Genomic DNA, 71,930 nt, shown 5'->3' on the forward strand with positions numbered 1-71,930 from the left:
TTTCTTCTCTTTTCTTTTCCTTTATTTTATTTTTTGCAGACACTGATCCTGATGTTTGATGTTTCAATATTTCTTCGTCCTAATTTTGCTCGGGTTTGGGCTTTGGCTTCGACAAAACTCACTTCTCTTGAGATTGGGTATATTTCTTCTGTAATGGTGACCGAACTGCTTAGCCCAACTGTTGGACACTATCAATCCCCAAATCATGTTAGGGCATCCATCTTGCCTAGTATTTGCAAATTGTGCCTTTCAGTAGATTACATTACCGACACTATGGTCAGCACAATATCTAAAAATCTCAACTCCTTAACCCATTTGGACCTTCGAGATGCACCGATAATTGAACCTACTGTTGCATTCGATCTCACCAACTTCGGCCTTCAACAAATTAATCAACATGGGAAACTGAAACATCTTTCCTTGGTCCGAAAGCAGGAGTTTGTCACTACCTACTTTAACCGAGTTAATGATCTTGGACTCCTTTTGATGGCCGACAGATGCGCAAGCATGGAAAGTATATGTCTTGGTGGTTTCTGTCGGGTTACAGATACTGGTTTCAAGACAATCTTGCATTCTTGCTCAATGCTATACAAGTTTAGGGTTTCTCATGGGACCCAACTAACTGATCTGGTATTTCACGACATCTCTGCAACTTCACTTTCTCTGACGCATGTTAGTTTAAGACGTTGTAATCTCTTGACAAACCACGCGATCATGCGTTTAACATCCAACATGGATCTTAGCGTTCTTGATTTGAGGGACTGTAGGAACCTCGGAGATGAATCCCTCAAAGCCATCAGCACGCTTCCAAAATTAAAAACTCTACTATTAGACGGTTCTGATATAAGTGATGTGGGATTGTCATACTTAAAGAGAGGAGTGATAAGTTCACTAATTTCGTTGTCAGTCAGAGGTTGCAAGAGACTTACAGACAAGTGTATCTCTTTTTTGTTTGATGGCTCTTGTACACTCGTGCTGCAAGAACTGGACCTATCAAATCTTCCCAATTTCTCTGATGCTGGTGTCCTTTTACTTGCGAAAAGTCGGGTTCCAATTACCGAGCTCCGAATGCGTCAGTGTCCGCGTATAGGCGATACTTCGGTTATGGCATTAGCTTCAATGCAGGTTGAAGAGGATTGGTGTCGGGGGAGTATCTTGCGATTGTTGGATCTTTATAACTGTGGTGGGATTACAGAACTTTCATTCCGATGGTTGAAGAAGCCTTATTTTCCAAGGTTGAGATGGTTGGGTGTCACAGGAAGTGTGAACAGAGATATGGTAGACGCTTTAGCTAGAAGTAGACCGTTCTTGCATGTGGCTTGTCGTGGTGAGGAGTTGGGTACGGACCAATGGGATACCTCGGATGAACTGTACATGCATGTGTACGAAGAAATGGATGAACTTGAGCAGTGGCTTCTTGAAGGTGAAATTGAGAGTGGTGATGATGATGATGATGAGGAGATGGAGGATGCTGAAAATGATGTTTGAGTTGGTGGGTTGATCTTGATCTGCAAGCTTTTACTATTTATGTAGCTTTATGTTACTTTTGTGTGTGTAAATTAATAGTCTCTTGTGTATTTGTGCTTAGGTTTCAGCAAGTGTGAACATACCTTGCTGACTGTATGCAATATCGTTGTATGTTACTTTTGTGTATGTATATTAATAGTGTCTTGTGTATTTGTGCTTTAGGTTGAAGCAAGTATGAACATTGCTTGCTGACTGTAATGTTTTGCAGTATGGGTTGTGTATCAAATGCCCACTTTGTGAAGTCTGGTTCATTGTGCACGAACAATACACAAATTTTGGTTGGTTTAAAACAATAGAGTACAATTTTAGGTGAAGTTAATACAATTTTTGAAGGTAGGAGCTGTAGTTTTAGACTGATCAGATTCTGTGTTTTGTTCACATGCTCTCAAAGTGTACAAACTCATTTTCCACAAAGTTATATGTATTGGATATTAGTTAGTAAAATATTTTACATAGAATAGAATCCATGAATTCAAATGTCAGTTCTCTTTTGTATAGTTGGATATCAGGTAATATTAAGCTGTTCCTCCCCCAAATTTTGAATTTTATAGTGACTCAGGAAGGATGAAGATTTATATCTGAGATTTTGATGTTCAGATTGCCATTATGTTTGAATCAAAAATTTAAGAGGAGGTTATGAAAGGGGAAAAAGAAATGGAGGGATTTGATTTTTATTTTTCTTTGTTTTTATTTGTAAATGGTTGATCCAAACACAGCTATGGTTAGTGGGTTTAGTTGGTTGCCGAAAGCGATGTTGTCTGCCTTTACGTGTAATGTAATGTAATGATAGTACACATTGAATCTCCTGCAAAAATGTTGGACAAATCATAGAGCTATGCACCCAGATTTAAAGCTATGCACCCGGATTTTGTTTTTATAAATGAAGCTTATCTCGTCCTTGAAAAACGAAACTGGTTGAAAAGCGAAACTGGGGAACATCTTTCAAGTTAGTAACCAATTGGATTGAGAGCTTTGCTTTAATAATCAACCCTAACACTAAAAATGTGCCATCTTATCTGTTGGTGGTGGGTACCTACCTACCTCTCTAGTAGTCCTATCAAACACATTTACACAAATTTTGTCTCTATTTAAGTTTTGAATTTATGAACAAAATAAAATTAAGACTCTGTTTAGAAAGTTAATTTATAGTTAAAAAGTTATTATAAATTATTATATTACTTTTTTTATATTTTGTATATTTTTTTATTAAAAAATAAAAAATCAATTTAAATAGTCAATTTTCAAACAGAACCTTAGAGAAAAGTAAATTTTTGCTTTTTGGTTGAATAATTGAATTAGGAAAATAGATGAAAACAAATAGATATTAACTAAAAAATAGTTTTTAAAATTTATGTTTTGTGGCACTTTATTCGTTGATCATTTAATCGTGTCAATTTAATGTAAGTATTGTTCTAAAACATAGTAATGCATAGTAAAAGATACCTATAGCCTATAAGCCTATGAATGTGAAATATGTTATAGGCCTAAGAATGTGAAATATCACAAACATAGTAAGGCATATTTTTGGAAGAGACACCAAACCATCATACCAAAAAAAAGGAAACAAGCAGGATGAGGAATAATAATTAGATTAATAGTCCTGTTTTGGACCCTGCCTTTTTGTTGAGTAGGTCAGGTAACATCATCTTCCCTTCTTACTCTCCCTTATTCTCCTGTCTATTGCATTATTAACCTATAACAACGAGTCAAAATATAAAAAATAAATAAATCAACTCTGGATTTTGGATAAGATTCTATATATATAAATATATAAATCCCAAGAACAAGACACGAGAGAGAGTAATGGGTGGGGGAGACTTTGAAGTTGAATTGAGTAACAAAGTCCGACCAATTCCATTTGTCACTTTTCTTCGCTGGCAAAACCTTTTCTTGTTCAAATGTAATTCTTCAATCGTCCATTTCACCCAATATTAAATCTTAAAAAAAATAATAAAAAAAAAACAAACAAAAAAAACATTTTAACTGAACCTGACTTTTGGTAATATGGAAAGGCCACTTTTGCTTCCCACGTAGGAGGCGCAAACCTGTATCCCTCCACTCCCGCTCACCCTCTTAATTAAGGGTGGGCATAGGTCGATTCTGGTTATAGAATTTTTAATTTATCATTCGTTCGTTAGATTGGTGGATTAGATACAATTAATCTGCATCCGTTCACCAATCCGACGGATGTGGATTGAGCGGATACATCCGCTGGATTGGCGGATGGATGCGAATCGGTTTGACAGTTTAAAATTTTATAAATTTTCAATATAATTAAACTTGTCTAAAAAAAAAAAAAGTATTACAGTCAATGACTTAAAAAAGTATTACAATCACTGCATGCCTCATCCAAAGAAAGAAAGTTTGAAATTTTAGAATATTACAATCACTGCATGTCTCATTCACATATTACAATCACAGCATGCCTCATCTACATAAAGTATTACAATCTGTGATTCTTAAAATATAAAAAATAATTCAAACCACTAAAACCATGAACATAACAGTAATAGAGATTGTATGCCTCTATATTGTTACATCTATATCTGTTTTTGACAACAAAAACTAACCAGCATATTCCATCTTTTTTATTTATTATTTTTAGAGTTAGATTTAAAAACTAAACAATATAGATAAATAATACATTTATTTTTTCAATTCAAAAAATATATTCAAGTTGAAAACTCTTTTTCAACAGAATATATTTAGCAAAATATTTAAATTATTTTTCAATTGAAAATACAAACAAAATATCTAAACAAATTAAAAACACAAAGTCTTACAAATTATTAGGAGTGCTCGTGGTTTGACAGTTCGGTTGCGGTCAAAGGAATCTCAAATCCACCATCCGTTCAAAACTAGGCGGATTGGAAAAAATCAATCTGCAACTGTCCACTCGTTATCGCGCATCCGTCTAAAATGCGGCAGATCGGTTTGGTTCGGTCAGTTTGGCCGGATTGGTATATCCGTTACTCACCCCTACTCTTAATTACACCCCCACCTCATCCATCCTCATCCCTCCTCAGTTTACCTATCCCATGTTTCTTGTCTCTCTGGTTTTGAGTTTCATATTTATAATGCCATGGAGGTGGAAACAAGTTAATCATGATATGATTGACACACTAGATTAATATATCGAAATAAATAAATTTTGAAAGGAAGATGTAGAGAATATACGAGTCTCCATATAAGGTAAAGGAAAAAAATCTTCATATACGGAGGAGAAAATCGCGAGGAAATGAGGAAATTTCTATACAAAAAGGAGGAGAAAAACCTTCATGAAAGGAGGTTGCTTTAGTTCCATGGCAGCATAGGATAAAGTTGATGCGGATCTCTCAGGTGAGCTCGACACAGGGAGACTAGAAACCATGGGTGCGAGCACTATGCAAGAAATTGCATAGCTGACGATGCTTTGACAGATGGAGCTACTGTCAACCATCAATCTATTGAAGAGCAAAACAGGGATTGCAAAGGCACAAACAACGAGCGTATATGGAAAAGCTATGAGGTTGTTCAGAAGTGCAGAGGGCAAAGGCTAATAGTTCAAAGGAAAAGCTCCGAGCAAAGAAGACAGAGGAAGTTAACCAGGCAAAGCGTGTTGTTTGGAAAACAAAGAGTGTTTTATGTTGCTCCAACCGTATATTATGATACATGGCAAGTTAATGGCATTCTAGAGAGGAGTTGCAGTGTCATTAAGTACTCAAGGGAGTGCAGGACATCCCGGGTAGGGGGTGCAAGGCATCCAATTAGAGGGTGTCGGATATCTTGGTTACGCAAGTTAAAACATGGAAAGTGAAGACATTCGAGACAAGAATTGTGGAAAAGATTTGTGGGAGATAGGAGCAGAGGCTCTGTCCAAATCAGAGAGTGGTGTGAGTTGAATTGAGGATGTAGGATTCCCTCATCCTCTTGTATCTCTAGTGTATTATCTCTAACTTCAGGGATACAAGTGTCTCATGAGGAGATGCAAACTATGCTGGATTTTGGGCATAACAAGATTAGCAGCAGTGTGCGCTGTGGATTACTTCACATGGGTTGAGGGGGTGATTTGTTGGATATCTATCACCCCACGTGAGGGGTGATTTGTTGGATATTTATCACCCCATATGAGGGGTGATTATTCTCCATCGAAAGGTGAGGCACCAAAAGTTAGGAATGGAGGTTGATGGAAGTCAAGAATGGTGGCTTTCACACTTCTCTCTTCAGTGTATAAAGAGAGAAACTAAGGGGGAGAGTTAGATGAGAGAGGAAAATCAAAGAAAGTGAGAGATGTGAGACAGAGAGTGAGTCTCCCTCTGTGTAGGAGACGGAGACGAGTAGAGTGTGAGAAGTGAGGATGGTGTGAGTTCCTCCTTCATTGTTATTCTCTTTATAATCTCTCTATTATTATAGTGATAATCGGTTTCTTTTTTATGGACGTAGGCATTGAGGTTGAATCGCATTGTATTTGTATTTTTCTACTTGGTATAATTTTTGGAAGGTCTTAGGTGGAATCTTAGATCACCAACAGTAACATAAAAAAAATAAAACAATCACCACTAAACAAACATTACCAATTACGTTTACGATCTATTCATTGTCGCAATCAGTAGCCGTGGTACCTTAATTCCCGCCTCTACATTGTAAAATAAAACATTCTGAATCTAAAGTGGTCGCCTAATATATAAAAAATGCATTTAGTAGTGTCGGATCTTAATCTTGAATTAGAACTGAGTTTAGATGTGAAAGTTTCCTTAGTGGCAAGTCGATGAAGAAATCAAGAGGAGCAATAGTGGTTATTATAAAGATGAAATACATGCAAGCAAGGTCTAGGAACTTCAAACTTTCATTGCTTACAATAGATTTGATTCTTTGTTGTTAGAGGTTTTTTTTTTTTTTTAATCAGTAAGAGAATATTTACAAAAATCAAGATAATTATAATAAATTAAATAATTAAACTATATAAGAAAGTCTAATAGGACAGAGTGCAAATCTACCAACAACCCCTACAAGATAGAAGTTTATTACTTCATAGATTAGGAGTTGTTTAAGGATGATCTAAGAGTGTACTTTTTTGATAAGTATACTTATTTGTATCATATCACTTCTCTATTTCTCTATATATCTTTATATAAAAATTAAAAATTGCACTAAATAAATAAGCCCCAAACAATCCCTAAATAATTACGTTACGGGTCACTTGTGACATCAAGTGCTAATTAATTGAAAATACAATTAAGAGCTATTAAATATGTGTAACATGCTCGGGAGGTATCCATGCGCGTTAAACAGTTCGGACCCTCGATTTTTTTTATCTAGTCTCACGAGTACAATGTGAAATGAGAGTCTAGATTTGACAACTTTATAGAAAATTCATTTTATTACAAAATTATTGCCACAAATGGACTATATCACAAGTGCAAAGCCATTCATATAAAAATCGCTTGGGATCGCGTTCTATATTATTTGGCGGAAAAATAACACAAGGTAATACTTTGGTAGAGTAGTTAAGGTTTACGATGTGAAATCTTACGTTGGGGGTTCAAACCCCTTCACCAGCATTCTTATTTCTTTTTTTGGGTAAAGACATGTCAGCGCCTCATCATCAGCACGGACCAATCCAGTCATGCCACGTTAGCATCATAGTCAGCATTGACAGAATATTCTGCATATGGACGAAATATTCTCTGACTTAACAGAACATTCCTCTCTCATGGAATATTCTCCTAGAAAAATATTCTCCTAAAAAGATAATAATGCTTTTTTTGGGTAAAGACATGTCAGCGCCTCATCATCAGTACGGACCAATCCAGTCATGCCACGTTAGCATCATAGTCAGCATTGACAGAATATTCTGCATATGGACAAAATATTCTCTGACTTAACAGAACATTCGTCTCTCTCATGGAATATTCTCCTAGAAAAATATTCTCCTAAAAAGATAATTTGTAGAAAGAATATTCTCTTAGAAAGATAGAAAGAATATTCTCTTAGAAAGATAATTTGTGACTGTTTTTGAGATGGGAAGACTTGTTCCTAATTAAAACACTTAGCCAAAACATGTATAGGGTTTGGAAATAAAGCTCAAATTTTATTTTGTTACTGAGAATTTTATGAGAAACACCTTCTTACTTTAATCATCAAGTAATCAAAAGAAAACGTCCAAATTTTAGGGTCGATCAAAATAGAATATCTACAATATGCATATTAATTTACTTTTCGATATGTATGTAGCATATTTATTTTGGTTGAGCCTAACTTTTTTTACAGGAACCTGGACACTAGTTTGAACCTTTAACAACAAAGGTCTTGCATGTGATCACCAACTAATTGAATTGATTTATTTAGGTCATCTTTATTTTAAACAACGTTTATTCCGATTTGGATGCAATCCATTGTAATCTACATATTTAATTATTTGGTTAAAATCATAGACCAACAACATTGAAGAATATATTTTGATAAACATATATAATCATCCATCGTAGTGTTGTCAATTATACTTAATAATATTTATATACTAAACATTAAATAGTTTATTATCACTAATAAGTATAATATTATCACTAATAAAATTCACACATTTCATGTTTAACACATGAAACTCTGGATAAGCTCATGTTCTCAAGAACTGGATGGCTCAGCAATAGTGAGACCACCTTTGTTGCCCAACAGTGGGTAAAGTTACATCAATTCGAGTTCCTTTCATCTTTTATCTTCCTATAATCATAATAATAATAGGGTAAATTACCATTAACTCTCTTAAATTATAACTCATTTATATTTTGTCTAAGAAAAATATTTGGGACTCCCTTTAGGAATGACTCCACACTCTCAAACTTTTCCTGAGCCTCCATATATGTTTAGAGTCCACATCATGAGTGATTTAGATTGGGTCCAGCTTGTCTCAAGTTGAGATTAAGATTGGACCTGTCCAGTTCGGCCCATGGGGCCTTTTTTTGGCCTGTTTTAATAATCCGAACCGTTCAATATGTAGAATTCGTTGAGTACTACATGCTTGTAAAAAATCACATTGATCGGATATCAATAGCTATGTGATCCAATCAGTTTTGTATAAAAAAAGGACGGTGAAACGATTAACAGTTGATAAAAAACTGTTTTGTTCACATAGCTATCGATATTCGATCAACGTGTTTTTTTCAGGCATATAGTACTCCACGAGTTCTATATATTGAACGGTTCAGATTATCAAAAAGGGATCCGTGGTGGGCCTCCACGGGCCTAACAGAACGATCTAGTCCGATCTTGGACTGGACCAAAGCCACTGCCATTTAAATTTATGAAAGTCTTGTGAGGATCTTATAAGGGTGGAGTCTCAATCATTACTCAAAATTTATTAAAATTAAATTATATATAAAACATATGACGCGTTTATTAATTTTTTAAGACAACAGTAAACAAAGTCATATCAATTCATATTCTTTTTCTTTTTGCCTGGCCACAACTGTAATAATAACGATCATAATATATTTTTGTTATATTTTATTTGTTATGCGATGCGATGTATATTAATAATAAATATAATTGATAAAATCTATTAAAACTTTATTTTATTTTTTTTGACAAAGATTCATATTTTATTTTTGGTAGTCAAACGGAAATAAATTTATTTCAACAAATAAAATTTTTTAACTTTTAGAACATGAAAAATATTTTTTGAACTACAAACTTTTCAAGATCATCATACAAGCACCATCGCCGCTACTATTGTCACTATCACCACACTCATCACCACCATCCTGCTAGCTCCACCACAATTCTCGAGCCACCACTCTACCACCACCTCTCCAATATTACAATCATTAACATATTAGTTTTAAGATTACAATCAAATAATGAAAAAATAATTTTTATATAATTTTTTCTATAGCAGAAATCAATATAGAAAGTGACAAATGATATGAGAAATGTTATTTTTTCAATGGAAAATGTTTGGTGGCCATAAATTCTGTGGCTCAAATAGTTCGAAAATGTCAAACTATTTAAATCACAAAATTTATGGCCACAAATCATTGCCCTTTTCCAATAAAAGAGTAATAATCATCATAAAGATATTTCCAATAAAATTGAAATGTCATGCTCTTAATGGTCCTGTTCATTCTCCACCTTTCAAGCCAGCATCATGTAACCAAACAATCTGTCTCTGTCTCTCTCTAGCAAGTTTTTCATGAGTTCTGCTGTATACTTACATATTCGCATACACAAAGTGCGTGTGACCACATCAAAAGGCTGTGACGCTCGTACTCACCTTTGCTCTCTCTCTCTCTCTCTCTCTCGCTCTCTCTCTAAGCAAAACTATATAAATTAACAAAATTCGTATAAAGTATTAATATTAATATTGATATTGATGTGAGATTTACTATATTATTAAGGTGTATTTCATTTTAATGAAACTTTTATTGTTAAGGGTGTTCGTAGTTCAGTTACGGTCTGAAAATTTCTAATTCGCCATTCGTTCGTTGGATGGGGGGATTGAAAAAAATTAATCCGCATCTGTCCGTTGAATTGACAGATGCGGATTGAGTGGATTAACGGATGAATGCGAATTGATTTGGCAGTTTAAACTTTTACAAATTTTAAATATAATACAACAATTTGTCAATAATTTTTTTTGGGATAATAATTCAACTCAACATAATCAAAAGATTATCAAGTAAATTATCAAATACTAATAATAAATACATATAAGACAATCATGTATTATCAAAACTATTTCATTACTTTTTTCTATTAAAAAACTATTTAATTTGATTTTTTTTAAAATGATAAAATTAAGCTCTATATTTTCTACACAAAAATACTAAATATCAACTCTTATCATTTGATAAAAGGATTTCCAAATTAAAAACACAAAGTCTTACAAATTACTAGGGGTGCTCCCGATTTGGCAGTTTGGCTGCGGTCAAAGGAACCTCAAATTTGCCATCCGTCTAAAATTAGGCGGATTGGAACAAATCAATCCACAACCGTCCACTTGTCATCACGCATTCGTCCAAAACACGGAGGATTGGTTCGGTTCGATCGATTTGGACGGATCGGAATATGCGCTGCTCATCCCTATCCATTGTATGAGTTTTCTCACCATTCTTTGCCTTTTTATTTTTTAAAAAGTGACTCAAAATTATTTTCTATAAGCATTTATTATAGGAAAAATTTACGAAACATCCCTCTCTAATTTTGTGTAGTAGAAGAGGTCCAAGATATATATTTTTTTATTAGCTAAGGTCCCTCAACATCTTTATAGAGAAAATTTGACTTAAAGAAATTTTGCCCGACTTAGAAAAATTTCATCCGACTCAGAGAAATTTCGGCCCCGAATTAGAGAAATTTCAAAATTTCTGTGTGAAATCAGAGAAATTTTTCTGTAAAAATTTCTTTGAATCGGGGCGAAATTTCTCTGAGTCGAATTTTTTATATAGAAATGTTGAAGGATCTTAAATATTATAAAAATATTATATATTATTTATCTTATAAAATCTTAATATCATAAATTTTTTTAAAAATTCTCATGTATTATATCTTTCACAAGTTCATTTATTTTTGGTATTATTAATAAATGTTTTTTAACCAAAGGGTACCCCATTAGTCAATAATTCAATTAACTTAAACTCTTCTCATTTGGATGACAGTGTTTTTCCTATATGCATGTGTCATAAAAATGTATATTTATCTTAAATTTTATTAACTAGTATTTTTAGAATACTCATCAACAAACCCAATTACTAGAGCAACTCAAATGCTATTTTTTATTTTTCATCAAATAAATGATAAAAATTGTATACTCCTTATTTTACCTAACTTTTCATCTATGTACTCTAATACTTCTACATATTTATCCACACAATTTAGATTGAAAAGCCTTCTAAAACTCTCTAAATATAGTTAACCTGGAACGGTATTGTTAAAATAGCTATTGCAATAGTTAGTTTGTTGAAGAGAATAAAAAATAATGAGATTAACTATAACAGCTAACATACTTGTTTTAAAGAGTCTGTAAAGCATGCTCTAATATAATAAATTTACATAGGCCTCGTTTGGATAGTTGGTTGGAGTTAAATTAATTTACTAAAAGACAAAATATGTTAATTTACTAATAAAATAAAATATCACATTTAAATTATAATTATTTTTTTCACAACTATCACATCCAAATCAAAAAAGTTAAAAATCTATCTCAAACAAAAATTTTAATTAGACTAAATCAGCCAAAAAATTAAAGATGAAACTAAATTAATTAATCTCAAACGAAAGCTAACTAATGTATCAAAGAAATGTTATGTATTCCAAATATTCTATTAAATATTTTACCAAATCACTCATACAAATCTACATGTATGTGAATCCTACACTCACGTGAGAAGTTTAATAAAATATTTGATAGAATATTTAAAATCCTTAAGATAACTCAATGTACCATTACCTCTTACACAATTGGTAGGTCCACATTTAGGCCCCATTTGGGGACTTATTTTTTTAGCCAATTAGTCAAAAAGTTACTAAATTAGCCAAAAAGTCAACAACTCATACCAAAAAGTCAAAGATTCTCTTTTCTCTCTACTTTTTGCACATCTTTTCGTAATTAGCCAAAAAATCATCCCAAACATACAAGTTTTTTTTACCTACTTTTTTAACTAAATAACCAAAAAGTTACTAAATTAACCTGTTCCCAAACGAGGCCTTATTATTATTATGTACATATATAAGAAGAAATTCTGTCTCATGAATACATACAAATAGGTATATTAAAAACTTTTCTTTTTATAAAAGGTAATGTTATTCTATACCTAAAATTTATTATATAGTTAATATCTATAGCACATGGTCCATTATTTTAACAATTGGATTAAGCAAGTAAATTACTAATAAACCCATGCAGAGCAGATAAGCCCAAACCAATCCACACCGGCGAGAGGGTGCGCACTACACCAATGAACCTTCTCGGAAACAAGAGACCCCATATTAGGAAAGATAATAACAAAATTCATGGTAAGGGCTACCGCCAAAATTTAAGATGAGTAATGTTAGATTTTATGGGAAAAAAAATATAATGAAAATTCTCAATTATTTGATTACACATATAATAAAGAATAATGTTATTTATGATAAAAAATTAAATTTAATAATATGATAATTAATTAAAATTTTTAAGATAATATTCTCTGATATCTTCTCTAATGATCCACTATAGAAATTAATATAAAAAATAAATTTATACGCCATTTTCCTATAATTAAATATCACAAACTAATAAAAAATAGAAATCTTCATAAAACTTTTTATTTTGTGAGAATTACACGTTGGTGGGGAAGATGAACACAAGATATAAGTGATACTTACCTCTCATAACTTTTTATTTATAGCCCACTTCAGTTTACAAATACACTTATATCATCATATATTAGTAAATTCCTTCTTTTATTTTATTATTGAATCCTAGCAAAATTTAAGATAAATAAAATATTATAATTCTTAAATTTTCTACTATATAAATTATCAAATATCTCACACACTGAGATATTTAGTCATTAATTTAGGCCTAGTTTGGGAAGACTAAATAAGTGTACTTTTTGACTTTTTATGAAATATGGGTTGGATTTGGGTTGGGTTTGAAGTGATGTGTTAGAGAGGTGATGTGACTTAAATAAGATGATGTGACTTAAATAGGATAGTAACTTTTTTACTTTTTGTCTTTTTTTGATCATGCCAAACTTGACCTTAATAAGAAATTTGACATTAATAGCATTACTTTTAAGATAATGAGGAGAGAAAGAGGTTGAGAGAGCGAGCGCTGATGAGGAGAGAGAAAGAGAGTGAGGGAGGAAGGGAGGTGAATGAAAACTTCCTAACGGAACACCAGTACCAGTGCAGCTGTTTTTTTTTTTTTTTTAATTCTATATTTTGTATGTATACAAGTATGTATATGCGTATACATATAATTGTGACAAATTAATGTTTTAGAGTTCAAAAAGCTTTCTCAAATCTGTTTTCTCCATGTGAACTTGTTAATTTTTCTGTTTTTCTACTGGTTCTATTTGTTTCGGATCTCGGAAATAGCATTTTCTTGTGAATTTTCCTTCGTTTTCTTGCTATCCATCAATGGTGATGGAAGATAACGAGAGCTGTGGTAGCCGGGTGGTGGATTCGTTACAAGCGAACTCTAGGCAGCAGAGAAGGAACCTTGAGGTATACAATGAGGTCCTCCGTAGGCTCAAAGAATCAAATAACCCCGAGGCTATAGAACCTGGTTTCGACGATGAACTCTGGGCTCACTTCAATCGCCTTCCCACTCGGTACCTTTACTTTTCCCCTCACTCAATCTCTCTGTTACATTTTGTGTATAATCATCTATTTTTATGTGTTTATTTGTGATATATTTGAATAATTGTTTGATTTTGAGTGTCTTAGTTCAACTTAGTTGCATACTTGCATGTATATATGCTTTATATGTGTTTATTTGCTTAGTTTTGTCTTATTTTCGTTATCGAGATCTTGAATATGTTCTGCGTTGATTAGTTTTTGGATTTTCTGGTGTTAAAAGCTTTTTCTCTCTTTAATTGTCTTTGTCTGCTCAGTTTTTGCTTGTCGAGAGTTCATTTAAATGTTGTTTAGTACATCAATCTCATCTGAGCTTAGCGTTGACTGTGGAGTCTTTATGATCCTAGCAGATTGCAATGTAGGGATGACTTACCACAATGAATTTTATGTTAATTGTAACGAGTAATTGTTGGAAAACGGCAACTTTAATTCAAAATTAAGTGAGACCCAAACGCTGATTGAGGTGGGTTTGAATGGTTTTGTATTCTCTTAAGTGAGAAAGTTGCAATACAAAAATAATGAGTCAAAATTATTAAATTGTGAATGAGAATTGTCTCATAAATTGGGCATCAATAGAAGTTGGGCTTGACCCTGGACTTGGACTTAGTCTTAGTTAGTCTTGGTCTTGGTCTTGGTCTTGGTTTGGACTGGCCTAGGCTTTTGTATGTGCATGTATTAGACTTAGTCTTGGGCATGTGCTAGATTGTGTTATGCTGGGCTTGTCTTGTGCATATGTTTTAGATTAGGTTTGGATTGAGTTGTGATCCAACACCAGTGTCCATTTTGCGACCTATCTAATTGAATTATTTAAATAGCATATTATATATTATATATATATAATGTAAGGGAGGTTTTCAACCTTTATAACTCTTATCTTTTGAAGATGGAGTTGATGATCACATTATGCACATGGGAGTTTTACACCTTTGTAACTTTAGTCCTTATAGCTAGAGTTGATGGTCATTGATGCTAAGTTTTATAGTAGCCTTCATGGCTAAGACCCCTTCCCTACAAGTATAAAAATGACATTTCCCCTCCAATTTAGATAGATGAGATAGAAATATTTTTGAGACGAAAAATTAGTGATTTTCTTTAGATAAAGTTGAAGAAGATTTTTATACCAAAGAAAATTTTCTATCTTCTTTGTGCTAGCCTCTTCTTTGGTTCTTATTAGAGAGAGGGTGTTGCCATTGTCAAGTTTGCCGAGGCTATTCAGAAGGTGCTTCTGCAATAGCTGGTTTCGACCGTCGTATCCTGAGAGACAGACGTCTGCATACCTCTAGCGCCCATCGGGAGGCAGTGATCTGTTTTAAGGAAACTATAATATCACACAAGTTTCGGTTTGCATCTCTTATCTTTTATTCTTCAAACTTTTAAATTTGAATTATTTCTTGCATATCATTTTGTATGTTCATGGGAATCCATCTTGCAATATGTTCTATGATGTAATCTAATTTATTTATATATTTTTACTTGTGTAGTTTATGCTGTATTTCATTCTTTAATAAATAAATAAATAAAAAATTGTTTTGTTATTTCTATTTATTTTATTTTATATATTTTTCTTATATTATTATGGGAAAATGCCAACCTTTATTACTTGAATTTAATGTTATTTGTGAAAACATTTGATTGTTTTTGTTGAAGTTTTTGATCTCCTCCATTGTAGGTATGCACTTGATGTGAATGTGGAGAGGGCAGAAGATGTTCTCATGCATAAGCGTTTACTACAACTAGCTCATGATCCTGCTAATAGACCTGCAATTGAAATTCGGATGGTGCAGGTAAGTTAATTTGCTTGGCATTGTAATGGCATCGGGTTCATTACTGTAGAGATAACTGAAACTGAATAAAATTGCTTGTATTCTTTTGCATTCCATCATTCTGATTTTTTTTTTTTTTTTTTGGGGATTAATATTCCATCATTCTGAATCTGTAAGTGTTTTACAGTGCTTAGCAGCTATTGACAATTATGATATAAAAATTATGTACAATTACTGCAATATTTCTGCAGTATTTTATTCAACAAATTTTATGTTAGAGTTCCCCTATCCTTGTTCTATCATCCCTTGTTCTTTGGTTCTTGCCAATCATCATCTTGAGATACGTTTACAATTACCTATGGCATACCTTGACGTCTCTTGTGTCCTTCTCGACCAGTCATTAGGAGTAATTTGTTGTACAATGTCTGTCTAGCTTCACTTGGGGTGTTAGGCGTCTATAATGCTGGTGCAACATTATCTTAATGGATTGTATATTGGAAACCAATATCAGTTGTGAATTGTTTGTCGACAAGCAGTTGAAAATTGCTAGTAATGAGTTAATGGTATATTAGCAATAGTCTAATCAAATTCAAACACTTGAAACAACAGTCTAGTCAATTCTTCTAATGACACAAGATAGCCTAGTATTTTTGTATTTTGGGGCTGTTTTGTAAGGAAAAAGTAGTGGATTTGGAGGTGGAATCAAGGAGAAATGCTAGGTTTTGTAAACAAATAGATGTCAGGACTCATTCAAACCTAGGGATGGAATCATAGAAATAAGGAGAATAATGCTAGGTTTATCGCTTTAGGATATTAAAATCATTACAATATCATAAACCATATACTAGATTCAATTACATTAGTCTGAGCTGTATGGCGTTTTAAATTATCCCTTAAAACCTCAAACACAGATCTAGGATTGATTTGCTTGGATTCTGGTGTAATTTTGTTTGGTCACTGTTTCAATCTGAGTGATGTATATATCAAGAATTCTCTTTTATGATTTTCAGGTTATTCCCTCCAATTTGTGTGTATATATTCAGCGTTTGTCCAACTGCTCCATATTTTTTTAATTTCCATGTTCTAGAGCATTGCATTGTATCAAGAATGAAACATGACCCTTGCTTTCCATGATTTTCCACAGTTTTTTTTATAGGAGTTTTTATTAGAATAGTTGGTCTAAATTTTGTTGCTTGATGGAATGCATTTTGTCTATCACTGTCACATGCAGGTTTCTCCCATCTCTGATCATTTTAGCTCTCCCAGGGACGAAGGTGCCCAAAGGTTCATTCCTAAGCTGCCACCTGCCTTTGGTTCATCTCCTAATCTTGAATCCCTTGCACTTGAAGCAAACAAATCTCAAGTTCAAGATGGGGATAGTGTTGTTTCCCATGTACAGTCCTCCCGGTAAATATTGCTGAAATTCACTAAATGCTTCATTTTGGCCCCAATTTTTGATATTTTCTGGACATCTTTGGTGGCTCTGTAAGAGTTCAAAGCATTTCACATGGATTTTTATGGAACAATTGCTACACTGATTTCATTATTTTGCATTATGTAGTTTATACTTTAATGTGATTTTGACAATCATGCAGGCCCATGCATGAAATTACATTTTCAACGGATGACAAGCCAAAGCTCCTCAGTCAGGTAGTTTGCATGTTTGCTTATTTTAGTACAATATTTAAAGAACAAAAAAGTAAACTCCTTTTGATAATATCATATAGTGCCTCCACCACACGATCACTGAGTAGTAGAATTCTGCAGCTGACTGCCTTACTAGGCGAGGTTGGGCTGAACATCCAGGAAGCACATGTTTTTTCTACTGTAGACGGGTACTCCTTGGATGTCTTTGTTGTTGATGGTTGGCCCTATGAGGTATTTTCTTTTCATATTTTTTTATCCAGTTATGTAGTAGAATGCTTATATTCTTATGGCAAACAGATCAAGCTACTTTGTGTTTACTATATTTTGGAGTTCTGTTTCTTTTTTTTTCAGCTTATGTGTCATCAAGATCTTTGAACTCAGATGTTGATTTCTGCATTTTCACCCATGTTAGAATGCCGAATTGTTCATTCAATTTTTTGTATTTTATGTTGTCCTTTTCTGTACAATTGGTGATAGTAATTTTTTTGACTTTGAAAATATAGTGTTAGGACTTGAGAGTGTAGTTTAGAGTCATTTTTTAAACTTGGCAAATCTGAAGAACCCTGAGAAATAAAAATTTAAAATTATAATGCTCAAGTTTGATATTTTGTTTACCCTTTCTTGTGTTTCTATTCGCCAGAAATGTTTTGACTGATTTATTTGTCTATTTTTAGGAAACCAAGCAGCTCCAAACTGCATTAAAAAAGGAATTCTTGAAGATCGAGGTACTTCCCTGATATTTCTTTTACAATATTGTGTCTGTAATTTATTTATCAAAAAAATATATATATATTGTGTCTGTAATTTGTGCTTGAGATACGGGAAACTTGTATTATGTGATAGAGCATCAGTAAAAAAAAAAAAAATTATTCTTCTTTTTAAAAAAAATAAAATAATTTCAGCTCAGGCAATTGTTATGAGAATATTTGGTATTGGTTTGGTCGGTATATCTTGAATCGATCCTTAGGCTTGGTGGGTTGTTTTTAATTATTTCACTATTTGTGATGGTGATTCCTTTCTAGAGTTGTAGTTTGAATGATCTGTTTATATTGACTCCATCTTTACATTGGAAGCAGAAATTGTATTTTGGACTTAGTTAAAGCAGTTACACATTACTATTAGTATAACATTGAGAGTTAAGACGAGCTTGTGCGCACTTTTCTTTTTCTTTTTTAGTAATTGGGTGGGACTTGGGCCATATTGATTGCAAATTGGTGGCGAACTATAGTTTAGAAGTAAAACTATTTCTTCTGTGTCACTTGATTGCTGGATTCTTTGGCTGCTTGAGTTGTGAAATTACATAGCTAACTTTACAAATGGAATCTGTAAATAGCTATAATCATGGTAGAAATTCTTCCTCAATATACTCTAAATATGCTTTGAATGTGCTTTCCTGCTCTATGCTAGTCTTTGATAGTCAGTAATAAATTGATTCTTAACTAGGCATTTTGAGTTGCTATGCAGAAGCAGTGTTGGCCAAACTGTCATCTGTCTTCTCCTACAGCTGAGCAGGAGCAGACAGGGATCAAACGTGAACCTGATCATTTGACAATACCTAATGATGGGACTGATGTCTGGGAAATTGATCCTCAACTTCTGAACTTTGAGATAAAAATTGCATCAGGGTCATATGGTGATTTGTAAGTTTGTCATTTCTTAGATAGTTGATTTGATTGTGATTTGTGTGTTCAATTAGCTGAATTTTTTTAATAACACAGATACAAAGGTACATACTGTGGTCAGGAAGTAGCTGTCAAAGTCCTCAAGCCCGGGCGTGTAGATTCAGACTTGCAGAAGGAGTTTGCCCAAGAAGTATTTATTATGAGGTTTGCCAAATTCTTACCTTTTGAATGAGTGTAGGGTTCTAGTATTGTATTTAGGGAAATTTAGTTAAAACCCATGCATTGGACCCTTATTTGGTGAAAAAGACAGCCCAATTTATTTTGCTTTATAAACTCCCTAAGGAGAAAACACATAATTGAGTAAGGATAAAGTAAAATATATATATATATATATATATTTTCTTAGACAATATTGTCAAAATAACATGTTACTGTTAAACAGAGTAATATGTTACTGTGAGACAGAGTAATGTTACTGTTACTGTTTACATTAATTTCAATGGTAATTTTTTTTTTTTTTTTAAGAATTTCATAGTCAATATCGATTTTTTTTTGATAGATCTTAATGAGAGGATTCTAAAAATACTAATTTTATTCAAAACCAACATCTATATCAAAAGTTATATTATTTTAAAGTTTGATATTTTGGTAATAGTAGTGTGTGTTGGACTTTTCAAGAAATTTTTTTTGTGTTTGTCCTTAATGTATTAAAGGTTCATTATGAGGGGGGCTTTGACCAAATCCTCTTGTATTTATCCAGTGTTCATGATGTGCTTGTTTCATTGTCATTTCTTTAATAAAATATCTGAGTTAGGATGAATTTGACAAATCATTTTTCTGCAGCTTCTAGCTGCACTGTTCAGCATTCTTTTGCTTTCATTCTTTTCCCAGGCTATGATAAAATGTGTCAGTTTTTATTTATATTGTGAAGACTTTTGTTGACTCTTCTTCTTGTTATAAACTCATTATATATTTCTATGAAGCTTATGGTAGTTTATTGTCAACTATGGTGTCAGTCATAATAAATTTGTGATGTCATGTGCTGAAGCAGTAGTCCATATTTTGTTTGTCGGACTTGTTTTTCTTGTCAGATGTGCCAAAAATGTATTTATTTTTGGGTATTATATGTGCCAAAAATTGGTTTCTGTCTTAGCTGTTGATCATTATCCTGCCTTCGTCAGTCTCTGCACCATGACAACATTATAAAGTTACTGATTTTGATATTACTAAGTTTGAATTATATTGATCGAGTTATCATCCTTTTCAACTTAATGTTGGTGATGTTATGTGCTTCACTCTCTAGTTTAGTTCTTGTAAATATTCCTCTTTTCACTTTCAGGAAAGTTCGACACAAGAATGTTGTACAATTCATAGGCGCATGCACCAAACCTCCAAGCTTGTGCATTGTAACTGGTATATCCTAAATTTTCATTTTTTTTTTCCTTTTCCTCTTTTGGAGTATTTTCTTATTGTTAACTCACTATTAGTTACTTCTTCTTCTTCTTCTTCTTCTTCTTCTTTTTTTGTTATTTTTGTTTTTTGTTTTTGTTTTTCTTGTGCAGAATTTATGTCTGGTGGAAGTGTGTATGACTATCTCCACAAACAAAGGGGTACTTTTAAACTACCATCTTTACTAAGAGTAGCAATTGATATATCAAAGGGTATGAACTACCTACACCAAAATAATATAATTCACAGAGACTTGAAAGCTGCCAATCTTCTGATGGATGAAAATGAAGTAAGATGTTTTCTTTGTTTGTATTCTTAAAACTGTGAACTTAGTTTGCTATGCTGTGTTCTTCTTTTCTCGGGGAACTGATTCTCCATCCCTTAAAACTCATTTATATTACAATGTGTAAAATGTTTCCATTTTTTTCACTCCCAAAAGATGTGAATAGTGTCTCACTTGGATATTCTGAAATGTATAGTGGGTATAGATGCAGAATAATTTCATTTCCTGAACATTGAATGCCTAGATGATTTTCCCTTTTGAATTTTTTAGCCTTGTGCATTTTCTTGGAGTCTTCTAAGTTCTATTGCTCTGAACATTGAGGCATTCATGTCGAAATTGATAAAGATAATAAGTTTGAGCAGTGTTTAGAAAATTTGTATATAATGCTTTGTGTCACAGGTTGTTAAGGTGGCTGATTTTGGAGTTGCTAGAGTGAAAGCTCAAACTGGAGTTATGACGGCAGAAACCGGGACATATCGATGGATGGCTCCTGAGGTGGGAAAAGTTTTGGAACCTTTTCTGTTCAAAATTGGTTATATGTTTTGTTACTGATATCTTCCCTCTCTGATCAAGATAGCAGAAATTAAATTATGTATGTGACTCTAGATGTTATAATTGTTTCATTTGTATGATTTTGATTATAGCTATGATTGGGACACGGATGCCATTTACTTAGCATTTACTTTGCCTAGGCTTCAAGGTCTGATTTTTAATCAGGTCACTCCAAGTATATATTTTAGTAAAATCTGGTTGTTAGCTGGCTGTGATGTCCCTATAGGGTAAATAATAGCGAAGGGAGGAAAAGAAAGAACATACTTCCAACACGAATCTGTTTCAGCTCTCTCTCTCTCTCTCTCACTCACACTCACACACACACACACACACACACACACACACACGCACGAACACGCTGAATTGTTTGGTGATTTAATATGGGCAATGATTTATGTCCAATATAAAGTGGCTGGATCTGTAGGCTTTGTTGGGTTGTTATAGGGTGGCCACATTGGCGCTTGAGTTTGGAAAAATCTAAGAAAAGAGTTATGAAGCAGTAGTGAAGACATAAACATAATTTAGTAGCCAAATAAAATCCATCATTTGCTTGCTACTTTTTCTTTACAAAAATGTTAGGGACTCCAAATATTCTATAAAAAATGCTACCAAACTCTCGCATGGGTGTGGGTCCCACACCCATGTGAGTTTTGGTAGATTATTTTGTATGTTTATCATTACTCTTTTCTTTAATGTGAATGGGTAATGAAAGTAATTACTTCATCTGTCTGGTAGTTATGCATTTTTATTGCGGGATTGATTTTTTTGGGTATTTGCTTATGATTGTTCTTTTGCATTGAAGGTTATAGAACACAGGCCCTATGATCACAAGGCTGATATTTTTAGCTTCGGGATTGTATTGTGGGAGTTGCTAACCGGAAAGGTATATTGTTTTGTGCGACAACCATTGGATTTTTGTATTTCAAGCTGTTTGTATAGTTATATTCTTTCATATTTGGCTTGGCAGCTTCCATATGACTATTTAACCCCATTACAAGCTGCCGTTGGAGTAGTTCAAAAGGTAAATATCTATTACACTACACTGTTGATTTTCAGGACTACGACCCCAAATATTGGTCTAAGGCACAGAGGACACATAAATTATCTGTCATATTGAGACCTAAAACTTCCATTGACTCTGGTTTCAGGGTCTACGGCCTACCATCCCAAAAAACACTCATCCAAAACTAGCTGAGCTGCTTGAGAGATGCTGGCAGCACGACCCAAATTTAAGACCCGACTTCTCTGAAATAATAGATATCCTGCAGCAAATAGCAAAGGAGGTAACATCTGGTTTTGATTGAAAATATGATTAAACTCGTTTTCTTTCTTGTGAATCAATTTTCAATTGTGAGCATTTCTAAACTCCTCAAGTTGGGACAGTTGGCTTTCTGATTTGTCCCCATTGTTTCGTATATTTTATTAAGAATGAGTAAACCTGTTTTCTATTCTCGGTAATCAATTATCAATCGTTAACATTTCTTAATGTACTCCATGAAATACGATTGAAAATTTCCTATCTGCATTAAACTTTCTGTCATCTATTTGACACCGAAGTATGTGGAATAGGTTGGAGATGATGGAGAGGATCGACGCAAAGAGAAATCATCTGGTGGATTTTTTTCGGCCCTTAGATGGGGACATCAATGAAGTGAGGAGAGATACACAATGTTCATAACATGAGCTAATTGAGGGCCATTTCCCACCTAGTTATTCATCTGTGTTGTACAGTATTTGTTTACTAGTTCAACATTCCAATGGTTCTTTCTATTTTCATTTTCATTCCAAGATAATATATATAGCATTCCATGTTTTTAGATTTTCCCATCATAGCATAAATTTCTGAGGGGGCAGTAGTATTGATGAGTAATGTAACTTTGCAATATTGTTGCTATTGTAGCATAACAGTTGTGATGAAATTTTGTTTCAATATCAATACTATTTGTGACTATTACATTGTTTATATTATGAATATCACGTAGACAATTAATATTACATATTATTATTAAATTTCTAGATAATTACCAACTCATGTGTTATAGAAGCTCAAGATGTTTGTAAAGGCTGATTTTGTAGTAATGTTCTAGTGATATGGCGACGGAATGCTCCAGAAAGAGCAATGCTATATATAAACATATTATTTATCAAATGTTCTTCTCAAAGTTTGTGTAGTTCAACTTCATATTAATACCTATATAGGGAACTCATATTTTGTATTTTATATGTATGTTTTTATTACATTAATATACTTGAGAAGTATGTAAGAAAATAAGATAAAATTGTGTATATTTTTTGTCACATTGTTTGGAGAGTAACTATTTTAGTCAAAAAGTCACTATAAGTTATTATATCACTCTTTCTATTTTTTTACATATCTTTTCATAAAAAATTAAAAAATTATTAAAATAATCTATTTCTAAATGATAATTAAGCTGAATGTATGAAATTTAAGTGTATTTTTTAATCCTTAATATTATTTACCTTTTTGAATATGATAAATTTTATATATATACTCTATTTGTATTACATTAATACACATGAGAAAGTAAATAAATAAAACATATATAATAAAACAAAATGATAGGTGAGAAACCAACGGATTGCAAACTATCAATAACCTTCCCCAATTGCAATATTTGATTGGAGACTCCTCACGAAGATTTGTTGCTGTAGCGTAGTCTTCATAGTTCTCGATCGATGATGAAAGATTCGGATCAGAATGCATTGCACAGCTTTCTCAGAGTATCTTTAACAAACACATTTGATACAAAACCTAGCAAAGACATTGTTTGACGAAAGAAGAAGGGCATGGGTCTTGGTTTTCTTCTGTTGAAGCAAAATGTTCATCCTCAAGTCCACCTTTTTCTTCTTCTCCAGGAGGAGACCTCAATCTCAACGGCAGCTCTCTCACCTTTCAATCACAACTTGCATGCAAAACAACCCATCTTGGTCACCTCTACGTTTTACATCAACAACCCAAGACTCTCATGCCCCGGATCTCCGTATACTAAACAAGAAAATCACCCATTTAATCCGAAGTGGACGAGTCGATGATGCTAAACAACTGTTTGACGAAATGACTGAGCGAAATACTGTAACTTGGAATTCGATTATTACGGGTTATGTACAACGTAGAGAGATGACCAAGGCCCGGAAACTGTTCGACGAAATGCCTGAGAGAGATGTTGTGTCGTGGAATTTGATGATATCGGGATATGTGTCATGCCGCGGGAGCAGATATATAGAGGAGGGGAGGTACTTGTTTGACCGAATGCCGGAGAGAGATTTTGTTTCTTGGAATACAATGATTACTGGGTATGCAAGAAATGGGAGGATGGATGAAGCATTTTATCTTTTCAATAGCATGCCTAAAAAGAATGTGGTGTCTTGGAATGCAGTGATTTCTGGTTTTTTACACAATGGTGATGTGAAAATTGCGATTGAGTTATATGAGAGAATGCCTGAGCGTGATGCGGCTTCTCTTAGTGCGCTTGTATCGGGTCTAATTCATAATGGGGAATTAGACAAGGCTGCCATGGTTCTCCTTGGAAGTGGGAAAAGGGATGATGATAGAGAAGATTTAGTTCATGCTTATAACACTTTGATTGCTGGGTATGGTCAAAGAGGAAGGGTTGATGATGCTAGACGCCTTTTTGATCAAATCCCTTTTTCTTCTGATCGCAGAAGAGGAGATGATCGGAGGTTTGAAAGAAATGTGGTGTCATGGAATTCTATGATTATGTGCTATGTGAAAGCGGGGGATATTGTTTCTGCTCAAGAGCTATTTGACCAAATGGTGGACCGAGATACTTTCTCATGGAACACCATGATCAGTGGTTATGTTAACATGTCAGATATGGACGAAGCTTCAAACCTCTTTTGTAAAATGTCAGATCCTGATATACTGTCATGGAATTCAATGATCTCGGGTTTTGCCCATACGGGTAATTTGGAACTTGCTTATGATTTTTTCAGAAGGATGCCACAGAAAAACCTAGTTTCATGGAATTCCATGATATCCGGATATGAGAAAAATGGGGACTGTGAAGGAGCAATTGAACTTTTCATTCAGATGCAAGCTGAGGGAGAGAAACCTGATCGACACACCTTCTCTTCTCTTCTCAGTGTTTGTGCTGAGTCAGTGGCTCTGCAACTGGGTATGCAAATCCATCAGCAGGTCATAAAGATGGTTGTCCCAGATGTTCCGTTAAATAACTCCCTGATTACTATGTACGCAAGATGTGGAGCCATTATCGAGGCAAGGGCCATTTTTGATGAGATGAAATTGCAGAAAGATGTAATCTCTTGGAATGCAATGATTGGGGGATATGCATCCCATGGATTTTCTGCAGAGGCTCTAGAATTTTTTGGAGTGATGAAGAAGCTTAAAGTTCGGCCAACTTATATTACATTCATTTCAGTTTTGAATGCATGTGCTCATGCTGGACTAGTGGAAGAAGGCCAGATGCATTTCAGGTCCATGGTGAGTGAATTTGGTATTGAACCACGAGTGGAACATTTTGCCTCCCTTGTGGATATCGTGGGTCGTCATGGGCAGGTTGAAGAGGCCATGGCTCTGATTAATAATATGCCATTTGAGCCAGATAAAGCTGTGTGGGGTGCATTATTGGGTGCTTGTAGGGTGCATAACAATGTGGAGTTAGCCCGAGTTGCAGCTGAAGCATTGACGAGGCTCGAACCAGAAAGCTCAGCCCCCTATGTGTTGCTGTATAATATGTATGCTGACGTTGGGCGATGGGATGATGCAACTGAAGTGAGGATGGTGATGGAGAGAAATAAAATTAGAAAGCAACCAGGGTATAGTTGGGTAGATTCCTCCTCGTGATTGAAGGTATTTATGCACTAATGGGAAGTTGCAATCAAGTTCTTACATATTTAATATTTCATTCAAATTGTTGCTAATTTAGTGACAGAACACATGAGATCATCAGAGCGTAGGGGGAACGCTGTTCAATGGGGAACGTGGAGCAATGCAGTTCAGGTGCTGTTGAGGCACAATGAGCATTTGTGACTTGGGCTTTCTGTGGTTGGAGCTGTGTCTGATACGTTTTTGAAACCCACTGCACATCCAATCTTTATTTGGGTGATTTATCCATGTTGACTCATTGCAGCTGGACGCTAAGATAAAATTAGATGGATATGTTATTATCTATAATGTGAAATCCAGTTTATCGGGGATGGAAGTGTGTATGACTAGGGATTTTGAGTTGCTATGCAGAAGCAGTCTTGGCAAACTATCGTCTAACTTCTCCTATAGCTCAACACAAGAATGTTGAACAAGTCACAGGCGCATGCATGAAACCTCCAAGCTTGTGCATTGTTACAGGTATATTCTAAATTTTCAATTTTTTCCTTATCTGCTTTTGGAGTCTTATCTTATTGTTAACACACTATCAGTTACTTTTTCCATTTTTTTTTTATTTTTTTTATTTTGAGTGCAGAATTTATGTCTGGTAGAAGTGTGTATGACTATCTCCACAAACAAAAGGGTACATTTAAACTACCATCTTTACTAAGAGTAGCAATTGATAAATCGAGGGGTATGCACTACATACACCAAAACAGTATAATTCACAAAGACTTGAAGGCTGCCAATCTTCTGATGGATGGAAATGAAGTAATATGAACCTAGTTTGTTTGCTGTGGACCTTTGACTTTTTTGGCATTTGCTTATGATTGTTCTTTTGAATAGACGTTTATAGAACACAAGCCCTACGATCACAAGGCGATGAAGGAGAGGATAGACACGGTGAAATCATGGTGGATTTCTTTTGGTCCTTGGACGGGGACAACACTAAAGTGAGGGTTCACAATTTTGGAGTGAATTTGTCACCTCTGTATGTAATTGGGTACTAAATTTAACCGATGTTTAATCATAAATTAGTTTCATCATACATGTAGAGGAATGTTATTTTTTTACCTTTCATATTGGAATCAATAAACTGCAGATATCTATAATCATTCATAATTCACATGTATTGATTAACAAGAGTCAAACTTAAATGCTTAAAGTCAATTGCTAGCTAAAAAAAGAAAACAAAAATGGAGTTGTGCAACAAACACAAAATTAATTTACAGAAGCAATCTCAGACAAAACACAAAAAGAGTGGTATTGTGAACTATTTTTATGCACATAATTTTTCCCAACAGTTTAGCTACATATGATATCACCATAAAGAGAGAAATTATTATATATTACAAAAACGGCAACATCCACCATAATCGAGATATTTTTCATTTGAAATTAATATATGTTTTAATATTTTCACATATTTTAAAGATAGAGTTTTGTCTTCATTTCAATATTAAACAATGGTAGGGGAGTACTCTTTTTCTAACAGGTAAATACACTTTTTACTAAAATAAATATACTTTTTAACCTTTATCAAAAAAAAAATATTTTTAATAATTTTTAAAATATTTAAACCTTATTTTATTTTATTCACAATATTAAACAATGTCAAAAGACTCTCACACTTTGACATTTGTCTTTGAATATTGCAATAGTAACACCATAATGTTTTAATAAATGTAAGTCCACTCAAAAAGCATTAACTCAAAGATATTATACTGATTAGATTATCGATATCTCTTATCGTCAATATACATATAATTATATGCATTAGAGTCAACAAATATACAATTTGATAATTAGAGCACTAATATTTTAGGAGCTCGGTGTTTTGCTTTGTGGCATTTCCCAATAAAATAATTTAGTTTCTAGAAGAAAGTAAAAAAAAAAATAATTTGTTTAGTGTTGATATATAGTTAACACCAAATAAATATAATTTGTGTAAACTATTTGGTCCCACCCTATAATTTGTGTGAACTATTTGGTCCCACTCTCCACTCCACTGAGTCTCATGATTGACTCATACAATACAAGCACTCAAAAGAAAGTTAATCCTCCATTGCATGCGCGTCAACACTATATTATATATATCACTTCGACGACAACGATGAAGATCACAAACCACCACAGAGAAGTCATCATGGTCGACAGCAGGGATTTCACCGTGAACATTGACGGCGGCGAGGACGTGGACGCCGGAGTGCGTCCCGCAGGTGATGGGAACAAGATTTGGCGGGAAACAAGCTACGATTTCAATCCCAACAACCACCACAATAATCGAGTTTCAAAGTTTTCTTTTCTATCACAGTCCTCGAATGTGGATGATATCGATTACGAAGAAACATCCAAGCACGGTGAAGTAGGAGAAGAAGAAGAAATGGGTTCAAAAGAGTTTCGAAATTCTCTGCGGCGGCCGAGTTTTTCTCCGGCCGTCGCTAACGGCGGAGGAGAGGTGGTGAGGTGTGCGTCATACCAGAGGAGACACAGCATGCTGAGGACAAAGACGAAGTCCAGATTGATAGACCCGGATCCGGAACCAAGAACTCGAAAAGCTGTGAAGTTGGGAAAATTGCGGTCTGGGTTGCTAGGGAGGGCCACCGGGATGTTAGCGAAAGGAACAGAGGAAGAAGAGGATGACCCATTGTTCGATGAAGACATTCCAGACGAGTACAAGAGAACCAATGTCAATGCATTCACTATAGTCCAATGGGTTAGTCTTGTTTTGATTGTTGGAGCTCTGATTTGCAGCCTTTCGGTTCCAAAGTTGAAAGGTCGCAAACTCAGAGGACTCCTATGGTGGAAATGGGAGGTTTTGGTTCTGGTTTTGATATGTGGTAGGTTGGTCTCTGGTTGGGGGGTTAGAATTCTAGTTTTCTTCATCGACCGCAATTTTCTTCTGCGAAAAAGGGTTCTGTATTTCGTGTATGGAGTGAGGGAGGCGGTTCAGAATTGTATCTGGTTGGGTTTGGTTTTGATTGGTTGGCATTACCTGTTTCATAAAACGGTTGAGAGACAGACAAACATCAAGTTTCTTCTGTTTGTGAATAAGGTTCTGGTTTCTTTCTTGGTTGCCGCAGTGTTATGGCTTGTGAAGACCCTTGTGGTTAAGATCCTTGCGTCTTCCTTCCACGTGAGCACGTTCTTTGATCGAATTCAGGAGTCAGTGTTCAATCAATATGTGATTGAAACGCTGTCTGGTCTGCCTTCGATTGAAATAAAGAACATTGAGGAAGATGAGGAGAGGACAACGGCCGAGGTTTGGAAGCATGAAAAACCGCAGAGAACTTCAAGCCAAAAGTTTTCTAGGGAATCTTCCGAAAAGCAAGGCGAGGGGATACTAATTGATCATTTGCATAAGCTGAAGCCTAAGAATATCTCTGCTTGGAATATGAAGAGATTGATTAGAATGGTTCGTCATGGGGAGTTGTCTATGCTGGATAAGCAGATACTAGAATCAACTAATGGTGATGAGCCTATCACGCAGATTAGAAGCGAATCAGAGGCAAAAGTTGCAGCGAGGAAGATCTTCCAAAATGTGGTTAAGAGGGGTTCCAGGTATGTGCTTATTTTTTCTACTTGTTGCATTCCATTTTTGCATCTGTGCTACCCCATGAGTAGATTATTAACGCAAGAATAGTTAATTCACATTAGATGTAGCAAAATTTGTGAGTGTATGAATGCAATCTCAACAAACCGAACTTCTACAAGACTTTGTCCTGACTATATGGTTGTCTACATGAATCCATTATAGACCCTTTCACTGTATCAGGAACCATATCTTCAAGTTAGCTGCATGTTTGTATTGTCAACATATTCATGTGTCAATTCAGTTGTGAGATTAGACTTTATTAAAGATTAAGTGGAATGTAGACTATCCACCCAAAAAAAGTTGAATCTAGACAGCACAAAAGAATTATGTATATGGAAGTGTCATATGTGCTTAAGGATATGTGACTCGACAAATGGAGGTGGTTGTAAGTAGGCACGCACACACACAAACAAACAGAGAGAGAGAGAGAGAGCTGGCAATTAGAATTGAAACATGAACACAAAGGTCACAACCTATGAAGCACGGATACTTAAGTAGGAAGACGTATCCGTATCGTATCCGTATCGGATACCGATACTCCTTGGATACTTACGGATACGTATCAAATACGTATTAAAAGTATCGGATATTTCTTAATTAATTTTTCATTAATTTTGAAGTATCGGATACTTAGTTTTGAAGTATCGGATGCTCCAAGTCACATATTATCGGATACTTTTGAAGTATCAAATGCTCTAAGTCACATATTACTCATTTTACAAAATTAGAATTGTATCATTTCTTGCATAACATCATAATATAATATAATTGCGAGGATAAATAGAATATTTTTACAATACTTTGCTTAGTTTTTCTTTTTATAAAAATAACATAGTAAGCTAAAGTAATAGAATTCATTAAATTGACATATCTTCATTGTATCATGCATGTCCCCTATAACTACATAGAAGTAAGGATTAATAAGATAATATAACAATAGTAAAATTAAATATCAATAAATAAATAAGCAAATAAACTTGCATAGAATATTTTTGACTAGTACAAAAGGAAAAAGCATAGGGTCAAGTTGTGGATTGTTTTGATATTATAATATCAACATATTAGACTTGATATTGAAATGAAATATTTGCAAGACTTATTGAAAATTTAAAAACTAAACTAGCTACTGCCTTAAATTAATAAATAATTCTTAAAGATTAGTATTTTGCATCATAAAGTTACTGTGGTTTCTCAACATTCTTGAGTTTATGTGTAACTCACTGCTAATAATTATTTATTTTTTATTTTTTACAAACGTATCCTAGTCGTACCCGTATCCTACTTTTTTAGATTTTGTTGTATCGCCGTATCCGTATCGTATCATATCCGTACCTCGTATTCGTACCCGTGCTTTCTAGGTCACAACTATGTTGGCTGAATAACTAGAGACTGATTTAGTATACCAAACCAAACTGGGCCTTGTGTTCCAGTCAAATGGGATCGGCAACATGAATTTTTTTTCTCAATTCTTCTCCATCAAGGTCTATATGCTAGAGTACTGGTTTAATATGGTTACTTTTGATTTTTGAAATTTGCATATATGAAGTACCTCACGTGGTCTAGGTTTCACATTAGTTTTCTTGAGTTTTTATGGACCTTAAAAATGCTTCAGTAAAGGATTGTTTTCACAAGTCATGGTTTGGACATTGAAGTACAATAGTGACTGCTCACAATCTCACAATTGATTCTAGTTCATTTGTAATGGAGCTGTTCGTTGTCAAAAGAACACCGAAGGTTATAGTATTAACAATTGATTTGTTGAAAGATGTGAAAAAGGGTTTTCTTGACTAAAGGCAGGGGTGAGCTTTCTCAGAGTAATGACCACTTTGAAGAATGAACCAATGACAATAAAGGATGATAAGAATGGCCACATAATTAGAGTTACGAAGAAGTTTAAATTCTGATAGCAATTTTGGAAGAATATTAATTGTTAATGTTGGCAAAACTTATCCAATGATGTGAATTTTAGTATGACAAAGTCCTTTTGTTGAGTGAAGATTTAGTTCCACATCATGGAGGATCTTGAATATTTTTTTCTGGCAGGTTCATCTACCTAGAAGATGTGCTGCGTTTCATGTTAGAAGATGAGGCTTTGAAGACCATGAGTCTTTTGGGAGGCTCACCTGAAAGTGAAAAAATAAGCCAGTCTTCTCTGAAGAACTGGGTGGTAAGAACTTGGCAATAGATGGTGCATTTATTTGTGTAAAATTATTTTCTTCTTTATTTAGTTTAACTGTTGTGATTAATTAATTGTGTAAAAGTGTTTCATTTATTTATTTTAACAAGGAGTATTGTCATCAGCTTACATATTGTTTGCCTTTAAAACTATCATGCAAATATGATAATGTGTTATGCCTGATTCTTTTAGGTTAATGCTTTTAGAGAACGAAGAGCGCTTGCCTTGACACTTAATGATACAAAAACTGCTGTCAACAAACTTCATCATATGGTGAATGTACTAGTTGTCATCGTTATAGCGGTTGTTTCTCTCTTCATACTAGGAATTGCAACCAGCAGATTTCTATTCCTCATAAGCTCTCAGATTGTCGTTGTGGCATTCATATTTGGAAACTCGTGCAAGACTGTATTTGAAGCCATTGTCTTTTTATTTGTGATGCACCCATATGATGTAGGTGATCAGTGTGAGATTGATGGAGTTCAGGTATGATAATCATATTTTATTTGAAATTGTGCTTATGTGCCTTCTTTTACATTTCCCTTTATTCAATTTCGACTTTTGATATGTATTGTGCTTTGACTTTCAGATGGTAGTTGAAGAGATGAATATCTTGACTACCGTTTTCCTGAGATTAGACAACCAGAAGATTATATATCCGAATAGTATTCTTTCTACAAAGCCCATCAGTAACTACTATCGTAGTCCAGACATGGGCGATGCAATTGATTTCTGTGTCCATATTGCGACTCCAGTAGAGAAGATTGCTATCATTAGGCAAAGAATAATAAGGTATAGAAAGGCAATCTCCCCCCTCTTTCAGCATCCTCTCTTTTTCTTCTTTTTCTTCTTCCTTTTAGTATTATTCTTTTTGCTAGTGCAAGTGCGGTTTTGATCACAGAATATGAATAGTAAGAGTAAGTTCGGTTTTGGTTGCAGCTTATAAATGGTGTATTTTTAGGCTGGTTTTGATCTTTTGTAAACTTTTTTCAATTTTAAGTCCAACTATTTTACTTTTTCGCTCCGACTAGACTTAGGCCTTGTTTGGTATACAACACTTCTAACCTAAAAGTCAAAAAATTACTAAAAAACCAAAAAACCTATAACCTATATTAAAAAGTCAAAGATTTCATTTTCTCTCTACTTTTTGCACATCTTTTCGTAAAAAATCAAAAAGTCATTTCAAACATACTTTTTTTTTTTTTGGTTTCGTATTTTAGCCAAAAAATTAAAAAATTACTAAAATAGTCTGTTCCTAAACGAGACCTTAGTTTAGATGGACTTAAAAAGTAAAAATTTTACCCCCTTGGTTTCTAAAGCTTAAGGTCATAGTCAGGTCACTTGGATGAATTACTGAGCCAAAATAAAATAAAGACCAAAAACTTTAGAAATGAAGAACAATTACTGATATTTTGAGTTTCATGAAGATTTCTTCGATTGACAGCGCCATAGTCTTGGCAACTGTTAGAACGTTAATGAAATTGCAGTGACAATGCATTGAGATTGAGAATGTAATAATTCTGATAAATATGAATTTGATTGATTAATCCTCGTGGCTGCTTATGCAGTTATGTTGAAAGCAAGAAGGACCACTGGTATCCTTCGCCGTTGGTGGTACCGATGGACCTGGTGGGATTAAACGATCTGAAACTATCAGTGTGGCTGAGGCATCGTATGAACCACCAAGACATGGGTGAGAAGTGGTTAAGGAGAGCCTTCGTGATAGAAGAGATGATTAAAATTTTCAAAGAACTTGATATGGAATACCGCTTGCTTCCCCTTGACATCAACATCCGCAACATGCCCCCTATAAGCTCCACTTGCTGTCCCAATCATCATGACCATTATGAAGTTGAGCATGATAGAATTTGATGATCTTGAACAAATTTTTGATGATCTTGAACAAGTTTCTTCTAACTGGACAGCCTCTAATAAGTGAGCAATCACATTATGCGGGTGGGAGAGAGAATTTCCATTACCTTGCCTTATTCTTGTGTAGTGTTTTTTGTTTTTTCTTTTTTCTCTTATCCTATCTTTATTTGGCTTGTATTTTTCTTTTTGTGTTTACCATGTTCAATTTCTATTTAGTACACCATGTACATGCATGAACCAGCTGTACAGCCTCCAGGAGTTTCGCCTTCTCTCTGGAAGGGCTGGGCCAAATTTACTAAGGCATTGGTAATCTTTGTACAAATCTTGTGACATGAGATTGTGTATTCCTATTATGAAGTTGGCATTGAGGTCTTTTGATTTTTGTATTTGTTGATTCTTGTTCAATTTTTGAGTCCATGATAGCAGGTGGAAGGTTGTGTGGTGAGACTTTGGCATGACCATGCATAGGATAAAAGAGAATTTTGCTATGAAACTTTCTTTTTGTTTTTGTTTTAATTCATATTTGAACTAACATTTTAAGAGTGATATTTTACTAATGATGTATATATCTCATTAATTATGTTTAACAAAGTTTCACCATCATAATATTAAACAAGAACATTCTTTAACATTTGTCTTTGAATATTATAATCAACAATGTTACAGATCTCAAAAAAACACAATTTTACAATCCCCACTTATTTGTGATTGGTTCAGTAAAGAAAAAAATATATAACAAACAAAAACACATGATTGGTTTACATCATTTTGAGAGTCATGGGGTCCCAAGCATTTTTGTATATTTATGAGTAGTGAATGATTGTTTTAATAATTGAGAACTGTGTCTTCAATATGATCTTTTCGGTATCAAACGCATAATTATTTCATTTTTTCTTTCACAAACATCACATTTAACTAGACAAAAATCCAACTATCTTCCCAAACACAAAAATTTTAACCTATTAAAATAGTCAAAAATTAAAATAGCCTATTAAAATAGCCAACTTCCCAAACCAGGCCATAGGTCTCGTTTGGCAAGTGGCTTTTTTAGCCAAAAAGCTAAAAAGTCACTAAAAAAACTAAAAGTCAACAACTCATATCAAAAAGTCAAAGATTCTCTTTTCTCTTTACTTTTTGCACATTTTTTTTTGTAAAAAGTTAAAAAGTTATCTCAAACATACTAGTTTTTTTTTAAGTCATATTACCAAATAATTAAAAAATTATTAAATTAGTTTGTTATCAAACGATGTTCGTAACTATTAAGACTGTTTTGTGGTCTCATTAGAATGATTTGAATACTTTATTTTATAAGTTTAAAATATATATATATATATATATAAAAGAAGGGAGCTATTGTAGTGTGCAAGGCTTGAAACTTGCACACCATATACAAGCTAATTCTCAGCCATTAGATTTGATTAAATTAATCTAAGCCCTTCAATATTTTATACAGTTTATACCATTTACCTGCTAAACCGGTTCAAACCCAGCCATTCTCTCCACTTTCATCAGTCACCTCTCTTTCTCTGTCGTTTGGCTAAACAGGACTCCCTTCTCTCTTCTCTGGTCGTCTTCCATGAATGGAGATCGAAGTCGCAGGCTATGCAAGGATTGAAGAGGTAGGGCTCTGAAATCCCTAAAAATTTCTCCCCTTGCTCCGAATCTATGGTTTCTCCCTCTTTCTCTCTGATTTCTCTGTCCGTTCTCTTGCTCGTTATCATCTGTCACTCTCGTCTCTTGCTTTCGAAGGCTTCTTGAAGATCTCTGTCTTGTCTAGTAGCTTGTTGGTTCAAAAGAGTTCTCATTGAAGAGGTATGGCTTGAAATCCCTAAAGCTCTATTTCTCGATAAATAGGCAATTCCATGAATCAAACTGTTTCTCGCACAACTTGATTAGAAGATATATTGGGTGAAATTTGTTGGTAGAATTTGATACATTATATCTAATAATGGATTCTTTGCCTAGTTGGTTACTTACTGTCTTACTTGTTCTTTTCTTAATTTTGTTTTCTATATTTTATCTCGTCTCTTGCCTATTTACAGTTTGAATGTAATATTTGTTTCATGGCCTCATGGGTTTCAATTGAAAAATTAGGGATTGAAAAAATTAGGTTTGGGGTTGGGATTATTTCTGTATCCATTGTAGTTAACTTCATACATTTTTAATTGATTAAATTGTCTGTGTAACTTGATTTTGATTTTCATTCAGTTGGTAAATATGAGAAATTATTCAATGCTCGTGGAGCAATGGTAAATAGGCAATTCAGGTTGTTCTGAATCAAGTTCCTTCAAGTTGTTCTCAATCAACAATCGACAATCTTCTGGAGGTGCGAATTGCAAATCTCTCTCTCTCTCTCTCATAACGAACAGAGCTATGTTCCCAATCTCTGTTGTTGTACATTTTCAATGTCATTGAAGATGCTTTCAAGATCACACTGATTATCTGTGCATGAGGTGAGTTCTCGTTGGTTCATTCAAATTTGTTCGATTTTTATCATTTTGATTGCTGTTAAGAGTGTAATTTTAATTTATATTTTGGTTATTTTATATTAATCTATAAATCTGGAGTGTTCTTGTTCTGTTTCTTTAGGTTTTGTAAGTTGATTTTGTGTGTACGTTTTTTCAAGTGTTTGGTATAGAACACAAAAGTTTCTAGGGTTTTGATTTTGGTTTTTTAATTTTGTATAATTTTGAGTTTTGAAAGCTGTTAATTGATGAAGCTAGGGTTTATGAGGTTAATTTGATGAAGCTAGGGTTGGGTGGATGTTAATAGGGAAGGTGCATTGATACTTACACAACTATGGCTATAGTTTTCAAGTTTGAATCAGACTTTTTGATTGAAAAAATAAAGCCCTAAGCAAGTGCATGTGGGTTTTCACACAATGTTGGGTTGCTTTGACTTCATCCACTAGCATTTTATAATCTCCACCTCTACTTTTATTTTTGGGAAGCCATTCCAAAATGAAAGGTAAAATTGAATTCATAAATTAAATTGTATCTAGCACAACTTGATAGTTTCTAGCATTGATCGTGCCCTATGATAAGGTTGAGGTTGTTCACTTAGTAACATGACACTGCCTTAATGAAATTCAATTTTATTTAATTTTTTGATAAGTACATCTATTAGGATAGATAAACAAGTGCTATAGTGGTTGTGTTTCCTTGGTGGTGGCCCGACCTGCATGCTTTTTGCTTTCCAAACTAAACCTTGGGGAAATTGAGCTGGATAGCAGCCTGAGTTTAGTGTTGCATGATATACTGTCCTATGTCTCTATTCTCTTCTTGCTTCATTTTTTTCTTTTTTCTTTTTTTTTGCTTCTTTTATAAAATGTTTTGATCGTATTTTTTTTCCTTTGTCATGTTTTTGTTAGGTAAGGTAGAGAGACTCAAACTTTAGTCTGTTTATTAAGGTAATGCGACCTATGCAGCTGGGGTATCATTTTTTGCTTATTATTAGATTTTTTTTAGTGTTTTTCTTTTTTACGTTGGAAACTTAGTCCAAGCTAGGGTTTATTGACTAAGAAGTACATACACATAATACTCTAAGAATATTGAATAATTTCTCCCAAGGAAGTAGGAAAGTTTGCTGGCAATCATAGTTTAATCAAAGGTTTTGGACAGTTCAACATCAGGAACAACTAAAAGATTCCTTTTACACTGCACATTTTTCTCAAATTGAAGGATGAAGTCAAATTGAAGATAATGGGGATCATTATGTTGTACTTGTGCCCAAGGACGAAACCAACATTTTATTATTTGTGAGGTTAAAAGAAAAATAATTTTTTTTTATCATATATAGGAATATATATATATATAGATATGTATAAATATGATATATAAATTGTATGTATATATAGAAAAAAAAATTAAATACTATAGAAATAATCTCTAATAGGTTGAAGAAGTTTTTTGGTGAAAAATGAAAAGATAATACAAGATAGAAAAAGAATGACATATATATTCTTTTAAGGAGCTGTTTGGCTGTGCAGCCCATTAAAGGTTGCACATCATATGCAACCCAATTATCTGCCATTGGATTACAAACAATTGATTAGGGCCATTGGATTGTTTAATGGTAAAAAATTGGGAAACCTGAGCAACCGGTTAACTCTCTCTCCTCCTATTTTCCTCTCACTCCCCCACACCCACAACGATTATGATTCTTTCTCTCTTCTTCGTCTCTCACTCCTCCTCCTCTGCTGCTCTCACCATCTCTGTGTAATCCTTAATTTCCTACAATAACTAGTAGCCTTTGTTGAGTTCCAGCCACAACGGACTACAAGCCTCTATTGGCTTCCATCGTTGAAGTGAAGGTGTTCTCTTCAACCAGATAGATATCAGGTATATATGGACCTCTCTCTCTCTCTCTCCCTCTCTCTCTCTCTATTTGTCCTTTTCACTTCAATGATTTCCCTCTACCAAAGCTTCATCCTAACTCCCACGCCCCTACCACTTCCAAAACTCAAAATCCCTCTATCTGTAACAATAACCCCCCTCTCTCTCTCAAATCGATTTCTGAGAAGCCCTAAAAATCTCTCTTAATCGATTTTTGGCATGCACTGACTTTATGTTTTTTTCATGATCGATCAATTTCTCCATCTCTTTCACACTTCTAAATCAATTCTATTCCTGCTCCTTGTAGTCATAGTTTCATTTTCCAAGTTAATTATAGAATATGTGGTGTGCTTTAATAATTGAAAACACACACATGCACACTTGCATTGCATAGTTGGTTTGTTAACCCAACTCTATTTGTACAAGCACAAAGGGAAGAAAGGGGGAATTGATATTGATGAACACAAGAAGAAAAAAGGAAAAAAAATGACGAAATGAATAAAGAAAAATAAATGTAGGAAAGGGATGGGTAATTGTTTGTGTTTGGAAGGACATTGTCAATTCTTCCTTAATAGGTTTAATTGGCTATATTCTTCTCTATTTGGTGATAATGGGTTTAATGTATTTTTTGAAAAATATATGATTTTAATATTTATAGGTTTTGCATGTTATGGTGATTTGGTTAAAATTTAGTTTAGTTCATGACCATTGTTGAATTTAACAAATGGAATGTGTGGAAAGTGAATGATACATTCCATGTGTAGAAAAAGTAAGATTATTGTGTTGTTCAACATTACTTGAATTGAGATCTTTTAATCTGTTGCCCGTGTATCTTAATTCCACGGTCTACCAATTTATTGTCCTTGTTGAATTAGTGAGCTTTTGGCTTCTATAATTTTTGGATTTCAGCTAGATTTTTCTATACTGTTCATATCAACTTGGAAATATTATCAAATATCAGGGGCCCTTGCTTGGGTTTTGATCCTCACTAAAGTAATTCTCATTGTGGATTGTAACTCTTAGTTGATTGGACATGCTGAAGAATTAAATTGACAATTTCTCTTGTAGTGTGGCAGGTATAACTATCATTGTGGATTGTAACTCTTAGTTGATTGGATATGTTAAAGAATTAAATTGACAATTTGTCTTGCAATGTGGCAGGTATATATGAGTTTAATATATGGGATTCAGGTCTTGTTGAGCCAAGTTTCTATATGCAACTTTGTTGATTCTCATAATTTTTCATACTTTTTTGCAAATAACTTCTTTTTTATATGCAGTCTACCCATGGAGGCTAGTTAGTAGCTCATTCTTGAATAGAAAATTGATTTACTGAACAAGTCTAGAAAATGAAATAAATATATCCAGACCAAACCAAACCAAACCAAGCCTTAAATCTCATCAAATGGGGTCGGCAAATAAATATATCAAGAACTCAATAAAAATGAAATCATCTCCAGGAACAAAATGTTTGTTATGCTTAATAGTTTTAGTGTGATCTATATTTGTATGAATTATGCCCTTTGCTCAAGTAGTTTTTTTCTTCGGTAAAAGACATGAAGTTTCTTGTCACAGATGTTACAAAAATGCAATTTTGTTGATTCTCATGGAACCTTGCATAATTTTTTTTTTTAAATAACTTCTTTTTTCTTTCAACTGTCATTCGTATTACTTTTTAATTATTCTTCATCTTGATGAATTTGATCCAATATTTTTTTTAAGGCTAGAAATAGTTGGAATGGGTTATTGATCTCCTACATGGAACCTTTTCTCTCTCACATATTATACTCACTTTCTCCAAGTTTGTTGAGAAGGCACATATTAATTTGTACATGATAGATATTACTAGGTGTGCATTTAATTGTTGATTATTTTTCATTGTTTATGATCAAGTCCTTTTACTAAATTCTCTGGCTTTTTATGAACCAACAATCAATTGCTAAATTAATTATTTATATTTTTTATTTTATTTTTGTGGTTTTGATATACTAATTGGGGTTTGTGAAAAATATTATAGGGTTTTGAGGGTCATTGAATTCGGTGGCTAGTTTTAATGCACCTAAATGAGTTGTCTCTTTAGAGTGTCAATGGTTTCTTTATTGAGTTACAATATGTTTTCTTTGTTGAGTCTTAATGGTTTCTTTATAGAGTGCCTACATTTTCTCGATTAATTTATAATCTTCATGGTTACTTGATAATGAGTTTCAATTTTTTTTTTCTTCTCAATTATGCTACGTAAGGTCCCAAATTTCATAGTGGGTTTTCTATTTTTGTTCTCGTTCTTAATTGTAGTGTTCACTGCGTTCGCAACTCAGAGCTTTGTCTTACGACCTCTACACGTAGACACTTTGTACACACTTCTCTCAAAGAAAATATAATGGTTTGTGGTTTGGCTCCTTTTCTCTTTCATTTCCTCTCTAAATCCACTATTTGAGAATTTGATTCAGCATATTTTGTTTATATGGGTATAATCAATTTTTTTTGGGGTTATGTGCATGTCTATATGTAATATGTATACTTTGTATTCTATAAAATGCTTCACCTAACGCAGTACATGTTGTTCCCCCTATAATTGCTTGAATTTATAAGGTTCTCTAGAAGTATATTCTTTTTTTGTTTTCTCTTTTGAATATGTTCTATTTTGTCTATTTTTGTTAACAATGTTGCTGGAATTTATAAGGTTCTCTAGAAGTATATTCTTTTTTTGTTTTCTCTTTTGAATATGTTCATTTTGTCTATTTTTGTTAACAATGGTGATATTTTATGCTTATTTAAATTTCTTTTCATTATTTACAGACAATACTTTAGACTTGTTAAGTAGAATATTCATGCAAAAATCAAGATGATTGGACATCGGTAGCTATATGTTCGAATCATATTTGTTTTAAAAATAATGGACGACAAATATAATTTCAATAATAATCATCCATTTTTTGTAATACAATTTCATATTTTTACTTCGTTAAGGTTGGCTTATACAATAAAATACGCCTGTGGAGACAGACGGCATGTAATTAGGACATGTAGGGTTGGAAGTTAGTAAAATACTCCTTAAACTTTGTCAAAAAGGGCGTTCTGGGGTGAAAATGTGAAACAGCCCCTAAACCACTCTGGGGATGTCATGAGAAGATTGATCGTGACAAATACAACCTGTGGGAACAAAATACATGTAATTAGGATACGTAGGTTGGAAGTTAGAGTACAAAACGCCGTAAACTTTGTCGAAAAAGGGCGTCCGATGGGCAAAAAGGCGAAACAGCGTGCGAACCACTCTGGGGATGTCACAGGAAGCTTGCTTGTGATAAATACGACCTGTGGGGATAGACAACATGTAATTAGGACACATAGTATAGCGATCCCGGGTTTACCCTTGTTGTACAGTGATCCGGACATGTGTCCGTGGATGTTGGTAGTTGTTTATTATCTTGTTTACATCCTTTTTACTTCGTAATTGAGTTATAGGATGTGTTGGGCGGGTTTTGTTACAGGTTGGTTGAGTTTAGAAACCAAAACTAGTTGCCCAGATTTTGGCCTGTACGCTCGAGCGGAGGTGTTGGCGCTCGAGCGGGGAATACACCCATCCAGTATTTCTTGTGCAGTGTTGTACGCTCGAGCGTGGGACTGGCCGCTCGAGCGGGGTTGTCTGAGTGCCGCTCGAGCGTAGAGTTGGAAGCTCGAGCGGAGGCCTGGTTCTGTATAAATGCTGGGAGAGTGCATCCGGCGCTCGAGCGGAAGTTTGGACGCTCGAGCGGGAGTCTGTGAGTGACGCTCGAGCAGGGTGTTTTACGCTCGAGCGGGCGACTGGGTTTAAGTCCCGAAATTGTGACTTTTCAAATCACTTTTTACTTTCTCTTCTCTCTCTTACTTTTCCAAAATCACCATTGTTGAGCCTCTCACTCTAGAACTCTACCTTCTCTCTAGGTTTTGATCTAGTAGGAGTGATTTGCTCACCTTTGGCCTTTACAAAAAAGTTGTTGATCGTCGATGGCTACTTTTTAATCTGAAAATCTCGGGTTTTGAAGCACGTTGGGTTTTGTCGTCTTCTCCTTTGGGACTCCGAATTTGAGGTAGGGATATCCTACTCCTCTCTATGGATTTTGTCTTTAAATTTTAGTATTTTGAGATGTTGGGGTTGGTTTGGTAATTTTGTGAAAGTTTGGGACTTTTGTGTAATTTTACAAAAGTTGGGGTTTTATTTGTAATAAACCTAAATGCATGTTTGGCATAGAGAAATGGAATAAATGTTGAATCATTGATGAAAACGGGACCTTAAGGGTTGAAATGTTAATTATGGTAAATAACCTAATTACATTGTTTGATTAATTGGGTTAATTAATCGTGAGAAAGAAGTTATGAAGTGGAAATGTTGAAATTGGAAATGTATGGGGTTAAAAGGTGTAGTTGAATTATTCATCACTCACCGAATTGAAATGTTGATAATTATCCATTTGTGCATTTATTTTCTGTTTAGAAATATCTGCTTTGGGCTATCGGTGGAGGATAGTCGTGATTGTTGTAGACAATGCATGATGATTAGGCAAACGGAAACTAATCAATGGAATGTGTCATGGAATTTGACGTTTGATAGAATACATTAACTGTATGTATTGAGTGATTGTATATAGAACCATTGTGTTTGTATACGTTATGTGTAGAGGAGGAGATGGGGGATGTACTCCGCGGTTTAGGGGAAGATAGGGGATGTACCTCTAAACCGGATAGTGTTGGGAGGAGATAGGGGATGAACTCCGTAGATACAGCTCATATGCTTGTCTAGAGAAGTGTGGATATAGCTTATATGCTTATCTGTGGATATTGTTGATATACATATCTGTTGTAGAATGTGGATATAGCTTATTTGCTTATCTGTGAATGTGGATATTGTTGTTATACATATCTGTTGAAAATGTGGCTAGTGCTTATATGCCTATCCGTTGAAAAGGGGAAAATGAAAAGTAACTTGGACTCATTAGTCGTATGACATAAATATGTAATTTATGTGAATGTATCAGTGTTGGCCATCTATCAATTGCTAATATTTTAGTCATTGTTCATGGTTGGTTTAGTGTATTTCTACTGGGCTGTGGCTCACCTTATATGGGAATATCATTTTCAGGTGCAGGAAGCATGCCACCTCCAAGGACATAGCTTGGGAGGCTTGAGGCGGACATCATGTTGTCGTTTTACTTTTGATGTATTACATGTAAATGCAAGCCAAGGGCTTAATGTGTATGAGTTAGTACTCTTTTGTTGTAACCAAGTGTTAACTTGGAAAGCTGCAAGCCTGTAGGGCATTTGCTTTTATTGTTAACATGTAATATTTTTTTTTTTTTGTAATGAAACTCTGAGAAATGAAAGAATGTGGAACTTTTGAATATCAATGCATGTCTTATTTGTTGGGTTTAATGTTATTATTTTGAGGGCGTTACAACTTGGTATCAGAGCGTACCGGGTTCGAATACTTTGGGTACGTGGGAAGTGATTAGAATCACAATGGGTTTGTCTCGCTTGATAGAGACTTAGATGTAGTATCATATGCTGTATGCTTAACTGATAACATGCTTATGTGACTATGTGGGTATGGGATTTAATTTCTAGGATGTTGATTGGATCCTTGGGTTTCTGGGAGTCTTTTTGGAAAAGCACTTGATCAATGCTATTTCTAACCGGAACTCTAGTAACGCCTCGGGACCATCATTATCCGGAAATGAAATTCGTAAGTGCTTATGTGTTTATGTGCTTACGTGGAATGAATTACAGTTGTCCATGCATTAGGACGTGAGTGTTTAGTTTCGGCACATTTATGAATGTGCTAATGTTCTGTGTTACCTTTATTAGGATGTCAGGACGAGGAAGAGGTGCTAGGCGTGGTAGACCTGCGAGGCAGGGAGTACCGTTACAGGGTGAGATTCCGGCAGTGCAGGAGGGGGTTGGCCAGGCCAATGTGGCCGAGCCAGTGGGTCAGCAGGCTATGGGTGCCTTGGCCAGAGAGATAGCAGGAGCTTTGGGTATTCTTAGAGCTGGGAATCAGGCAGCTGAGGCAGGGCCTTCTTTCTTGAAGAGGGAGTTTTTCCAGTCAAATCCGGATGAGTTTTTCGGGGATTCGAAGGAGCCACTGAAGGCTGATGAGTGGCTAGAGCAAATGAGTAAGACGTTCGAGATGCTTGGCATCGAGGACGGAGCACTGAAAGTGACCTTGGCATCCTTCCAACTGAAGGGGGGTCAATGGTGGAAGTACGAGAAGGCTCGTGTTGGTGGTACTTGGGAGGCGTTTATAAATGCTTTTCAGGAGAGGTTTTTGTCTGCAGCAGCTAGGGAGAAGCTGACGGATCAGTTTAGCCGGCTTAATCAGCAGGGCTTGTCAGTGGCCGAGTTTGAGGCTACTTTTACTAGTTTGTCCAGGTTTGCACCTGAACTGGTGACGTCCGAGGAACGCCGTTGTTATGAGTTTGAGCGGAAGTTGAGGCGGGGCCTCAAGCTGAGAGTTGGTGGGTCTTACATCCGAGAGTATAGACACCTAGTGGACGCTGCAGCTCATATGGAAATTATGATGCAGGAGGAGGATGAGGGGCAGAGAGGCTCCAAGAGGAGCCAAGATGGTCAGGGTGATGGCAGGAGGCAGAGGGGTTCTAACCCTCAGCAGTCGCAGGGTGGTGTTACTAGATCGACCTTCCCAGTGCCGAGTGCAGGCTCCGGGAGAGGTGGTCAGGGGGATTTCGCCTGTTACAAGTGTGGCCAGCTGGGTCACAAGGTTTCTGTTTGCCCGCTGAAGGGTGGGGGTCAGAGAGCTGCTTCTTCTTCAGCTAGACCGCAGAGTCAGAGTTTAGGCAGGGGGCAGCCCTTGACTTGTTATCAGTGTGGACAGCCTAGGCACCTGAAGAGGTTTTGCCCACAGTTGAGTGCCACTTCGGGAGCGTCTGGTTCTAGGCAGACGCAGGGTTTTCAGCCAGCTCAGTCTGTGCAGGCCTCGAGGGCCAATCCGGGAGCTTCGTTATCCCAGTCAGTGCAGCAGTCTTTTGCTCCGAGAGGTGAGCAGGTAGACCAGGGGCCTACGGGGCGCGTGTATGCTGTTACCGCGCAGGATTTAGTACCAGCTCCATCAGTAGTGAGAGGTACTTTTCTGTTTTGTAACTCGGTTGCTAATGTGTTGATAGATACGGGTGCATCTCATTCTTTTGTATCTGCTGCATTTGCATCTGTTTTGGAATTAGAGTTAGCACAGTTAGCATCTCCTATTTGTGTGGTATCGCCTTTGGGGGGTGAGTTGATTCTGAAACAGGGTGTTAGAGGATGTGATATAGAGGTCGCCGACTATAGGCTTCCTTTTCCGTTTGTTGTCATGCCTATGAAGGGTTTTGATGTTATTTTGGGTATGGACTGATTATCATCATACCGGGCTGTTATTGATTGCTACCGCCAGAGGGTCACGTTATGTACCTTGAGCGGGGAGTGGTTCCATTTCTTGGGAGACCGGGTTGGTAGTGTTGTGCCACCAGGGTATGATTCGCGAGGGCGAAGTGAGCTTAGTGGTTTACTTGCTAGCTTTGAGAGTAGTGAGTGTGTTGAGACTCAGATTGTGTTGCCGAGGGTGGTTTGTGAGTATTCGGATGTCTTTCCCGAAGATCTTGTTAGTTTGCCACCTCACCGAGAGATAGAGTTCTCTATTGATTTAGTGCCCGGCACGGCGCCGATTTCTATGGCACCCTATCGTTTTGCTCCAGCAGAGTTGGTGGAGTTGAAAGTTCAGCTCCAGGAATTGTTAGATAAGGGTTTTGTTCGCCCTAGTGTTTCGCCGTGGGGAGCACCGGCCCTCTTTGTTAAAAAGAAAGATGGTGCCTTGAGATTGTGTATTGACTACCGGAAGTTGAATCGGGCTACGGTTAAGAATAAGTACCCTATGCCCCGTATAGATGATTTGTTTGACCAGTTGAAGGGTTCCCGTTGTTTCTCTAAGATAGACTTGAGATCGGGTTACCACCAGTTGAGGGTTAGGGAAGAGGATATTCCTAAGACGGCATTCCGTACGCGGTATGGCCATTATGAGTTTCTGGTGATGCCATTTGGGCTTACCAATGCACCGGCAATCTTTATGGACTTGATGAACCGGATTTTCCGGGAGTTCTTAGACCGATTTGTGGTCGTCTTCGTGGACGACATCCTTATCTATTCGCCTTCTGAGGAGGAGCACGAGGCACACTTGAGAGTGGTGCTTAAGTTACTTAGAGCCCATAGGTTGTATGCCAAGTTTGGGAAGTGTGAGTTCTGGCTGAGGGAAGTCAAATTCTTAGGCCACGTGGTATCCGGGGAAGGGGTGTTTGTTGATACATGCAAAGTTGAGGCAGTGCAAGATTGGGCACAGCCTAAGAGTGTGTTTGAGATCCGTAGTTTTCTGGGATTAGCTGGGTATTACCGTCGGTTTGTGAAAGATTTCTCCAGGCTAGCGTCACCGTTGACTAGACTGACTCGGAAGGGAGTCAAGTTTGTGTGGAGTGAGACTTGTAAAAAGTCGTTCCAAGAGCTGAAAGTTAGATTGACCACCGCTCCGGTGTTGATTATTCCGGAGAGAGGGTTGGGCTATGCGGTTTATTGTGATGCCTCACGAGAGGGTTTGGGTTGTGTGTTGATGCAAGAAGGGAAAGTGGTAGCTTATGGCTCACGTCAGTTGAAAATACACGAGAAGAATTACCCCACACACGATCTAGAGTTAGCGGCAGTGATTTTTGCCTTGAAAATCTGGAGGCACTACCTTTATGGTGAGAAGTTCGAGGTGTTCTCGGACCACAAGAGTTTGAAGTATATGTTTACACAGAAAGACTTGAATTTGAGGCAGAGGAGGTGGATGGAGTTCATCGAGGATTATGATTTTGAGTTGCACTATCATCCGGGAAAGGCCAATGTTGTGGCCGATGCCCTTAGTAGGAAAACCATTAGTGATGTAGCTAGTATAGCCATCCGGGAATGGGAGATGTTGGGTGCACTTGGCGAGTTTGATTTGCTACTGGGCGAATCTGTTGAGGCTGCGGCCTTGTTTTCTGTTGTCGCGCAGCCTACACTTGTGATTAGAGTATTAGAGGCACAGAGAGGTGACCTTGAGATAGAATCCCTCTGAGAGAAGATTTCCAGTGGGAAAGTTGAGAAGGGTTTGACGGTGTATCCCGACCTGAGTGTGAGATACCGAGACCGTTTGTTTGTACCGGAGTCTTGCCGTGAGGAAGTACTCTGAGAGTTTCATCATTCGCGCCTTGCGGTGCATCCGGGGGGTACTAAGATGTATCAGGATTTGGGTCGCCAGTTTTGGTGGCGGGGTATGAAGAGAGATGTGGCTGTTTTCGTATCGAAGTGCCTTACTTGCCAGCAAGTGAAGGCCGAGCATCAGAGGCCAGCGGGTTTGTTGCAACCCTTGCCTATTGCCGAGTGGAAGTGGGAGCATGTCACTATGGACTTCGTTGTAGGTCTTCCGAGGACTCAGCGGGGTAGTGATGCTATTTGGGTGGTTGTAGACCGGTTGACTAAGTCGGCGCACTTTATTCCTATGCGCGTGAGAGATTCGGTGGATCATCTTGCCGATTTGTACATTGGGGATGTAGTGAGATTGCACGGGGTCCCAGTGACGATCATCTCAGATAGAGATCCTCGTTTTACTGCTAGGTTGTGGCAGAGTTTGCAGAGTGCCTTGGGCACTAAGTTGACCTTTAGTACGGCTTATCATCCTCAGACTGACGGGCAGTCCGAGCGTACTATTCAGATCCTCAAGGATATGCTTCGGGGTTGTGTCCTGGACTTCAGTGGGACGTGGGAGAGGCACTTACCCTTGGTAGAGTTTGCCTACAACATCAGTTTTCAGTCTAGCATCGGTATGGCACCGTTTGAGGCCTTGTATGGCCGACCGTGTAGGTCTCCAGTTTGTTGGGCCGAGGTGGGTGATGCACCTTTGTTGGGTCCGGAGTTGGTTAGGGAGACGACGGAGAAAGTTGAGCTTATCCGTAGGAGGCTTGTTACAGCCCAGAGTCGGCAGAAATCTTATGCTGACCGTAGGAGGAGGCCTTTGGCGTTTGAGGTAGGTGATCATGCCTTTCTGAAGATATCACCTAGACGAGGCCTGATGAGATTTGGGAAGAGTGAGAAGTTATCCCCTCGGTTTATTGGTCCTTTTGAGATCCTTGAGAGGATTGGTGAGGGTGCTTATCGGTTAGCCTTACCGCCGCAGTTGTCCGGAGTACATGACGTGTTTCATGTGAGTATGCTTCGGAAGTATGAGCCAGATCGATCACATGTGTTGGATTGGACCGATTTAGAGGTAGATGAGGATACCTCGTATGAGGAGAGACCGGTTCGGGTCTTGGATAGGCGGGATCAGGTCCTGCGTAGCAAGACCATTCCTTTGGTGAAAGTCTTGTGGAAACATCACGGAGTGGAGGAGGCCACTTGGGAACGTGAGTTGGAAGTCCGCGAGAAATATCCGGACTTGTTTGTTGATATGTAATCTTGTATTTAGATTTTGAACTATTGTTGAACTTAAGAGCTTTTATATATGTCTTAAGTTGTGAAACATTGAAAATGTTTTGGTTTATTGGAAGTATGTTTTGGAACTTGCCTCATATGGAAGTTGAATGTAACATTGTATGTGTTGAATGTATTGTTGAAATTGGAAAGATAATGCGTAATGTTAATGCATGTTGGAAGTACATATGTTGTTTACATATTGTGAAATGCCTCTTGTTAAATGGAGGGGCTGACCGGTAATGGGTCGAATTGTTGAATGTTAAAGTGTAACATTGTTTAAAATGGAGGAAAACCTGTTTTTGAAAACTTGTGCTTAATTTCGGGGACGAAATTCTTTAAGGGGGGGAGGTTATAGCGATCCCGGGTTTACCCTTGTTGTACAGTGATCCGGACATGTGTCTGTGGATGTTGGTAGTTGTTTATTATCTTGTTTACATCCTTTTTACTACTTAATTGAGTTATAGGATGTGTTGGGCGGGTTTTGTTACAGGTTGGTTGAGTTTAGAAACCAAAACTAGTTGCCCAGATTTTGGCCTGTACGCTCGAGCGGAGGTGTTGGCGCTCGAGCGGGGAATACACCCATCCAGTATTTCTTGTGCAGTGTTGTACGCTCGAGCGTGGGACTGGCCGCTCGAGCGGGGTTGTCTGAGTGCCGCTCGAGCGTAGAGTTGGAAGCTCGAGCGGAGGACTGGTTCTGTATAAATGCTGGGAGAGTGCATCCGGCGCTCGAGCGGAAGTTTGGACGCTCGAGCGGGAGTCTGTGAGTGACGCTCGAGCGGGGTGTTTTACGCTCGAGCGGGCGACTGGGTTTAAGTCCCGAAATTGTGACTTTTCAAATCACTTTTTACTTTCTCTTCTCTCTCTTACTTTTCCAAAATCACCATTGTTGAGCCTCTCACTCTAGAACTCTACCTTCTCTCTAGGTTTTGATCTAGTAGGAGTGATTTGCTCACCTTTGGCCTTTACAAAAAAGTTGTTGATCGTCGATGGCTACTTTTTAATCTGAAAATCTCGGGTTTTGAAGCACGTTGGGTTTTGTCGTCTTCTCCTTTGGGACTCCGAATTTGAGGTAGGGATATCCTACTCCTCTCTATGGATTTTGTCTTTAAATTTTAGTATTTTGAGATGTTGGGGTTGGTTTGGTAATTTTGTGAAAGTTTGGGACTTTTGTGTAATTTTACAAAAGTTGGGGTTTTATTTGTAATAAACCTAAATGCATGTTTGGCATAGAGAAATGGAATAAATGTTGAATCATTGATGAAAACGGGACCTTAAGGGTTGAAATGTTAATTATGGTAAATAACCTAATTACATTGTTTGATTAATTGGGTTAATTAATCGTGAGAAAGAAGTTATGAAGTGGAAATGTTGAAATTGGAAATGTATGGGGTTAAAAGGTGTAGTTGAATTATTCATCACTCACCGAATTGAAATGTTGATAATTATCCATTTGTGCATTTATTTTCTGTTTAGAAATATCTGCTTTGGGCTATCGGTGGAGGATAGTCGTGATTGTTGTAGACAATGCATGATGATTAGGCAAACGGAAACTAATCAATGGAATGTGTCATGGAATTTGACGTTTGATAGAATACATTAACTGTATGTATTGAGTGATTGTATATAGAACCATTGTGTTTGTATACGTTATGTGTAGAGGAGGAGATGGGGGATGTACTCCGCGGTTTAGGGGAAGATAGGGGATGTACCTCTAAACCGGATAGTGTTGGGAGGAGATAGGGGATGAACTCCGTAGATACAGCTCATATGCTTGTCTAGAGAAGTGTGGATATAGCTTATATGCTTATCTGTGGATATTGTTGATATACATATCTGTTGTAGAATGTGGATATAGCTTATTTGCTTATCTGTGAATGTGGATATTGTTGTTATACATATCTGTTGAAAATGTGGCTAGTGCTTATATGCCTATCCGTTGAAAAGGGGAAAATGAAAAGTAACTTGGACTCATTAGTCGTATGACATAAATATGTAATTTATGTGAATGTATCAGTGTTGGCCATCTATCAATTGCTAATATTTTAGTCATTGTTCATGGTTGGTTTAGTGTATTTCTACTGGGCTGTGGCTCACCCTATATGGGAATATCATTTTCAGGTGCAGGAAGCATGCCACCTCCAAGGACATAGCTTGGGAGGCTTGAGGCGGACATCATGTTGTCGTTTTACTTTTGATGTATTACATGTAAATGCAAGCCAAGGGCTTAATGTGTATGAGTTAGTACTCTTTTGTTGTAACCAAGTGTTAACTTGGAAAGCTGTAAGCCTGTAGGGCATTTGCTTTTATTGTTAACATGTAATATTTTTTTTTTTGTAATGAAACTCTGAGAAATGAAAGAATGTGGAACTTTTGAATATCAATGCATGTCTTATTTGTTGGGTTTAATGTTATTATTTTGAGGGCGTTACACATAGGTTGGGGATTAAAGTTCAAAACGCTTTAAACGTAGTTGAAAAAAGGCGTTAAGAGGGGGCAAAAATACGAAACAGTGCGTAAACCACTCTAGGGATGTCACCGGCAACTTGCTCGTGACAAGTACGACCGGTTGGGACATACACTACTAGAAAAGGGAGTATTGGACATGGAACCTTTTGCGATGGTGTGAAAATCGTCGCAAAAATCATGTTTTTGCCACGACAAACGAAGCCGTCGTCAATTTAATTTTTTTGCGACGGAAAATCTAAGACCGTTGCAAAAAATAGTATTATATACAACAATTTGTTATGCGTTTTTTTTCTTTTTCTGTTTGCAATTGTTTTAATTTTTTTGCGACTCCTTTTATTCCTCCGTCGCAAAATGTTTTATTTTTGCCTTCCCTCTTTTCCCACTCTTCCCTACACCCTCTTCCCTATCCTTTTAGTTCTTAGATCAAAAAAGAAAAAAAAAAGGAAAAAAAAAAACCATCAATCTTCTCCCAGTCGTCACTGTTACTCTCTCTCGCTCCCAATCGTCTCTCTCTCTCACATCCCCAACACCTCCTGTGTGGGAAGAGTTCCAGGTAACCCTCCTCTCCTCTCTTCTTCTTTCCTCTCATACTCGCTCACACAGACCCTAACAATCTCTCTCTCTCTCGCTTTCGCGTTACCCTCACGGACTGCTTGTAGCAGCAGTAGCAGCGACTTCCCACTTCGGTCACGGCCCACATATATTTTATAGTTCTCTGTTATCCATAACAAAAACTCATCCCTACAATCCTGTCTCTCTCTCTCCCCCTACGTCTCTCTCTGTCTCTATTCGTGTTTCTCTCTCAGGTTTCTCTTCCCTCTGTTACTGTCTAAATTATTCATCTCTCTTTCTCTAGGGTTTCACAACTTCAAGGTAAACCACGGAGACTGCTTCAGGTATGTTTTTCCGAATTTTTTCTTTTTTCCTGTTGAGATATATATATATAAGTCGATTCTTACCTTTCAAATTGATTGATTTCTTTGGTATTTATGAGTACATGAACTTTTGATTTCATCATTTAATCTATTGGAATTGTTCAATTCTGCAGTTTTTTTTGTTCCTTCTCTTGATTATCTCTGTATATTTTTGGGTATTTGTTTTGACTAAACCGTGATATGATTAGTTTCTCAAAAGTCAGCTCCTTCTGCGAATTCAAATTAGTTTCTCCTCTTCTCTCCTCTGCCAGTGTTGGTGGTTGAAACATTTTTTTTTCTTTTCTTTTTGGGTAAAAATTAAGGATCTCTTTAATTGATCATTTTTAGACTATGTACAAGATATTCACATGTCATTACTAATAATTGATGTTTGAATTTGCTTGTAATGTGTACAGAATTTATTACATTTTGTAAAGTTGGTTTACTTGGAAGTTGGAATTGACAAGAAATGATTTGTCAATTGAAACTTTTATTTAGCTACATGAATTAAACCTCGTCTGGGGTTGTAAACTTTAAGAGAACTGAAAGAGAAGGAGACAGAATTAAGAGGGAGAAAGAGGAAATTGAGTAAGGCCAAAAAGAGTTCCAAGAAGGGTGCAAAAGTGACTTCCATGCATCTTGATGTGAGATAGAAAAGGGAGATGATGGAGATAAAAGAATCTTTGATAGTTTAATGAACTCCAATGTCATCATCCCTTTTAACATTTTTTTGTTTAAGCCTTTATATAGACTTATTTCCTAACCCTAAACCTATATGCCTTATTGCTACAGAAGGGAGGAGCTATCAAATGTATAAGGCACCTAACTTCTAAAATTGCGTCCCAGCTCCTATTTTCATGAATTTTATACAAAAAAATTCAAATAGGAAGACAATTCTAAATCTAAATGATATGAACTCATTGTAATGTTAAGATACTACTTAAAGCTTGGTTTTCCTAGAAGGACTTCAAATTGTAGTTCAGAACTTCATGTTGAATGCCACATGGGCTTATTGTTACCAATCGTTAGCACACCATATGATTTACGGAGACTATCTCTGATTTACATAGACCAAAAATGAGTAAGTAGTAAAATCAGGCCGCAAACTGGCATGGTAAGATTTATGGAACTATTAACGTTGAAAAAGTTTTGAATGTATGGAAATGGTAGTGAAATATAGAAAATTCTTATGCGGTCTTTCAAAAGAGATACAAACAGAATGATAAACTGTTAGTGTAAATATTATAACAAACAATATTGCTACACTTCCCACATTTCTATACCATATTATTCTTACCATCTTGTCAACACAATACTGGTTTAATGGGACCCACGACTTGCGTATATCTCCAATGCAATGTTGATAGTTAGACTGACACATCATATGGTAAGATATGATGGTAAAAATAAATTGTCATTGTAGCATTACTCATAAACAAATAATAATTGGTATAATTGCTTTTTTGGATATGTTAAATTTTATTTTCAAGCTTTGCTAAATTCAGAATTTTCTATTGCACATTAAGGTACAGTGACAGGTTGCACAATTATTGAATTTGTGGAGATGTTAAAATTATATAGTACTCCTTTTATTTCATTTTAAAATTTAAAATTATAATGTATTCTTTGGATTGAATTTGGTAGCATCAATATCAGCACCATCAAGTAATGCTTCTAACTGTTGTCATATTTTATCAGATTTTTGTTTCTGCAGTTATTTGGACACAGAAAGTATTTTCCATTTATACTCTGGGTTTTCAACATATATGTTCTTATATGTAACTATGTCTATGAGGGGTATCGGTGGTCCAGTTTTGGGTGAGTTATATTATGTTCATGACTAGTTGCTTTGATTCTTGTGAGATATATCAATCCTCTATTATACGCTATATCAGTATTTCTACTCATGATTTTATTATCCTCTTGTGGACAGGCGACATTAGGCTTATTTGGACAACTTTCGTGGTGCCTTTAGATGGCATAATTGCTTTAACTTTGGTATTTTCTTTGCCTCTTTCATTTATGGGAATTCAGTAGGATGATATTTTTGATCTCATCTGCATGTCTGTGAACTTTTCATCTCATATTTTATCTCATTCTTCTATATATTATGTCAATAATGCCTCTGAATCATGGTAATATGTCAGACTACTCAAAGTCCAGGCATAATAATGCTATGTAAAGTATTTCCAGTTCTATGGGAAAAAGTTACCCATATGGTTCTCATATTTGACTTATATGACTGTCCATTATCACTACCGTTAGTGTAGGAGGAAATTACTTTGTTATATCTTTCAATGACCTTATTTTGTATTTACCCATGCTTAACTATCAGATGCTTAACTATAAGCTTTGTCATTAGTGTCCTTGGGGGCGCAAGTTCAAGTTACGGAAACCTCCTCTCTAGAAATGAGGGTAAGGCTGTGTTTTTCTTGCCCACCCTAGACCTCGCTATAGTGGGAAACTTGTGCATTGGGTCACCCTTTTTTAGCTGAATTTTATGCATATTGTGAGGATAGCAAATCCATAGCTAGACAGGCCATAGGTTTCGTTGCCATTTTTGTTGTTACTTCTTTCTATTTATTTTCTCCTGTATAGATTGGTGAGAAGATCATTTTTTCAATTGACTGATGTCTGATCTTCTGCAATCATATTTAATGCTTGACAGTACTTTCATGGTTCATCTTTAGAAGAGAAAATACTTGTTTAATTGCAAGGAAATCCATTTTCCTCTTACTATGTTACTCACAAGTCACAATATTCAATTTTCTTCCTCAGTAGCGAGTTTCCACATCTGAAATTGAGAGCAAGTAGCCTTGTTGTTTATTGAGAAGAGATGGAAACCTACTGTCACTTGGTGAATGTTGGCCAAGAACCTTTGTATTTGGGAAATTTTTGTTTTAAATGCTACTTTTTTTCCCACAGAAGCAGGTATCAAGATCCATCGTTTCTTGACTTGTGTAATTGATGAAGAAAACCTAAGCAATTGGGAAGATACATTGTTAACTGATTGTTTTCCTTCAATTGAGTTCTTTAGAAAGCAGAGATTATTAGTTGTCTCTGTAATTCCATGTAGTTGGGTCAATATAATTGCTCTTTGATGGATAGAATGATGTATATTCTTAAGTTAGTTTAGGCACTCTATGGAATTAATGGCTTCCTATATTCATGGTTGCAAATGGGTCTTGTGATGAAAATTGGAGCCATCACCATATCTGAGCATTATTATGTTTCCACTAAACACGACGTTTTAGTTTCCTTTCAAGAAATTCTTCAAAATTATGACTATTATATGATTATCGTAGGGCAATGATCCGGTGATGGGACAAGTATTATACTAGTCAAAATGAAATATTTACAAATACTATTTTATGACAAAATTCACATGTCATTTTTATTTCAAACAACTAGGCATTTGTATAATTTTTTTATTCTTTAGTGGTCCAAATATATTATTTCAAAATAACAAATAAAGTAAATTTTTTTAGTGGTATCTTTTTGTGGTCCATAACATTTATACACTAGAAAAAATTAAGATTTGTTTTCGAAATTTACTTTTTTGGTGTTTTTTTTTTTACTTTTTATAGAAAAACATACAAAAAATAAATAAATAAAGAGAGTAGTTGATTTTTTTTAGTGATTTTTTTGACTTTTTTAAACTAAAATTGAGAGTTTCTAAATAAATAAAAATAAGACAAACAGTAGGCGGGTCGGGTTAACCCATGACCAACTAGGGCCCCCAACCACACAATGGGGGTGATTTGGGGGAATATGATTTTGAGGCCCAAATTTGATTGATTTAAATCCTTGAAAAAGAACCACAATAAATATCCGTTACATATTTGTAATGGATGATGATGATGATTCATCATCTTCCACTTGTTTGTTTTTTCCATTCTGCAGTTGAATTTTGCAACCATTTTTAGAGTAAAAGAGTAGAGGGATATGGCTATGGGGTTGGCATCATCACCCTTGTTTTCGGCTCCAATCTTACTTAGAAGGCAGCTCAACCATCACCACCCTCACTTGTTTTCAACTTTTGCTTCTCCTCAGCTTCCCTTTTCTGTAAGTTTGTTTCCATTACTTTTTTTTATTATTATTAAAATTGTTTTTTTTATTGATTGTTCAAATTTTTGAAGAAATATTAATGGGTTGTTGAGATTCGTGCTTATTATAGTACTGATCTAGTTCTTATAGTTTGGGTTGATTCAGTTGTGAATCTTGAATTAATTAATGATATTACACTTTTTTTTTCTTTTAAAGAATCACTCTATAATCAGCAAAAAAAAAATCAATAAAGATAAAAATAAACGTAAATAAATTGAGTAGAAGTTTTAGTAAAAGGCTTCATTTGATATGAAACACTCCAATTGATAAAATCAAATTTTAGTAAAATTACCTAGTGTTAAGTTTTGAGTGGATGCCAGGAGTCAGAGTAAAGGAGAATTTGGAAAATTTGGGTAAATGCACCTATGTGTCAAGTTTTGATTGGATATAAATTTGAGTAATGGAAATGAGTCTCCCTTGATTTGAGTCAAAATTTGAGTGAAACTCAAGTTGGTATAGGTTTGAGTAAAGGAGTGGAGGGGGTTTTAGTGGCTGAAAAATCTAGAAATCCCCTAGATGTTGATTTGTGATTATGTATCAATTTAAAGCAGAATAGAACAATCCCAATCAAACAATCAAACAATCAAGACAAAGAGACACAACAATTTTAACGTGGAAAAAACCACAATTGGACACCTCCAACTGTGATCAAAAAACCACGGGCAACAGCCACAAGAACAATCCACTAAGAAGATTTAAAGGAATTACACAGGTATACTCTCAATTACCTAGCGAATCCACGCCTAATTGAACCAACCTCTATGTGCCTCTTCCAACCCCATCTTCACCACGGAATTGTCTTTCTGATGAGCCACTCTGGATTCCACCACAGCTTCAGGCTCGAATTCTTCAGAATACACAACTGAAGAACAACACTCTCTTTTGTAGAACAAAACACAACCTTTGATGTACTCTCTTTAGAACATGAGTTGAATACTCAATAAAACATCAAAGAAAACTCACAAAGTATCCCCAGATATAAACCCTAGAAACCAAAAAGAAGATCTGGAGAAGTTATCCTAAAATCTGACCCAACACGCGAATTTATAGAATCTGTCCCATGATCTCCGCTCGAGCGCCCAGCAGCCCGCTCGAGCGGGCTTCAGCAAAATATGCGCGAAATATCACAGAGGTCCGCTCGAGCGCCAGAAAGCCCGCTCGAGCGCAAAATCACACATCTCAGTATTTTTGCAAGCGACCAAAACTGCTGGAACCAGGGATTCTCCGCTCGAGCGCGGGTATGTCCGCTCGAGCGGACAGGCAATTTTGAATGCATTTTTGCATTTTGCTTCGGGGGCGCTGCCCCGGACCCGCCAAGGGGCGCTGCCCCCTGGACCCCCGCGAGCTGACCGGGCAGCTCGATCCCCGTCATAATCAGCGAAGTGGCAATCTTGAAAGCTTTATCAACACAAACTTCTCTGAAAAGCACAATTCGGGTTGGATTCGCATCTAAACACTCATAGCCTCACTGAAATAAAAAGTGCGAATAAAATTACAACTCAAAGGAGTTTTGTCAAACGGGATTGCCAAGAAATAAAACCTAACAATCTCCCCCTTTGGCAATGCCGTGACAAAACACACCTAACAAATAAAATCCTAAACACCCCAACCCATTACAGCCAACAAAAACCAACTTCTTTCTCAAGGTCATGATCTGCAAAACAGTTATTAGTGCCACAATCTCCAAAACAACAATTAGTCCCACAATAGTATATGAAAAAGCAATAGACATATGACACGATTATCTTGAAACATGAGATGGAAAACATGAATAGATGAAAACTAAGACTCATGAACAACAACTCTCAAACAACCAAAGCAAGATCATAAACCACACAAACAATGATATGACGATGGAAATATCAGAAACATACAAGAAGGGCAAATAGTGCATAGCAACATGCAAAACATATAGCCAATCTCCCTTTCCAAACATATCAAAGTGTTCATGCTAAACAACTCTTACAAAGAGAAACCAAACTTCCTTACCAAGCCAAAACAAGATGAACCAAACTCCCCCTCACTGAAAGCAACCACAAACACTGAAAACAGTGAACAAGAAGAAAACGATAAAAATAATATGGTGGAGCAAGTAAGGAATTTTAGATTAGTACCTTAAAACACATAAGATTATCCAAGAAGCACCATTACTAGTAAACGCAATGTGCACAGTCTGTAGAAAATTCCTCATGAAAGAAAGTGATGCATTATGTGAAAAGCATAGATCCCATGATAAAAGTGTGTGTGTGACTCTTGGAGTTCGACAAACACTAGATTCAATCCTAGTAGTGATATGAAAGCTGGACCTCCGACAAGAGAATCTAAGCACAACAAAGGAAAGTCAAACCACTAGGAATCAAGGGGTATTTGGTGAGTAAAGGCGGAGGCTCCCCCTCAATCAATTAATCTTTTTCTTTTTTTTTCTTTCTTTCTTTTGCACATTTTTTTCTTTCCTTGCTTGTGCATATTTTTCCTTTTTCTTTTCCTTTTTCTTTTTCTTTTTCTTTTTCTTTTTCTTTTGCACAATCATTGGTGGCTGACACGCTCAAGAGTATGGAAACCGAACCAGAGAAGCATGGATATAATAAGGATGACCTGGTTGGTGACTCTGAGGTAGCCTTTTCCTCATGGCTAGACTGCAAAGAATTAAGGGGAAAGCCATGGAGATGCAAAAGGATGGTAGGTGGTTAAGAGACTCAACATCACCCAAGATATGCTAGTATAGGTCAATTCCTCTAGAAAAGCAAAAGATACAATGTCAGAAGTCCATATAAAAAATAATCACTAAGGCGGAAGACTCCAAAATTTGCTAATCCAAGAATGTGTACAGAATGAGACATACTAATCAAAGAACACACACTCCAAAATGAGAAATGACCACAGAAAGCACACACATATTAACATGTAATAGGTTTTCTCATCAAATCCAATATGCACCAAGGACCACTCAAAAATTTCAAGCTTGCAAAACCATACTAAGAAAATCTGTTTGGGATTTTTTTTTTTTTTTAAAATGAACAAGCACACATTTTTTTTTTATTAAAAAACAATACACAAAAAGCTAAATCAAATAAAGAAATTAACACAAGTCAAGTTTTCTCACCCAAATCTTTTTGATCTTAACAAAATTAGGTCTAGCGGTCTTGGTAAATGTCGTGGTGTTGTGAACACCTTCATGAATCTTGGTATTTCGCTTAGACATGTAAGGCTGTCTCCTAACCCAAAAAGTATTCGAATTTCTACCCTTTTGAGACACTTTCCCATGCAACTTATAACAATAAGGGCGAATATGACCATGCATACCACAATGATGACAAATAAAAACAGGGTGTACCTTCTTTTCTTTTACCTTACCAACTCTAGGGAGTTTGAGAAGTCTTTCCTCTTGTTGAATCTTTTGTCCTCCCTTACCTTGAGTTCTTGTATCATAAGATGTTGAAGCACTCTGTTTTTGCTCTTTCTTACCACCAAAGCCAATGCCACTCTTGTCACAACTCATTTGTTGAGACCCAATGATATCCTCCAAAGTCTTTGATCCTTTGTTCCAAAGACCAATGGTAACCATTGCACACTTGAGCTCTTCCTCCTTTTTGATCATTAGTTCTTCCAAAGCAACTTGTGACATCTCGAGAGATTCAATCTTGTCTTCATACATGGCATGGGTTTGCAGCAACTCATTCCTCTCTGTCTCACAAGTCAACAGTTTTGCACAAAGAACTTGTCGATCATCAGCTACCTTAATGGCATTAATCCTGGCCTCGGAAATCTCCTCCTTAAGTTTGACATTCTCACATTCACATGCTTTGAGTTTCTTTGTGAGTTTGTCATTCAGTTTGAATAACTTAAGAGACTCCTTATACAACTTTTCATAAGCTTGCTCAAGCTCTTCATGATCGCTCTCCGAGGCTTCATCATCAGTGATATTCTCAACTGACCTCTTTGGAGAATCTGTTTGTCCTTCAGCTTCAGAAGCCGCCATGAAAGCAAGAAATTGTTTATGACCCTCTTCGCCTTGACCTTCATTGTCACTTTCATCTTCATCAGATTCAGATTCATCATCCCAAGTGATGGCAAGGGCTTTCTTCTTCTTCAACCGAGTGGGGCATTCTTGAGCAAAATGGCCAAATCCTTGGCATTCATAGCATTGGAGTCTTTCAGTGTTTCCTTGTATCTTTCCTTTCTCCTTCTTGGCTATAGAATTAATTTTGAGTTTATCTTTGCCTTTAGATTTATGAGAATGAGTAGATTCCAAAAGATTAGGATTCTTTTTCAAAAAAGATTTTTTAAATTGTTTAACAAAAGCAGCCATAATCTTGGAATCTATATCACAATCCTCATCAGAATCCTCTCTAACTTTATGAGTACTACTAAAAGCAATATCTTTTTGTTTCTGTTTGAAATTCCTGTGTGCTTCATAAGTTTGGAGATTTCCAACCAACTGATCCAGCTTGAGGTTGTCAACATCTTGAGCCTCCTCAATAGCCGTAACTTTTGGTTGGAACCGATCGGGCAAGGATCTCAAAATTTTTCCCACAACTTTGGATTCTGGAATTTTTTCACCTAAATTGAAGCTGGAATTTACAATGTCACTCAACTTCGCATAAAATTCATCAAAGGTCTCACTATCTTTCATTGAAAGGTTTTCGAAACTAGATGTGAGCCTTTGAAGTTTTGAGCGTTTAACAGAAGGAGTGCTCTCATGAATAGTTTGTAAGATATCCCAAGCCTCTTTTGCGACTTCACAATTACAAATACGACTAAATTCTTCAGGTGTGACAGCGCAAAAGAGAGAATTGATAGCTTTACTATTCCAGCTACTATTTTGGTAATCAGTTGTGTCCCACTGATCAATTGGTTTGGGGATTGTAACTCCATCAACAGTAATTGTTGGTTCAGTCCACCCATTCATGACGGATTGCCAAACTTTTTCATCAATAGATTTTAAAAAAGATCTCATCCGAGCTTTCCAAAAAGGATAATTGGATCCGTCAAGTAGGGGTGGTCGAACCATAGAATTTCCTTCACGAATTGTATCCATTATCACAAATCAAACAAGATCTCGTTCCAAAAGAAAATATTTTTTTTTTTAAAAAAATAGAACGACCTGCTCTGATACCAATTGAAAAATCTAGAAATCCCCTAGATGTTGATTTGTGATTATGTATCAATTTATAGCAGAATATAACAATCCCAATCAAACAATCAAGACAAAGAGACACAACAATTTTAACGTGGAAAAAACCACAATTGGACACCTCCAACTGTGATCAAAAAACCACGGGCAACAGCCACAAGAACAATCCACTAAGAAGATTTAAAGGAATTACACAGGTGTACTCTCAATTACCTAGCGAATCCACGCCTAATTGAACCAACCTCTATGTGCCTCTTCCAACCCCATCTTCACCACGGAATTGTCTTTCTGATGAGCCACTCTGGATTCCACCACAGCTTCAGGCTCGAATTCTTCAGAATACACAACTGAAGAACAACACTCTCTTTTGTAGAACAAAACACAACCTTTGATGTACTCTCTTTAGAACATGAGTTGAATACTCAATAAAACATCAAAGAAAACTCACAAAGTATCCCCAGATATAAACCCTAGAAACCAAAAAGAAGATCTGGAGAAGTTATCCTAAAATCTGACCCAACACGCGAATTTATAGAATCTGTCCCGCGATCTCCGCTCGAGCGCCCAACAGCCCGCTCGAGCGGGCTTCAGCAAAATATGCGCGAAATATCACAGAGGTCCGCTCGAGCGCCAGAAAGCCCGCTCGAGCGCAAAATCACACATCTCAGTATTTTTGCAGGCGACCAAAACTGCTGGAACAAGGGATTCTCCGCTCGAGCGCGGGTATGTCCGCTCGAGCGGACAGGCAATTTTGAATGCATTTTTGCATTTTGCTTCGGGGGCGCTGCCCCGGACCCGCCAAGGGGCGCTGCCCCCTGGACCCCCGCGAGCTGACCGGGCAGCTCGATCCCCGTCATAATCAGCGAAGTGGCAATCTTGAAAGCTTTATCAACACAAACTTCTCTGAAAAGCACAATTCGGGTTGGATTCGCATCTAAACACTCATAGCCTCACTGAAATAAAAAGTGCGAATAAAATTACAACTCAAAGGAGTTTTGTCAAACGGGATTGCCAAGAAATAAAACCTAACAGTGGCTGTTTACTCAAATTTATGTATGAGTCAAGATTTGGGCAAGGGTTGGGGATGGGAAGTGGTTGTGGGTTGAGGAATGAACCAGATTAGAATCATTAGTAAGCAAGGTAGATGTATCTGGTATTGTTGTCATGTTTATTGACCCTTCTGCCATAGCACCTCCCCCCCGCCCCCTCTACCTAATTTGTTCATGGTTGGTGTGTGTGAAATGTAGCTTCTGTATGTGAATAAAGTTGTAAGTGGTAATTTTGATAATTTAAGCACATTCGTGTACAAGGAAAATAGAATGACATTTGGGTGTTCTAAAAGATCCATAGAAGTTTCAATGTCAACACATTTGGAAATTTGAAGCTTACGTTACATGTGGCATCGTTATTAGCGTCATTTGCAAAATGGACATCAAGGATTCGAAGCAAAAGGATTTGTGGGGAACAAATTCTCTCGTTAGACCACCATCTTAATAGTAAGAGCTCCCATATTTGAGTTTTTGGTTGGATGGATGCTTTATTTTGTTGATCTTTAGAAATGTAAAATGGTCTATTCTTGATTTTGAAACTTACAAAAATTATGATTTGTGACCTTAACCTTCACTTAATTAGGTAAAAATAGGCAACCATGGTTTACATTCAGTTAACCATTGAAATCCTTTGCCTTGTCTTATTCATCATACTCATATATGGGGTGAATGGTCTCATACAGTTTCTGGTATACGACCTTTGATGGTTTTAATTTGGGTATATTTTGGTTGGCATGATATGGTATGGTGAGAAAAATTGATGTATAAAGAGAGAGTTTCCATGACCAAGGTTGACCCGAAAATGGTTTTCTTAAATGGTAACTGCAACACTTCCCATCCCATCCCAGTGGCACGTTGCTTGCAAAATAAATGATGCTTCAACATGTAAATTGTGTGTTATGATAATTTGGTATATTTATCAATTTAATTTGTTATCATTCGAACCCAAGTGAACTTTTTCTTCTTATAGCCATACCTAGATCACTTGTAAACAAGTAGAGGAAACTAGTTCTACAATTTACAGAAGAAAACGATAGGAGTGCCAATCATATGTTGTTTACTTGTCATTGTCTTTTTTTGGCTGTAAAATGGAATATTTATATATCTTATTCATAATTGGTCTGGTCAAATATGTATATTTTGGATTTGCATTTTATGCTTGAAGTAGAGCACATATATAGCGATCCCGGTATTCCCTGTTGTTGTATAACTATAATCTGGACTCAGTTTCGTAGATTCGTTGTTGTCTTATCCTCATTTCTATCCCTTACTCTTTGTTTTAGAGTTTTGGGTTGTGTTGGGCAAGTTGGGAATTAGTTGGCTGTGTTTTAAAGCTTTGAAATTTTGCCCAGGTTTTGGTCTCTCCGCTCGAGCGGCGGTTTTGTGCTCGAGCGAGCTTTTGTTGCTGCCTTTACGCTCGAGCGGCAGTTTGGACGCTCGAGCGTGAATTTCCTTCTCTCAGCATTTCGGTCGTCTGCAGAAAATTCTGGGAGAGTGCACCCGGTGCTCGAGCGGATCTTTGGACGCTCGAGCGTGAACTTGTGTCTGTACGCTCGAGCGAGGTGTTGTACGCTCGAGCGGACCTGCTTTTATATCAGTTCGTGAAACCACCTTTTTGATCATTTTTTGATTTCCTTTCTCTCTCTTACTTTTTCAAAACCTCCATTGGAGAGCACCTCACTCTAAAACCGAACTTCTCTCTTAGGATTGATCTACCTAGAGTGTTTTCCTCACCTTGGGCCTTTGTAAGAAGTGTGTTGATCGTCGAGGGCTTTGTTGAGATCTGAGAAATTTGGGATTTGGAGCACTTCTGAGTTTTACTCATCTTCTCCCTTGGAGCTCTGAATTTGAGGTAGGGATATCCTACTCCTCTCCATGGATTTTGTCTTTAAATTTTGGTAATTTGAGATGTTGGGGTTGGTTTGGTAATTTTGTGAAAGTTTGGGCCATTTGTGTTATTTTACAAAAGTTGGGATTTTATTTGTAATAAACCTAGATGCATGTTTGGTATAGAGAAATGGAATAAATGTTGAATCATTGATGAAAATGGGACCTAAGGGTGGTAATGGTAATTATGGAAAATGACCTAATTACATTGTTTAATTAATTGAATTGTGGGAAATGAGGAAATGAAATGGAATTGCTGAGATTGGGAGTGCATGGGGTAAAAGGGTGTAGTTGAATTATTTATCACTCACCGAATTGAAATGTCGATTGAATATCCATTGTGCATTTATTTCCTGCTTAGAAATAATTGCTTTGGGCTACCGGTGGAGGGTAGTGTTGATCGTTGTAGACAATGCTTGATGATTAGGCAAACTAAAACTAATCAATTGGATGTGTCATAGAGCATGTCGGTTGATAGAATACATTAATTTTATGTATTGATTGATTGCATATGTGATTCTGTGTTTATATGCATTACTTGTGTATGGGAGGAGATAGGGGATGTACTCCACGGTTTAGGGGAAGATGGGGGATGTACCTCTAAACCGGTTAATGGTTTAGGGGAAGATGGGGGATGTACCTCTAAACCGGTTGTTGGAATGTTGATATAGCTCATATGCTTATCGGTTGAAGTGTTGATACAGCTCATATGCTTATCTATCGGAATGTTGATACAGCTCATATGCTTATCTGTTGTAGTAGTGATATAGCTCATATGCTTATCTATTGAAAAGTTTGTTTGATTTGATATAGCATTAAAATGTATATCATCATTGTTTGCGAAGTATGGGAGTAGTTTATGTGTTATTGATACAACAAAATAATGTGTATCCACCTTGGATTTCGAAAGTGTTCTAGTGATGAACTATAATCTCATCAAATGTTCTGGCCAGAGTACTGAGCCTTGTTTTCAAACTCAAAGTTGAACAAAAACGAAAAGTGAATTGTAACATAGACTTGGCTGTCATGGAAACGTAGGGAGATGTAAATGGAAGTGTCAGTGTTGACCGTCTATCAGTTGCTAATCTTTTAGTCATTGTTCATGGTTGGTTTAGTGTATTTCTACTGGGCTGTGGCTCACCCTATATGGGAATATCATTTTCAGGTACAGGTAGCATGCCACCTCCAAGGACGTAGCTTGGGAGGCCAGAGGCGGACCTTTTTGTTGTTTTACTTGATGTATTACATGTAAATTCAAGCCAAGGGCTTAACGTGTTTGAGTTAGTGCTCTTTGTTGTAACCAAGTGTTAACTTGGAAAGCTGTAAGCCCATAGGGCATTTGCTTTTGTTGTTAACATGTAATACTTTTTGTAATGAAACGCTGTTAAATGAAAGAATGTGGAGCTTTTGAATATCAATGCATGTCTTATTTAATGGGTTTAAAGCTATTATTTTGAGGGCGTTACAACTTGGTATCAGAGCGTACCGGGTTCGAATACCTTGGGTACGTGGGAAGTGATTAGTATCACAATGGGTTTCTCTCGCTTGTTAGAGACTTAGACGTAATGTTATGTACTTTTGTGATAACATGTTTATGTGACTATTTGGGTATGGAATGTAGTTTCTTGGATGTTGATTGGATCCTTGGGTTTCTGGGAGTCCTGTTGGAAAGGCACTTGATCAATGCTGTTTCTGATCGGAACTCTAGTAACGCCTCGGGACTATCATTATCTGGAAATGAAATTCGTAAGTGCTTACATGTTTATGTGCTTATGTGGAGTGAATTACAGTTATCCATGTGTTAGGATGTAAGTGTTCAGCTTCAGCACATGTATGAGTGTGCTAACGTGTCTCCGTTACTTTTACTAGGATGCCTAGGCGAGGAAGTTGCGATTTCCCTCCTTCCGCTCAGGAAGAGCTGCGGAAACAATTTGTGGAATTACGCCAAGGTACTACACCTTTGGTGCGGTTCGAAAGATGGTTTGCTAATCTGTCGAGGTTTGCTCCAGAATTGGTGGAGACGGAGTACTTACGTTGTTTCGAGTTTGAGAGTAAGCTGCGTGACGACATCCGTGTAAGGATAGCGGGGTCTTGGCATAAAAGATATAGGGCGCTTGTTGAGGCGGCCGCCCATGTAGAGGCTGCAGTGCTAGCAATGGGGCAGAGTGGGGAGGAAGCCATCTCGGCGACTCCTGTGACTCAGGGTGTTGGTAGGCCTTTTAAGAGGCAGAGGGTTTTAAACTCGCAACAGGAAGGACGGGCTAGAACTGCCCTTTCAGTGTCAGATTTGGGTTCAGGGGAAAATAAGCAGAGGGGCATCATTTGTTTCAGATGTGGTCTGCTGGGCCACAGGGTTTCGGTTTGCCCACAGAAGAAAGGGGTGGGGTTAGCAGTTCAACCAGTAGTTGTACCACCAGGATCATCCAACCAGCCGGGTTTTGGACCGATTAAATGCTCAGTGGGGAGGCAGTTGTTGGGGTCTTCATCAGCCCAGATTCTGAACCAATCTCGTGCTCAGGCACCGCCTACCTGTTGGGTGTGTAATCAGCCGGGTCATATTCGACGTTTTTGTACTCAGTCGGGAGCTTCTTTAGGGGTTTTGCAACCTAGCCAGGCTCAGTTTCTTTCGACTGGGCAGGAACAGTATCGTTTTGGGGGACTAGCAGGCCAGATTGCGAGGGCCTCAGTAGAGTCGAGTTCCCAAGCCCCAGCTAGGGAAGTTTGTAGTTGTTCCAGGTGTGGGCAGAGGGGGCATACCAGTGGTTCTTGTCCGTGACTTGTAAGCTCGTAGGTTGCCTTATGTTCGGGGATGACCAACTTCGGCGGTCCAACAAGGGACGGTAGTAGTAGTAATACTGATGGGATGGTTTTGTTTTGACTAATCCGTTTTGTAATCAGTGGATTATTGTTTTGTGATCATTGGGTTCCGTTGTGTAACCAATGTGTTTTGGGAAGGTTGAAACATCTAAACTGTTTGTTTATATATATATACATATATGCTTTGTTTGTTAATTTCCCTAGAGTGGGTGAATTGGAGCATGTCGTAGCTCTAAAATTTTATTAATGTATAAAGTTGCTATAAAAAAAAAATTTATGCTTGTGATTTGATTTGGGGAGGATGAGGGCTAGAGAGCCATGTTTTCAAAATTTGGAAGAACCACTGAGGGGTACGTGTCCTAGCCAAGGTAATATTGGAGCGAGAACTGTTTTACTTGCCGAGTGTGTGGAATTACATGGGTACGACCCATTTAAAGTTTTGTGCGTGGTATAGCTTTTGATCTACTGTCGAGTGAACTTGAGAGGACGTGAAGTGTACGATTAATACTAGATGTAACACGTATTTAATATGGTGTCCTACGGGGGCATGGCACATAATTTTGTCAAGGTTGGACTCGTACCTTCGTGGTAAGTAACGTTGTCAAGATTGCAGGTGTACTGATTGGCCGTTTCAAGTGAAGGGATGTCAGTCCCTATATAAGGTTGTGATTGTCGTATCGGGAGCGATGTGTTGTGAGTAGCTGGTACTATACCTCGGGCTGTAGTATAATGGATGTCTCCCTAAGTTTTCAAATTTCTTTATTTGGATTGAATGTGATAAGTTCGTACCTTAGCACTGGTCAAGTCAGAGGATATTATCAGAAGCGTTAATTGGGTATATAGCCCATGGTTAGAGTGTGACCCGTGGGTGTAGTCACAGTGGTATGGTGTTTGCGGATGAAGATGTGGGTTAATGACGAGGGAGGCGAGGACTTTTACCCCTCTGGAAAGTTAGAAGAGTGAATCTTTGGAAGCCCTATCGGCGACTTGTGACGGTGTCGGGGTTTGGTTCATGATGGTTGCCTAGCGGTAGTGTGGACTAGTGGTTTAGCACGGAGGCCGGGCCTCTTGATGGTACTCTCGAGATGAGTGACAAGTAAGATATAGAGTAACGAGTGGACCCTATGAGTTATTGGAGGATTCGGTGTAGGAGTAAGAGGGCTTGCAAAATAAGGAGGTTTTGCCTAGTACGGTTGAATGTGTTAGATGGGATGGTTTCGAGAGTTGCGCGGTGTTGGCAAGACTATATGAGAATGTTCGAGGGAACGTGAGATTTGTATCTCGAGTTAGTGGGAATGGTACCTGTATGCTGGTTCGTGTGTTGGGCCTTGCTAGATAGTGAGTCCGTGGTGACCCCCTTGGTTGTATAGGGGTAGTGTTCATATTGTGATTGGTTATCCATTGTTGGGTGTGGGTTATGAGTGGATGCTGCCAGCATTCTTTGAATTAAGAGCAATTCGTGTTCTAGGTTGACCATGTCGGTCTTCGGTCAAGGAAGTGAGCAGGCTTGCTAGATAACCATGGCGGGGGATGGTGATTCCCTTAGACGCGATGTTGAGGCGGTTAAATTTTAGGAAATCCGATGAGATTCCAAAATTTGTGGTTCGTGTAGAGAACTCTGTGGTTGGGGTTAGTGGTCTGAGTAGCACATCAGTGTGTGGATTACTGAGTGTAGAGTTTATTGAGTTGACTAGTCAGCTTGTCGGTATCGGGTGTTGGGGTGGCATTGGTCACCTTGAGTTTAGTCTCGTTCGTTGTAGACTCCGTATGTTGATTAAGGAAAACTGAAATTAATCGAACATGTTTTGTCGTTGAGTCTGACGGTTGGAATAATACATCTAATATATGTATTGATTGATCATTGTGAATGATTGGCTTTTTATACATTATGAATGTATGGTGTCTAGTTTGATGTTGATACAGCACTATAATGTGTATCATTTGTGTGTTTCTGAGCCGTGTTTATGATTATAAAGTGGTTAAGTAAAGGGAGGTGGGATAAAATTGCAAAACCATAAATTTCTTATACCTTATGTGTTGATAGTACGGTTGTTATTTCTATTAATTATCATTATAGAAATGTTGTGTTCCGTGTTGGTTGTGTCATCACTACGTGAGTGATGGTTGTTGATAGTGTTAATTTGGAAAGAAATGGAAAACAAAATTTTCCTAGTGTTTGGGGTCATCTAAATGCGTTGTTGAAAAGTTGATTTAATTCAAGGATTTTCTTTTTAAGAATTCTAGATTACTCTTTTGGGCAAATAAACTGTGGATAACTCTGCGTTTTGGGTAACAGCGTATTTGTGAAAAATGTTTACAAAGCTTTTGAGTTTTCGTATGGAAAATGCAAGATTTATCCTGGAACGTTAACGTTGAAAATTTAAACATCTTTGAGAAATGCCTCTTGAACAAGAAAATGTTTTCTTATTATCTACTTTAAGATTTGTTTTAGTCGTGTTGTTGAGTAGTGACTAAGCTTGGAGCACTAGTCGGTTTTTGGTGAATTGTTTCGGGGGAGGTTTGGTTTGTTGAGACTTGCGCACCTAAGGTGGTGTTATTTAGAATGTGTTCCCTTGGTTGGTCTTTTCCTTGGTAGAGTGAGTCGGAGGCTTGTTTTGAAAGTAATTTCTTTCCTTGGGGTTCGGTTGTTGAATGCTCTATGATCATTTGGCCTTGTGTTTTGATGTATCTTTAATTTCGAGGACGAAATTCTTTAAGGGGGGGAGGTTATAGCGATCCCGGTATTCCCTGTTGTTGTATAACTATAATCTGGACTCAGTTTCGTAGATTCGTTGTTGTCTTATCCTCATTTCTATCCCTTACTCTTTGTTTTAGAGTTTTGGGTTGTGTTGGGCAAGTTGGGAATTAGTTGGCTGTGTTTTAAAGCTTTGAAATTTTGCCCAGGTTTTGGTCTCTCCGCTCGAGCGGCGGTTTTGTGCTCGAGCGAGCTTTTGTTGCTGCCTTTACGCTCGAGCGGCAGTTTGGACGCTCGAGCGTGAATTTCCTTCTCTCAGCATTTCGGTCGTCTGCAGAAAATTCTGGGAGAGTGCACCCGGCGCTCGAGCGGATCTTTGGACGCTCGAGCGTGAACTTGTGTCTGTACGCTCGAGCGGGGTGTTGTACGCTCGAGCGGACCTGCTTTTATATCAGTTCGTGAAACCACCTTTTTGATCACTTTTTGATTTCCTTTCTCTCTCTTACTTTTTCAAAACCTCCATTGGAGAGCACCTCACTCTAAAACCGAACTTCTCTCTTAGGATTGATCTACCTAGAGTGTTTTCCTCACCTTGGGCCTTTGTAAGAAGTGTGTTGATCGTCGAGGGCTTTGTTGAGATCTGAGAAATTTGGGATTTGGAGCACTTCTGAGTTTTACTCATCTTCTCCCTTGGAGCTCTGAATTTGAGGTAGGGATATCCTACTCCTCTCCATGGATTTTGTCTTTAAATTTTGGTAATTTGAGATGTTGGGGTTGGTTTGGTAATTTTGTGAAAGTTTGGGCCATTTGTGTTATTTTACAAAAGTTGGGATTTTATTTGTAATAAACCTAGATGCATGTTTGGTATAGAGAAATGGAATAAATGTTGAATCATTGATGAAAATGGGACCTAAGGGTGGTAATGGTAATTATGGAAAATGACCTAATTACATTGTTTAATTAATTGAGATAATTAATTGTGGGAAATGAGGAAATGAAATGGAATTGCTGAGATTGGGAGTGCATGGGGTAAAAGGGTGTAGTTGAATTATTTATCACTCACCGAATTGAAATGTCGATTGAATATCCATTGTGCATTTATTTCCTGCTTAGAAATAATTGCTTTGGGCTACCGGTGGAGGGTAGTGTTGATCGTTGTAGACAATGCTTGATGATTAGGCAAACTAAAACTAATCAATTGGATGTGTCATAGAGCATGTCGGTTGATAGAATACATTAATTTTATGTATTGATTGATTGCATATGTGATTCTGTGTTTATATGCATTACTTGTGTATGGGAGGAGATAGGAGATGTACTCCACGGTTTAGGGGAAGATGGGGGATGTACCTCTAAACCGGTTAATGGTTTAGGGGAAGATGGGGGATGTACCTCTAAACCGGTTGTTGGAATATTGATATAGCTCATATGCTTATCGGTTGAAGTGTTGATACAGCTCATATGCTTATCTATCGGAATGTTGATACAGCTCATATGCTTATCTGTTGTAGTAGTGATATAGCTCATATGCTTATCTATTGAAAAGTTTGTTTGATTTGATATAGCATTAAAATGTATATCATCATTGTTTGCGAAGTATGGGAGTAGTTTATGTGTTATTGATACAACAAAATAATGTGTATCCACCTTGGATTTCGAAAGTGTTCTAGTGATGAACTATAATCTCATCAAATGTTCTGGCCAGAGTACTGAGCCTTGTTTTCAAACTCAAAGTTGAACAAAAACGAAAAGTGAATTGTAACATAGACTTGGCTGTCATGGAAACGTAGGGAGATGTAAATGGAAGTGTCAGTGTTGACCGTCTATCAGTTGCTAATCTTTTAGTCATTGTTCATGGTTGGTTTAGTGTATTTCTACTGGGCTGTGGCTCACCCTATATGGGAATATCATTTTCAGGTACAGGTAGCATGCCACCTCCAAGGACGTAGCTTGGGAGGCCAGAGGCGGACCTTTTTGTTGTTTTACTTGATGTATTACATGTAAATTCAAGCCAAGGGCTTAACGTGTTTGAGTTAGTGCTCTTTGTTGTAACCAAGTGTTAACTTGGAAAGCTGTAAGCCCATAGGGCATTTGCTTTTGTTGTTAACATGTAATACTTTTTGTAATGAAACGCTGTTAAATGAAAGAATGTGGAGCTTTTGAATATCAATGCATGTCTTATTTAATGGGTTTAAAGCTATTATTTTGAGGGCGTTACAACATAAGAGTATTTCACTTAAAACAAATGTCTTCTTTCTGCCTTTTCTATGTTATAGTGCTAAAAAGTTGTTATTCATAATTGGAAATTTTGAGTATAAAGGCTTCAGTTATTGTCCAGAGAATCTGCAATTTCAAA

At 36.6% G+C, this 71,930-nt stretch overlaps 4 protein-coding genes and 1 long non-coding RNA gene across 7 annotated transcripts in view; all 5 read left to right on the top strand.

The window, feature by feature from the left end:
- The window catches only part of LOC145815441 (F-box/LRR-repeat protein 10-like), a 5,652-nt gene extending 3,884 nt beyond the window's left edge, over window positions 1–1,768 (top strand). Inside the window, exon 4 of the mRNA XM_082912130.1 lies at window positions 40–1,768. Coding sequence (XP_082768256.1) covers window positions 40–1,488 — 1,449 coding nt within the window. The 3' untranslated portion in view covers window positions 1,489–1,768. The remainder of the gene's footprint in view (window positions 1–39) is intronic.
- Window positions 1,769–12,842: 11,074 nt separating this feature from the next.
- Window positions 12,843–23,109, top strand: LOC145788618 (serine/threonine-protein kinase STY46-like). Of its 2 annotated transcripts, none has more exons than XM_082912134.1 (15): window positions 12,843–13,817; window positions 15,512–15,626; window positions 16,837–17,012; window positions 17,201–17,255; window positions 17,373–17,483; window positions 17,927–17,977; window positions 18,717–18,892; window positions 18,971–19,078; window positions 20,214–20,287; window positions 20,437–20,612; window positions 21,006–21,101; window positions 21,961–22,041; window positions 22,126–22,179; window positions 22,307–22,441; window positions 22,728–23,109. In XM_082912134.1, the coding sequence occupies exons 1-15, from the start codon at window positions 13,624–13,626 to the stop codon at window positions 22,806–22,808; spliced, it is 1,683 nt and encodes a 560-aa protein (XP_082768260.1). In that variant the 5' UTR covers window positions 12,843–13,623; the 3' UTR covers window positions 22,809–23,109. The 2 variants fall into 2 exon arrangements, with proteins under 2 accessions (XP_082768260.1, XP_082768261.1); XM_082912135.1 differs by having other exon boundaries at window positions 13,278–13,817; window positions 17,333–17,483.
- A 511-nt stretch (window positions 23,110–23,620) lies between these two features.
- LOC114290365 (pentatricopeptide repeat-containing protein At1g62260, mitochondrial) lies at window positions 23,621–27,147 on the top strand. 2 transcript variants are annotated; one of them, XM_028234247.2, is made up of 3 exons: window positions 23,621–26,010; window positions 26,087–26,505; window positions 26,621–27,147. In XM_028234247.2, exon 1 carries the CDS (start codon window positions 23,998–24,000, stop codon window positions 26,002–26,004), a length of 2,007 nt encoding a protein of 668 aa, XP_028090048.2. In that variant the 5' UTR covers window positions 23,621–23,997; the 3' UTR covers window positions 26,005–26,010; window positions 26,087–26,505; window positions 26,621–27,147. The 2 variants fall into 2 exon arrangements, with proteins under 2 accessions (XP_028090048.2, XP_082768259.1); XM_082912133.1 differs by having other exon boundaries at window positions 23,747–26,505; window positions 26,577–27,147.
- A 153-nt stretch (window positions 27,148–27,300) lies between these two features.
- Window positions 27,301–34,057, top strand: LOC114298864 (mechanosensitive ion channel protein 6-like). The gene is made up of 5 exons (XM_082912131.1): window positions 27,301–29,586; window positions 31,664–31,787; window positions 31,989–32,282; window positions 32,386–32,588; window positions 33,365–34,057. Exons 1-5 carry the CDS (start codon window positions 28,043–28,045, stop codon window positions 33,666–33,668), a joined length of 2,469 nt encoding a protein of 822 aa, XP_082768257.1. The 5' UTR covers window positions 27,301–28,042; the 3' UTR covers window positions 33,669–34,057.
- An 18,521-nt stretch (window positions 34,058–52,578) lies between these two features.
- The window catches only part of LOC145815442 (uncharacterized), a 19,446-nt gene continuing 94 nt past the window's right edge, over window positions 52,579–71,930 (top strand). The window contains exons 1-4 of the long non-coding RNA XR_014358375.1: window positions 52,579–53,703; window positions 53,819–53,883; window positions 55,789–55,950; window positions 71,902–71,930. The exon at window positions 71,902–71,930 is cut by the window's right edge and continues 94 nt beyond it. This is a non-coding gene — a long non-coding RNA (uncharacterized LOC145815442). The remainder of the gene's footprint in view (window positions 53,704–53,818; window positions 53,884–55,788; window positions 55,951–71,901) is intronic.

The sequence above is a fragment of the Camellia sinensis genome, unplaced genomic scaffold (genome assembly GCF_055761805.1).
Source record: "Camellia sinensis isolate YWXY unplaced genomic scaffold, ASM5576180v1 Unanchor2, whole genome shotgun sequence".
Taxonomy (NCBI): domain Eukaryota; kingdom Viridiplantae; phylum Streptophyta; class Magnoliopsida; order Ericales; family Theaceae; genus Camellia; species Camellia sinensis.

What these genes read in the sequence shown, in the direction of transcription:
- LOC145788618 (XM_082912134.1), top strand. Translation starts at nt 13,624, where the DNA reads ATGGTGATGGAAGATAACGAGAGCTGTGGTAGCCGGGTGGTGGATTCG. An exon ending in TCAGGGTCATATGGTGATTT is followed by an intron (nt 18,893 to 18,970) that starts GTAAGTTTGTCA and finishes TTAATAACACAG; the next exon opens with ATACAAAGGTACATACTGTG. An exon ending in GGGAGTTGCTAACCGGAAAG is followed by an intron (nt 22,042 to 22,125) that starts GTATATTGTTTT and finishes TTGGCTTGGCAG; the next exon opens with CTTCCATATGACTATTTAAC.
- LOC114298864 (XM_082912131.1), top strand. Translation starts at nt 28,043, where the DNA reads ATGATTGACTCATACAATACAAGCACTCAAAAGAAAGTTAATCCTCCA. An exon ending in CTTCTCTGAAGAACTGGGTG is followed by an intron (nt 31,788 to 31,988) that starts GTAAGAACTTGG and finishes TGATTCTTTTAG; the next exon opens with GTTAATGCTTTTAGAGAACG. An exon ending in ATTAGGCAAAGAATAATAAG is followed by an intron (nt 32,589 to 33,364) that starts GTATAGAAAGGC and finishes CTGCTTATGCAG; the next exon opens with TTATGTTGAAAGCAAGAAGG.
- LOC114290365 (XM_028234247.2), top strand. Translation starts at nt 23,998, where the DNA reads ATGTTCATCCTCAAGTCCACCTTTTTCTTCTTCTCCAGGAGGAGACCT.